This window comes from Marmota monax, unplaced genomic scaffold, assembly GCF_021218885.2.
Source record: "Marmota monax isolate L192 unplaced genomic scaffold, Marmota_monax_Labrador192_F-V1.1 WCK01_AAM20220418_F8-fsc00331, whole genome shotgun sequence".
Classification (NCBI taxonomy): Eukaryota; Metazoa; Chordata; class Mammalia; order Rodentia; family Sciuridae; genus Marmota; species Marmota monax.
The window spans coordinates 717,016-789,104 of NW_026694212.1; the positions used below are offsets into that span (position 1 = coordinate 717,016).

At 38.6% G+C, this 72,089-nt stretch overlaps 2 protein-coding genes across 5 annotated transcripts in view; both read left to right on the plus strand.

The window, feature by feature from the left end:
• The first annotated feature begins 1,401 nt into the window (after positions 1-1,401).
• On the plus strand, positions 1,402-38,399 carry Btnl3 (butyrophilin like 3). The gene is given in 7 exon segments (XM_046466407.1): positions 1,402-1,450; positions 8,248-8,412; positions 8,415-8,594; positions 20,961-21,236; positions 34,158-34,260; positions 35,445-35,467; positions 37,921-38,399. Coding segments are annotated over 7 exon segments (1,275 nt in total).
• A 29,898-nt stretch (positions 38,400-68,297) lies between these two features.
• Btnl9 (butyrophilin like 9) overlaps positions 68,298-72,089 on the plus strand; it is a 20,546-nt gene continuing 16,754 nt past the window's right edge. Inside the window, exons 1-2 of one of the 4 annotated variants that reach the window (XM_046466437.2) lie at positions 68,300-68,501; positions 69,865-69,957. The gene's annotated coding sequence lies outside the window, so the exon portion shown is untranslated. Of the gene's footprint in view, positions 68,502-69,864; positions 69,958-72,089 lie in introns of all 4 variants that reach the window. The other 3 variants (XM_046466439.2, XM_046466438.2, XM_046466436.2) reach the window with 3 other exon arrangements.

Here is a 72,089-nt window from a genome sequence, read left to right on the forward strand (position 1 = left end):
TTGGGGAACTACAGGTACCTTGATATTGCTTCTAGGCCCCAGCTGGTATCCCAAGCTGGGAGTTACCCCAACTATAGATGGCAATGGTGGTAGCAATGCTAACCCAAGATGGCATCAAAGGTGTCCCAAGATGGAGGTGGCTGCTTTCAGAGATGGGGCATTGGGGTAGGCTGGATGGTGGCATTGAGTGGCATGTTCAGAGATGCAGCTCTGTGTTGTGCAGCTGTCTCCAGACCCTGTCCAGTATCCCCAGGTGCAGGCTACCAAATGAAGGTAGCAGTTGCAGTGTCCCTAGATGGAGGCAACCGGGAGCCCCACATTGGTAGATGGGGGTACACATGGGAGTGGCAGCTGGGGATACTGCACAGAAGCCATGGCCAGGGGTCCTGCATGGGCAAACCACCAAGGGTCCTGCACAGATGCTGAGGCCAGGAGACCTGCATGGGCAGGGTAGCCAGGATTCCACACAGGAGAAGCTGTCAGGGGTCCTCTAATAACTATCAGAGAAACAGTATTCCCAGTGCTTGAATCTCAGGTCATGGAGTGACAAGGAATGCAGCCTCCCTCTAGCCCACCATCTTGGATTTCTTGTAAAATTGCTTTCTGGTCTAGGATGTGATTGACTACTTATTGTGAGTTCATATATACTTTTAAAAGATTACATATTTTGAAATTGTAGGGGCCCTAACTTAGTATATCAAATTAGTGACTGAATGAATGAGACTTTGCCTTTCTCCTGCCTGAATCACTGCCTGGTACCTTTTCCAATACCTTGAATTATTGGAGACCAAGTTTCTGTCTTTTTAAAGCAACTCCTTCCAATCTGGCCCTATGATCAGAGTCCTACTCCTGAGCTCAGCACAGGGGATGGGTGTATGGGATTCCTTCAGACTATGCCAGGAAATGGTGGTTTCACCTGTGTCTAGTTACTCCTCATGGAGCACCAACTGTTTGCCTGGACAACCCATTACCTTGTACTTAGAAGACCTCTCTTTCAGGACTAGATCTTGATTGTATAGTTTAACCTGCTGGACTAGGATGGAAAATATCCCTACATTTGACAGTTCCATGCTACTTTAGTCCATAGAAAGTCTAGACCCAGGACAAAGTCTTCCCCACTGTGTCCTACCCATCTTTTTTCTGTCTTTTCTTTTCTAGTTTGAGATTGATGCTTATGATCTGTCAATAAATGTACAGTTTCACAGTCTACAGTTCCCATTCCTGACACAGCCATGTCTGTATCAGGGAGACTCTAAGGAGAATAGTGCAGTTTTCTATCAACTTATGCTGAGCCTCACTATGACACCTGCACCTTGGATTGCTGTCCTGATCTTCTCTTCTTTCAAATCCATCCATCCATCCCTCCTGCTGTCTCATGAGCTTGATCTGGCAGAAATCTCCATGGCCTTCATGCTCATGTTGGCTCTCAGTCTCCTCCAGTTTGGGTGAGGTAAGCCATCCATATGGGACTGCTTTCTACCCACATACTGTTGAACAATTTGATTTTTCAACTACAATGATTATTGGCACAATGGGACAAAGGCATCTTTGTTATTTGTATTCTCTCTGCTTCTCCTTACCTCCTAGCTGCATCTACCAATTCCAGGCAGTGTGAAGGACTCAGGCACTCTGGAAATAATTATGGTAGCCCAGAAATAATGAGAGTGGACATCTGAAGAGACACTATGACAATGGGACTGGGACACACTAAAGATGTTAAGATGAATAAATTTAATGTTGTCTCAGCTGAACTGTGGGGGTTTAGTACAGGAGAGGTCTCTAGTAGAGCACCCACATGTCTGACTTGGTTGCCTGAGTGGAAGGAAACACTTTTTAGGATGTTTGAGAGAAAACAATGTGTCCAGCTGTGAACATGCTGAGTTGGGAATGCTTGTGATTATAGAAACAAAGGAGGGAATGGGTCCAGACCTTTAACTGAGGAATCAGTTGGAACCTGGCATATTCTGGGTGCTGTCCTCCACCTTGAATAAACATATTCCAAATGGCAAGAGAAGATCTCAACAGAGAGGCATAAGTCAAGTTCTGGAGTGGAGTTGTCAGTGGGCAGGGAAAGTTTCCAATCTGCTGCAGGGAAATTCAGAGTTGGACAGTGAGGAGCAGGACCTCAGGATCTGCTACTTCATGTCAGCAGATGGTAAGAGATCATCCTGAATAGTCTCATTTTATTTAATAAGACTCTTCTTGAAGATGCATGATAAAATACATTTTATAATTATTTATAAAATATTTAAAACAAGAAATAATTAAACTAAAAATTTAAAATTTCACTTATTTGAGTATTTACATAGGACTCACTTGTCCTTTGTTGCTTATGCACCAATAACAGGTAGATGTATGCATATCATAATAAACATATGTGGATTAATCAAGAGGCATTCACAAAGTAGTTACATATATAGAGGTTTAATAGAGTGGTCATCCACAGTTTAGGAACTCTTCTAAGAGTAAATCTATTCAATATATCATGGCAAGCATGTTCTGCAACAGGAACTTGCCTAGGAAATAAAACGGCACTCACCATTCATCCTTATTACCCTTGTTTTTGTTGGGCATGATGCTAGACCCAGGGGATGCTGTGCTGAGTAAAACACACAGGTCCTGTCCCATGGAGCTGAGAATTGTGGGGCAGAGACTCACAAAAACACAAATACTCGCTATCCTTCAGACAAGATGATCAAATTAAAGATGAAGATGAAGTTGTATGAGAAAAAAATCAACAAAATTAATGTATGTATATTAGCTCAGGCTACCATTGCAAATACCACAGACTGGGTGGCTTAAACAAGAGAAACTTACTTTCTTAATGCTTTGGAGGTGATGGAGGTGAGAATTCCAACATCAAGGTGTCAGAAAATTTGATTTTGGTTGGAGGACTGATAGTCCCTGTGTCCTCACATGGCTGTTCCTCCATACACTTGCAGAGAGAGAGGGGGTAGGGTGCTCCAATATCTTTCCCTCTATTATAAGGACAGCAATCTCATTGGAAAAGAGCCCTGCCCTCATGATCTAGTCTAACCCTAATCACCTACCAAAGATCCCATCTTTAAATACCATCACATTGGAGATTAGCCACAACAGATTATTTGGGTAGAGGAACATAATTCTATTAATTACAGAAATATATGTTGATAAAACATTAGAAGTGCTGTTTAAAGCCAAAATTATAAGGTGGAAAAATTATCAAGCAAGTGCTGAGGGCCATTGCTAAGTAAGAATGACGCATGGCATGACCCAGGTCATTTGCAGTGACATTGCATGTAAGCTGACCTTGCTCAAGGACCAGGGCGGATCCGGGTTTAGGGCGGATCGGGGTTTAGGGCGTTCCTGGTTTAGGGCAATCCTGGTTTAGGGCGGTTCCAGGTTTAAGGTGTACCCTGCTGGGAATAGGGCGTATCCTGCTGCCTCAGGCACGCCTGCTCCTTGAGTTCCCATTGAGTTCTCGCGGGATGTAGAGAGTATTTGGGATGCAGAACGTGGAATTTGGCAGAGAACGTGGATTTGCCCCAGAACGTGTTTGTAGAGTGCCGGAGTGAGTTCGGGAATAAAGAGTTGCTGTTTGAATCTACAAGGTGTGAGTGGCTCGTGATTTTGTGCCCAGCCAGACTGCGGCATTTGGTGGCCTGTATGTGGAACGTCTGAAACTTGGAGGTAAGTGAAATTACTCGCCCCTGAAGGAGGGCGAAAGAATGGGTGACCATTTCAAAAAACAATGTGTTCTTGTTTGGATTTATTTTGTTTTTATTTCAAGTTGCCTGTTCCTAGAACTTTCTCAGGCAAACTGGGGAAAATGGTTGACTCAAGGTTTAAAGTTGTTCGCCTCCGAGGAAGAGAAATTGTTAGAGGAAAGAGGCACCCCAGTAAGACCAAGAACAGTTAGGACATATGTTGATACAATACAAAAATGTAGCCCATGGCTTTTTAAAGACGAGTTATTAAGTATATCAATGGGACCATCCTGGTATCCTGTAGAAGGATTTTTCTTCAACAAGAAAGAGAGGGCTAGTTCTGTTTACTACATTTGTCTAAGATCTTGGTTTTTACAGACATCTGATTAATTTACAAAGCTAAAGTGTTAAAATATCAACCACTAAATATGAAATGAAGTACTCTTTACTTATTAAGTTCCATAAGGTAATATATTTAAACATTATGTGTGTTTTCATAAATTGGTAAATGGAAAAATGTTTAATATTGCTTTGTGTCTGTGTCTTTGCTAAAACAAGGTTACTAAGTGTTAAGATTCTATCATGTGTAATTTATATACAAAGAGTAGAAAAATTTTCAGTTGGGTTTCAATTATAGTATTATAGTATCATAAAAAACATAAAGTCTTTCATCTTATTAAAGTGGAGTAATTTGTCTAAATCAGAAATTTTATAAGAGTTGTTTCAAAATATGAATTTATAAAAAGGGTTAACGGTTAAAAAAGAGATAGAAAAAGATTCAAGATGTGGAAATATATTTTAATATAAAAGGTTAAAGGAAAAAGAAATGTTTCTAGATGAGATAATCTCTGTGTGGTAAAGTAAAAAGTTGTAAAATGTCATTTAAAAAGATTTTGAGGAAACTAGACTTAATTTAAAAGCTTGAGAAAGGAAGAAAGAAGAAAAAGATATTTGTACATGGCAGATTGAGACAAAGCTTCTTAATGGAGGAAAAAAAAGCCTTTGGTTGAAGGGCAGCCACGTAAACTAACATTAAAGCGATTTAAACAGAATCTAAGCCTCGTTTAAAAGAGTGAAGTTGTAGGTGGTGAAAAAGTACATTTAAAAGTACAGTATAGATGATAATTAAAAGGCTTTAAAAGGTTAAATTGAAGGTGGTCGAGATACCTTCATGGCGGAAAAAAGAAAAAAGAGATATAAAAAGATTCAGGATGTGGAAATATATTTTAATATGGAAGGTTAAAAGAAAAAGAAATGTTTCTAGATGAGATAATCTTTGTGTGGTAAAGTAAAAAGTTGTAAAATGTCTAAGTAAGTTGCAAAAGGCTTTAAAAGGTTAAATTTAAGGTGGTTAAAATGCCTTCATGACAGAGGAAAGATTGCGTCATTCAAAGCCTAGTTAATTGTAAAGGCATTACTTAAAAAAATGGGAAGATAATGGGATAAAAGATATTTAGATAAAGAAGATTAAAAATTTAAAGTGAAAAACTTTAAAGACAGAAGTATAGAAAGTTAAAAAGAAAAAAGATAAAGAAGATGTAGAAAGATAGAAAAGATGTAGGAAGACAAGAATTTTAAACCCACAAAATAGGAAACAAAAGAAAACTAGTAGGAAAAAAAGCAACTAAGGGTGAATGTACAAACCTTAGAAGATAAAAACAAGATAAAAAATGGTTAAAAATGTCAAATAAAGGTATTTCAGATAAAAAATGCAAAAAGCTAAGACAACTATTAGATACAGACATTCTAAATAGAAAAAGGTAGAAGAGAAAAGTTTAAAGTCAAATATTGGATAAAATAGAAGATTAAAATGTACTTATTAAAACAAAAAGAGGGAATTGGAAAAGGGTATATATCCCCCAAAGATAAACTTAAAATAACGCTTTTTACTCTAAACTTTTTAAATTTGGATTCATCAGGACTTAGTGCTGCGGAAAGGCATATGTATCCAAAAAATGTACATAAGCCTAAGGTACTTTGGAAAGATATTCTAACAGGACAATGGAAAGGTCCTGACCCAGTGATTGTCTGGAGTCGGGGTTCTGTTTGTGTTTCCACGGGGAGAACAGCAACCGATTTGGATTCCAGAGAGACTAACCAAAGCAATTTCTACAGAATAAAAAGAAGATGATTTTACTCTTAAATCCATAACAGTTGATATCCAGAGCTCCAGCTTGGCTATTCTTACATCTGTGACAGTGATTAACCAGGATGCTTTTTTCAATATCTATTTTATTATTGCATTTTCCCACATCATAAAGTTCTATTTTTTTTTTTTTTTTGAGCTCATACAAACCTAGGTTAATGTTTTTCTGATCAGTTTTATTTTTTGACTGTGGAGTTTTTAAACATTGCAATGGAGATTTCACCTAGGTAAAGCTACAAGGCCTTTATTATTGTCTTATGTGTTGTACGTTTGTGTGCACATTTGTGTTTTGTGTTGTATGTCTGTGTGTGCGTATGTCCATATATCATATATGAGGAGCGCTCATGAAAAAATGGATCCGGATTATTATTTTTTTTTTTATTCACGTGATTTAAATGGTTTAATTTAAATTAGGTAAACAGCTGTTAAGGATTGTTTTTAAAGGTGGTTAACAGATCTGTTTGTTTACTAATTTAAATTAGGTAAACAACTGTTAAGGATTGTTTTTAAAGGAGGTTAACAGATCTGTTTGTTTACTTTCACCTTTCCTTTTCATCATATTTAATAATTCTGTTCAGGATAATGTCTCTTTAGCATCATTGCCAGAATTCCTATCTCCATCCCAGTGCCAGTGAAGACAAAGATAAAACCAGACTACAGCTTCTATGATAGCTATCACAGTAAACTGTATAAACTGATGCATCAATGAATATAACTCAACAAGTAATGCTCAATCAAGGACTCGATTTACTTTGGGAGGAAATGGACATATTGATAGACTCCTCCACTTTGAACTGCTTTCAGAACTTGCCTGGACTATGTATCACTTGTATACATTGTGAACTATCATTTGGTGCAGCGAATTGTGGTAGTACTGGCATATCTTTGCTGATGGTGTCACCAGTGATGCAATTTTTCCAAAGGAGCCGTCAATTGGCTTGGTGTCGTGGCATTTCTGTATCCTCCTCCCTTCTGCTAGTGATGGTCTAAAATTTGGGGGCCAACAGAGGTGAGGCAAAGAACCTCACCCCCACTGGCACCAAGGCCAAAATTGGGGGCCAACAGAGGTGAGGCAAGAACCTCACCCCCCCACTGGTGCATAGGCCTATCCACAAGTATGGCTGTATGCTGGACCGGTAGTCAGTGACGGGTATGATCCAATTGCAGTGGTATCAACCTAAGACAGGAGGCTGACGCCTAGAGGTCAGTTTTTCCCATGACGGGTAAGAACCATATGTTGAATTGGACAACCTACCAGGCACAGTCCTTAAGCCACATTGCTTGTTGTTTAATTAATCAGAAGGGGGGAGATGCTGAGGGCCATTGCTAAGTAAGAATGGTGCATGGCATGACCCAGGTCATTTGCAGTGACATTGCATGTAAGGTGACCTTGCTCAAGGACCAGGGCGGATCCGGGTTTAGGGCGGATCGGGGTTTAGGCGTCCTGGTTTAGGACAATCCGGGTTTAGGGCGGTTCCAGGTTTAAGGTGTACCCTGCTGGGAATAGGGCGTATCCTGCTGCCTCAGGCGCGCCTGCTCCTTGAGTTCCCGTTGAGTTCTCACGGGATTGAGAGAGTATTTGGGATTTCACCCAGAACGTGAATTGGGCGGAGAACGTGGATTTCCCCCAGAACGTGTGTAGAGTGCCCGTGTGAGTTCGAGAATAAAGAGTTGCTGTTTGAATCTACAAGGTGTGTGGTGGCTCGTGATTTTGTGCCCAGCCAGACTGCGGCAAGCAAGTGTAAAAGATGCACTCCATGGAAGGAATACGTCACAACGTAAGTGTACCAGAGAACCAACCTCTAAGATAAAAATGGCAAATTCTCCCTGCCATAGTGTTGAACATGTTTTTCAGAATTTTGCAGAATAAGTACACAGATAGTAAGGAAACACAAATAAACTTTTATAGGTAAAGAATATATATTCCTCTAATTGTATTGATAAAACATTTACAAAATGAGGAAGCAAATTACTGTAAGATGGAGATTTAATCACCTCATACTACTCTTCTAAGTCATTGAAAAAAAGGGTGTTCTTTGCATTTTTGCCAAGGAAATAGAAAAAAAGAACTGTTTTGAGATTTTGCTGAGCAGATGAGTAGAGGAAAGAGAATGTGGGTATATACTCTCCTTTGATGAAAAGGTCCTCTTTTGGAGATTGTGCCCTCATGCCTCTAGATAACTTACTTAATGACATGAGTTTTTCACCTTGAAAATGGCAATGTCAATAAAATACACTTCTCAGGTCTTTTGGAACCAAATGAAGTAACTGATATGAATATGTTATGTCAATTGTAGGAATATGCAGATATGATATCTCTGGGCTTAGAAAAGGGATCATGATGAATGTTCCATTCATGAACATCACTGCCCTAAGTAGGTTTTGCTTACTTTTCTCTTGTGTTTACTCTCACAGGCCAGTGGCAAGTGATTGGGCCAGACAAGCCTGTCCATGTGCTGGAGGAGGAGGACACAATCTTCACCTGCTTCCTCTCTCCTGAGACAAATGCAGAAGCCATGGAAATGAAGTTCTTCAAGGATCAATTCTCTGGTTTGGTCCATCTCTACAGGGATGGAAAAGATCAAAATTTATGCAGATGGCAGCCTGTCAAGGGAGGACTGTGTTGGTGAAGGACTTCTTTGTACTTGGACAAGTCTCCCTAGAACTAGAAAAATTCAATTCCTCAGATGCTGGCCTGTATGGATGATGGTTCTGCTCCCAGACTTATGAGCAGAAAGCCACTAGGGAGCTACAGGTGTCAGGTCAGTTGCTTAATTCTGAAAATTCAAGACTTCATTCAAATAGAAATTTCCTGAACTTTACAATTTGTTAAATCAAAAGATTTTAAATACAGGATTATTTATTTACAAAACAACATGATACACTATTAGTTTATTCATTTTTGTGCATAGTTCTTGTTTTATCCTATATTCTAGCCTAGATTCTTGAAACTACCACATCAACTATCTCATTACCACAAAGTCCTCCCTCAGTTACCCTTTCAGTTACACTCACCCTCCTCCATCCCTAAAATCCACCAACACTTGGCAATCTATTTTCCATTTCCATAATTGTGTTATTTCAAGAGTGGTATATAAGTAGAATTATACAGTATATTACCTTTTAGGATCATCTTTTCCCACTCAACATCATGCTCGTGAAATTCAAGTTTTTGCTTTTGTCAACATTTTCTTCCTTTTATTGCTGAATAGTATTATCAGGTATGGATGCACAATAACTTGTTTAACCACTAATCCATTGAAGGAATGGGTTGTTTCTATTTTTGGTTTATGACAAATTAAGATGTTATAAATAGGGGGCTGGGATATAGCTGAATTGGTTGAGTGCTTGCTTCACATGCACAAGGCATACACACACACACACACACACAAAAAAAAAAGGATGTCATGAATATTTGTGCATAATGCTTTATACAGACGTTAAGTTTCATTTGGGGAAGAGAAATGCCTGGGAGTGTAATTGCTGGGTTATAAAAGTGCATGTTTTAAAAGAAATTTCAAAACTGCTTTCCAGAGTTGTTATGAGAAGCTGCTTCAGAAAACACTCCGAATTCAAGTCAAAGAGAGCTTTATTTACTTGACCAGGGACTGTCACCCAACCATAGAGACTGAAGCTCTGTGGGAGAATAGCCATTTCCTGGCCCGTGTCTTGGGAATTTAAGAATGAAAACCACAGCTTAGGGACTTTTCTTAACGTCAAGCAAGCAAGCCAATCATAGAAGCTAAAACAGCAGTCAGCACAGCAACTCAGACAATCGCATCTTGGGTTTAAGCAGGTGTTAGATAACTGAATCCTGGGTTCAAGCAGCTGGTTAGCCGGGATGAGAATCTACTTTAAAGTCTTGGGTCACCAAGACAACCATATCTTTGGGTTGAGTACATTCTGTGGGGTACAAAGTACAGTAGACAATATATTATATTATATTATATTTATTATATTATTTGTTTTAATTTAGCAGAAAACAGCTTTTATTTCAGTTTCTCAGAAACAGCTCTTGTAACAATTTTTTTTTAATAGAAGGCAGCATAATGGAGTTTCAGGCTTGCATATGTCAGTTCTTGCTTTATAATTGTCTTATCTCACTTATCAAAATCTTATATTTGTAATCTATATTTTTTACTAATCTATAGCCTATAACTTACATTCTTATTGATTGTATTTATCAGTTCACACCACAACAGAGTATTATATTTTACATTCCTGCCAACAATGTATGAGTATTCCAGTTTCTTCTCACCAGCATTTGGTATTCACAGTTCTTTTAAAAATTTTAACCATCTTAATTTTCTCAACTTTGTTAAGAAACAACTTTTGGTTTCATTGATTTTTTTTCTCTATTGTTTTATTTCTGTTTTATTCACCTCTGTTCTGATCCTTATTATTTTCTTTATTTTGCTAGCTTTGTGTTTAATTTGCTCTTATTTTTCACATTCCCTAAGTTGTAAATTTTAAGGAAATCTTATTTCATTTTAGTGTAAGCCCTTATAGCTACACATTTTATCCTCAGCATCACTTTCTTTGCATCTCATAAGTTTGAGTATGTTGTGGTTTTGTCTCTGTTTCCACTTTTTCATTTCCTTTGTGCTTTCTTCTGGGTCCATTGGTTAAGAATGTGTTAATTCCCATAATTTGCAAAATTTCCAGTTTTCCTTAAGGTTTTCATTTCAAACATTATGCAATTGTTTCAGAAAAGTTTTTTTTTTTTTGTGACACATAGCTTTTAAAATCTATTAAGATGTACTTCGTATTGTGCATCCTAGAGAATATCCCAAGTGCACTTGAGAAGAATGTGTAGTCTATTGTTGGGTGGAGTGTACTATTGTCTTAGATTTTATGTGCTTTGGTATGTTGTTCATCTTTTATTTTCATACTTATCTTCTACCTAGTTGTTCTGTCAACAGTTTAGCAGGGTAATGAAGTACTCTACTAAATTGTAGAACTATTTATCTCTTTGTATCTGCCATTTTTTGCTTTGTAAATTTCTCTGATATGTCATTTTAAGTGCACATATTTTTGCATTTGTCAACTCTTCTCTGGGTAGAAGAACCTTTCATTTACATATGATGTCCTTATATATATCATGTTTTAATTTACCATCTACTTTGTCTGATATTAGTAGAGCTATCTTGTCTCTTTTGCTTTCTGTTTTTCTAGAATCTTTTTATCTCTCTCTCACTTGTAAGCTGTATGTGTCCTTACATGTGAATCTCTTTAGATGGCATTTAGTTGGGTTTTACTTTTAAAAATTTATTCAACAATATCTGTCTTTTGATTGGAACATTTAACCATTTGCATTTAGAGCAATAATGAAGAGTGACTTCTATAATTTAGATATTTACTTTATATAATATATGAGTGTGTGTATGTATATAGATAGATATATAGATACAGATATATATAGCTGTTGATGGAGACAATACATATATATATATATATATATATATATATATATATATATATATATATAGAGAGAGAGAGAGAGAGAGAGAGAGAGAGAGACAATACCTTTATGGGTTTTTTGTTGTTGTTGTTGTTGTTGATTTTTATGTGGTGCTGAAGATTGAACCAGTGCCTCACCATGTGCTAGGCAAGTGCTCTAACACTGAGCCACAACCCCAGGCCTAGATATTTACTTTCTTATAGCTTTTATGTTTCTTGTTTTAAACATTGTTTCTAAACTCATGAACTGATGATTGTTTTCATTCCCTTAGTACTTTAAATCATGTAGAAAACAAGGAACATAACATCTTCCTCCCTCCCTTCCTTCCTTCCTTTTATTTATTTACCAGGGCTTGAACCCAGGAACACTTAACTACTGAGACACATCCCCAGACTTTTTTATTTTAATTATTTGAAAGAATTTAATCTTATTTATTTATTTAGCAATTTATTGTTATGTGGTGCTGAGAACCAAACCCAGTGCCTCACACATGCTCAGCAAGTGCTCTACCACTGAGTTACAACCCCAGCCCCTTATTTGTTATTTTGAGACATGTCTTGCTAAATTGCTTAGGGCCTCACTAAGTTGCTGAGGCTGATGTCAAACTTTTTATCCTCTTGTCTCAGCCTCCTGAGTCATGGGGATAATAGGGGTGTACCACCATGTGTGGCTTCTTCTTTTATTTTTAATTGACAAGTAAAAATTGTGCTCATTTTTAGTATAATTTTCTTTGTGCTTGGTTGAATTTTTATTTGGTTTGGTTTTGGTGCCAGGGAGTGATCCCAGGGACACTTAAGCATTGATCAACATCACCAGCCCTTTTTATGTTTTTTATTTTGAGACAGGGTCTCTCCAAGTTGCTCAAGGCCTCACTGAGTTGCTGAGGCTGACTTGGAACTTGTAATCCTCCTACCTAAGCCTCCTGAATTGCTGGGATGAAAGTCATGCACCACTGTGCCCTGCTGATTTTTTTTATAGTGAAACATTTAAATGCTATTCTTATTTGTCTGTCTGCCTGTGTGTGTATTCTATAGCTATGTGGTTTTTTTTTTTTTTTTTTTTTTTTTTTTGGTGTGTGTGTGCTGTTACCATAAGTTAATGTTTAACATCCTAAAAGAGAATTATACTAACTAATGTCAGTAACATCAAAGAATCTACTCCTATATAGTTCTGTCCTCCCTGCTTTTAGTTATTGAAGTAACAAAATTAAATTTTTATACATTGTTTCCCAACTCATGAACTGATGATTGCTTTCATTGCAGTAGTACTTTAAATCATGTAGAAAACAAAGAATGAAGTTAACAAAAGTTACAACAAAACTACCTTTTAAAATTGTCCATGATTTTACTATTACTAGAGAGCTTTATATTTTAATGGCATTGAATATTCTTTAATTTCAAACTGAAAAACCTCTTTTAGCATTTCTTGAAAAGTAGGTCTAATGATAACAAATGCCCTCAGGTTTTGTTGGTTTGAGAATGTCATCATTTGACATTCGTTATTGGAAGATACAACATGAGATATCCTCTGAGTTTTTCTCGCCATATATTTATTGGTATGTTATAGGTATCCATGATGGTAGGATGATGGGATTTGTTACGTATTCATACATACACACAATATAATTTGTCCATATTATTCCCCAGTATTTCTCCTATACCGTCTAGCTTTGTTGGTTATAGGATTTTGTTTGACAATGCTTTTTTTCTTCAGAATTCTGAATATAGCAACCCATTATCTTCCAGCCTTCAAGACCAAGTTGGCACCAAGATGCTTAAATATTCTCTAATTCTTAAAAAATATTTCCAACAGGAAATCAGATGATTACTTCATTAGGGTTTCCTTAATTGTTTGTGGTGAATAGCTTCTCTTCTGCTTTTAAGATTTTTTCTTGGTCTTGGTCATTTGACAGTTAAATTATAATGTTCTTTGGTGTGTGTCTCTTTTGAGTTTATCCTACTAGGAGTTAATTGACCTACTTACATCATTCAAACACAAAGAGCTCTCTACTAGCCATTTTGAAATACTTAATTTTCAACTGAAGTTGCCCTACAGTGCTATCAAACATTAGAAATTATTCTCATATCCAACTGCAATTAAAAGCAGAACACATATTCTTTCAAGTGATAGTGGAACATTGTTGAAATTTCCATCTAAAATTCTGTTTCATGTCAGTGACTGTTGTTTGATGCATCTATATTTAGGACTCTAATGATTTCCTGGTAGATATATCCATTTATCATTATGTAATATCTCTCCTCTCTCAAAATTCACTTGGCTCTGATGTCCACTTTATGTGATCTTAATATAGCTACTCCTATTTTTAAAATTAATGTGTGTATGGTATATGCAAATTTCATAATTTTTAATGTTTGATTACTGACAGATTTCAATCCACTTTCATTTCTCATTTTTCATTTCCCAATCTAGGAAAGCTGAAAAGAAAGCCTAGACATTTCTTTGGTGTGAGAAAGACAAACCATAGAAGCCTTACTTTGCCATGGAGGAACCCTAAAACCCTATCCATAATAAAAGCAAAGCCATTTTCCTTTCCTCACTTTCTCTTGCCATTTGTAGAGCTGCTTGGGTGTCTCCATTATTCTCCCCAGACAGTCTTATTATGTGAGTAACAGGCTTCATCATTTTATCTTGATACAAGTATAATATCATCAGCCTCATTATACAAATGAAAATTTTGTGGGACAGGAGAGGGGTATGCATCCTGCCTCTGGATGATGACAATTATCCTTTTACTTTTAACCTTGTGTTAGTGTATTGGGAATGAGTTTCTAATTGTCAGCGTACAGTTGGGTTGAGCTTTTTAATTTAATCTGCCAATATTTGTCTTTAATTGGTACATTTAGATCATTTCCATTTAAGGTAGTTATATGATAGAGCATAACCCTGACACTTTATTATTTATATTTGGTTGTCTCCTTTTTTTCTCTTTTATTGACCTCTTATGGTTTATTGGAACATTTGTTTTTATTTTATTTTTATTAACATGTATTAAACACACACATGGGATTCAGTGTGATATTTTAACACGTGCATACTGATCAAATGTGTACTGATCAAATCCAATCTCCCTTCATTTACTCTTTCTTCTCCCATACTTTCCTATGTCTAGTAATCACTATTCTGTATTTGGGTTGTCTTTTTTTGTTGTTTAGTTCCTACATATGAGAGAGAACATAAAGTATTTGTTTTCTATATCTGACATATTTCAATCAATACAATGTATTACAATTCCATTAATTTTGCCTCAAATGACAGAATTTCCTTTTATGGCTGAACAATAATCTATTATGTATGTATAACACATTTTGTTTATCCATTCACCTTACTGGGCACCTAGGCTGATTCCATAAAATCCTTTTGATTTTAATGAGATCTGCCTCCATCTTTCTTTTCCTTTTCCTCTCTAGCTTCTGCCTATAAGAGAAAACATAGGATCTTTAACCCTTTAAGTTTGACCTATTTCACTTAGCATAATGGTCTCCCGTTCCATCCATTTTCTTGAAAGTGGCATAATTTCATATAGTGCCACAATGAACAGGTGCCATGCAAGTATCTCTTTGATATGATTTTATTTTCTTTGGATAAATACCCAGAATGGGACATATTATACATTTTTTTTATTTTTTGAGGAATCATCATGTTGTTCTCCATAATAGCTATCTAATTTACATTCCCATCAATAATATATGAGAAAGAGTTCTTTTTTTCTCTGCATCCTCAACAGCATATTTTATTTTTTTTGATAATAGCCATTCTAGTTGGAGTGAGATGGTATCTTACTGTGGTTTTTGATTTGCATTTCCCTGATGTCTAATGACATTGAGAATATTTTTTCATATATTTCATTGATCATTTGTGTTTCTTCTATTGAGAGGTGTCTATTCAGATCACTTGCTTATTTTAAAATTGAATTACTTGGGGGCTTTTGTTAAGTTTTTTGCATTCCTTATATATTCTAGATATGATCCTTTGTCAGATGCATAGTTGCCAAATATTTTCTCCCATTCTATAAGGCTGTTTTTTCACTCTGTTTATTGTTCTTCTTTGCCATATAGAAATCTTTTAGTTTGATGAAATTCCATTTGTCTATTTTTTACTTTGTCAGAACATTTTTAAGAATTATATCTTCATTTATTTTCAGAATTTTTGAATACATCATTATTTTGTTATGTTTTCTTAGCTGTTATTCTAAGTGTTACAATAATCATACATAACTTATCCTAGTTTATTATTTCAACATTTTATCATTTTGAGTAAAATATGGGAACTTACGTTCATTGAAGTCCTTTTAAGCTGTATAATTCTTAAGTAATATTACCTTGAGTATTTCTTCTATATTCATTGGGCCCCATTTCAGATAACATTATAATTTTTATTTCAAACATCAGTATGGTTTTAAAAATGCTTGAGTCTTTTTTTGTGTTTATACTTATTTTTATATGAGTACTTAATTTTTATTTATACTTATTTTTACCCTTTCCATTAAAAAAATCTTTTCTGGTATTCTGAGTTCCTTCCTTGATCAAATAATTTCCTTTAAAAATAATTTTATTATAATTATTAGTTCATGTTAATTGTATAAAATAATGGGTTTCACCGTATGATTTCCATGCATGCATGCATTCATGCAATGCACTTTGGTCATATCCAACCTGCCTATTATTTTCTCTAATCCCCTTTCCCCTCCCTTATTCCCTTCCTTGATACCCCCTACTATATTCATATCATATTTTTTACATTAAAATGATTCATATATGAAAAAAATGACTTATCCTACTTATCCTTCTGAGTGACTTAGTTTGTTTAACATAATGATCTCTAGTTCCTTTCATCTTCTTGCAAATGACATAATTTCATTCTTTATGAATGAATGAATTCATTTAATCCACTGATCGTCATCTATACTGATTCCACAACTTGATATCATACTCTTCCTGGACCTTCAAATTTCTCATGAGAAATTTGCTGCTATTTTTCTAATAACTCATTATCTCTCTCTGGCTTTTTTCAAAATTAGTTTTTCTCTAGTATTCATAAGTTTATTGGGTCTAGACATGAATTTCTTTGGGTTCTCCCATTTATCATCAGCTTTTTAAGTATGCAGTTTTATGCCCTTCCCAAACTTGAGAAAACATGCAATACTTGTCCTTCTAAGTGGTTTATTTCTCTTTATATTATGAATTCCATTTGCATCCAAATATGGGAAGTTATCTGTCATCATTTCTTTGAAAACTCACTCATCCTCTCTCTATTCTATCTTTCTTGAACTCTGATGATACCAGTGTTGGGTATTTGATGTTGTCCAACAGGTCCTTGAAGTCAGTCTTCTTCTATTTCTCTTAATTTTCTCCTAGTCTTTTCCCCTCCTTCTCCTTGCATAGATAATTTTATTTCTGTTATTAATAATACAAAATTTCCATTTTTCTATTCTCAATTTCATTGAATTGATCCTTTTTCATCTTCTAGTATTCAGGCCATTCTGTGAGTTTTTTATTTTATCATTGTATATAATTTTCATTTAGTTTTATTTTTAAGATGACCTGTGTGTTTTCTATGAGTTTTTTCTTTTTCATCCCACTGCCCTCCAGTTTTAATTGGTACATTATAGTTGTACATACTGATGGGATTTGTTGTTACATACATACCACACTATACAATATAACAACATAATTTGGCCACTACCACTTCCCAGCACTTTCCCCTCTCTCTTCAATTTCCAACCCATGGTCTCTTTCCTTTACTAATCTCCTTTTGATTTTAATGAGATCTGCCTCCATCTTTCTTTTCCTTTTCCTCTCTAGCTTCTGCCTATAAGAGAAAACATAGGATCTTTAACCCTTTAAGTTTGACCTATTTCACTTAGCATAATGGTTTCCCGTTCCATCCATTTTCTTGAAAGTGGCATAATTTCATATTTTTATGGCTGCATAAAACTCCACTGATATATACCACATTTTTTATCTATTCATCCATTGATGGATACCTCTGCTGGTTCTATAGTTTGTCTATTGTGAATTGTGCTGCTATAAACATTCATGTGCACGTATCACTGTAGTACGATGACTTTAATTCTGCAGGATAAATACTGAGGAGTGGTATAGTGGGATTATGTGATAGTTCCATGCCTAACCTTTTATAAACTTATTTCCATAGTGGTTGCACTAATTTATAATCCCACCAACCGTGTAAAAGTATTCCTTTTTCTCCACATCCTCTCCAGCATTTATTATTTCTGTTCTTGATGACTGCCATTCTGACTGGTGTGAGATGAACTCTCAATGTAATTTTGATTTGTATTTCCCTAATTACTAACAAGGTTGAACATTTTTTTCATCTATTTCTTGGTCATTTGTATTTCTTTTTTTGAGGAGTGTCTATCTCATTCGTGTGCCCATTTGTTAATTAGATTACTTAAATTTTCTTGTGTAAAGTTTTTTGAGCTCTTTATACATTCTAGATATGAATTCTTTGTCAGAAGAGTAGTTTACAGAGATTTTTCTCCTTCTGTGGGTCCTCACAACACATTCTTAATTGTTTCCTTTGATATGCAGAAGCTTTTAAATCTGATGCCATTCTATTTTTAACTATTGTCATGTTTCCTGAGCTTTAAGCATCCTATTGAAAAAGTGATTGCCCGTGCCTACATATTAGAGTGTTGACACTACTTTTTCTTCTTGGAGTTGCATAGTTTCTGGTATACTTATCAGATCTTTGATCATTTTTTGAGCTGAGTTTTGTGTGAGATAAAGGGTGAGAGATAAAGAGTCTAGTTTCATTCTTCTACATATGGATAACCAATTTTCCCAACACCATTTGTTTAAAATGCTGTTTTTTTTCCTCCAATATATGTTTTTGGCACCTTTGTCAAGAATCAGATGATTGTAGATGTGTGGATTTGTCTGTGTCTTCTGTACTGTTGGTCTTTGTGTCTGTTTTTATGCCATTGCTGTGCAGTTTTTGTTATTATAGCTCTGTAGTATAATTTGAAGTCAGGTATTGTAATGTCTCCAGTATTGCTTTTTCCCCCCTCTTTGGTTTAGAATTGCTTTGGCTATTATAGGTATTTAATTATTCCAAATGAATTTTAGACTGTTTTTTTCTAGTTGTGCTGAGGGCCGTTGCTAAGTAAGAATGATGCATGGCATGACCCAGGTCATTTGCAGTGTCATTGCATGTAAGGCATAGTTGTATGAAGAATGTCATTGGTAATTTTGATGGGGATTTCATTGAATCTGTATATTGCTTTTGAGAGTATGGCCTTTTTATTAATATTAATTCTACCTATCCATGAACATGGGAGGTTATTTTTCATTTTTTAAAATAAAACTTCTAATTGCTTTTGAGACATGTCTATTATAGCTATTTGAATTTTCTGTTAATAATTCCAATATTTTCCTCTGTTGATATTGGTATCAATTAATGGTCTATTCTCACTAAGGATGACATTTTCTTTGTTCTTCATGTGAGTAATTTTCAACTGAAGCTGAGACATGCTGGCTATTTTATTGAGACTTTGGATATCATTTAAAGCTTTTAAACTTCTATTTTTGTTGTCACTCATCTTGTTTAGGTTTAGTGCTCAGGTCTTTTGTTACCTGAATTGTTGCCAGTTGTGGTTCCACAAAAAAATTTTATTTTTGGAGGTTTTGCTGTGCCATTTTGATCTACCTGATTTATTTAATGATATGGGGGCCTTCTGATGATCTTTTTTACTTTTTGTTTGAGCTGCTTTATTAGCTCAGCTGCCCTGGTGTCCCTAGGTGAGGGAAGAGTTTATGATCCAAATGGACAAAGAGCACTTCACCTGGCCTCTTGTCAGCTTGGCTTCTGTGCAATCCTTATCCTTTTTCAGGAGTTTCTGGGTTCACCTGGTATTGTCAGTGATCTGGTGAAGAAGTGAGCCTACTTTCTGTTCATGGGTTAGGTATAAGATGCTTTACTGCTGTGTTGTCACTTTAGTTCCTGAGTCTCTAATGTGTCTAGCTTCCTCTTTCCACCATTCAAAGTTCTTCCATGGTTGCCAGTTGTTGTGTTTCCAGGGGTTTAAATTATCTTTAGTAGGAAGAGACATATTTATGTTATTTTATCCAGACCTACTCTTTGAGCCTTCATACCATAAATCCTTATTTAAGCTGTTGACTCACCAAACATAAGGCTTCATGCACTTGTCTGAATCCTGGGAAATGGCAAAGAACAGCACACAGATGATTGAGTTCTATTTGTTGCAAGATATAGGCATGATCAAGTCATCAGATTATGATCACTCATGTGAAGGATGCTCCTTTTTGTTTCTCAAGTCCTAAGTCTGAAAGACAGGTCTAGCTAAACTTCCTTAGAATCTGCTTAAACCTAATAAACTCTTATTCATCTGAGCAAATGTCACCTCCAGTGGGGACTCACTTGACATTTAATCATTCTCTCTTTTGTGATAGTTTGACCATGCTCTTCAATAGCTGTACTTTTCCCAATGAAATGTATTTATTTTTTTCTTTCAATGAAATATATTACTTATTTTATTCTGTATTGTCAGTGAGTTATTGAAAGTCCACCTCTTGGTTAAATCCTACATGTGTTTTTTGATGTCTGACCATAGGCCATTACAAATGCCTTGTCTGACAAGCCTCATGAGAATCAGCTGTTCTCCCCATACTCAGACTTGGTGCACAGAAAATGCATGCATTCCCTGGAGATGTAATCAAGGATTCAGACCTTCCCATTGTCTCATACTCTTGCACATATTTTCATCCCTAGTCTGGCTGCCTTTGTTCTTAGGTCGTTTTATTTGAGGGCTTGGACAGAAGTTTTTTTTAGGTGCCTTTGTGGAGGACTTCTTATGAGGGCAGGGACTGCGTACTTGAAGACACTTTTCCCTCTCCAATTAGTATCCTGTGATTTCTCTATCCTTTGTTGCTTCCTACAGTGTTTAATTATGCCACTTTTTTATAGCAATAAAGTTATCTATTTATTTTACTAGTACTTTGAAACATTTGACATTAGCTTTGTTAATCTACACAGTCTTTCTATTTCCATAAGTCTTTTTCAGTGATTTCCATATTTCTGTTTTCTAGCCTTCCCCCATGTCCCGTTCACAAAATCAGAATTCATAAAACTGCTTGTCCCTTTGTTTGGGGCTCCTTTAGCAGTAACACAATTGTTGCCTGCATTGGTGCACTTGATCCTGGACCAGCCTGCCATTTCATGGAAGAAAAGGGAATGGGGAGTTGGCAAGTTCTTAGTTTTAGCTTTTTTGCTTATACTATGACAGTAAATGATTAAAGGCATCACTGCACTGTTATTTTTATTTTGACTCATTTTTGCTTTAATGAGCTACTGGAAGACATGACAGCTTAGCTTTCTCCACTTCAGTTGACCTTCTGAAAATTTCCTCATTAGAAGGATCTATCTCTATCTTATTCACATATTCATATTTAATGCTTAGAAATACCTAATCATGTAATAAATTCATATTCATATGTGGTATTAATAAATGCCACATAGGTGTTTGCAGGTGTGTTGTAAGTGTATGTATATGCAAGACAAAAATAGGGGGGTGAGTTATGACTATGGAATTGATGGACCTGGATTAGAACAGTTATGGCCTTGGGATATTGTCTTCATTTTAATCTTTTCCTTCTTTTCTCCCTAGCACTGGGCTCAGGTTCTCTCATTTCTATAATGAGATTTGTTAATGGAGGCATTCAGCTACTATCCTCAGGTTGGTTATCCCAGCCCACAGTGAAGTGGAAAGGCCTGCTGGGACATGATTTATCTTCAGATTCCAAGGTAACTGCAGACAGACATAGCCCATTTGATGTCAACTCCTCATTTGTAGTCCAAGAGAATGTTGGAAGCATATCATGCTCCATTCAGGACCCTGACCCTGACCTGAGCCAAGAGTTGGAATCCAGAGTATGGATAAGAGGTGAGTAGGGAGGAGAAAGAGGAGTAGGGGTGCATGCTTGGATAACCCAGAGGGAGACTAGGAGCCTTTCTGTTTCTAATTCTTGTTTAATATTGATCCGTTTTAATGATTCATTTTGAAAGTCAAGGTTAATGTGATATAAACAATAAAATAATTACTGGGCACAGTGGCACACACCTGTAATCCCAACTTCCTAGGAGGCTGAGCAAAGAGAATTTCAATTCTGAGGCCACCCTGGGCAACTTAGTGAGACTGTCTCAAAATAAGAAAAGGACCAGGGCCATAGCTTAGTGGTTTAGTGCCTTCTTAGCATGTATCTCTTGGATCAATCCCCAGAATTGAACAATAATTTCAACATAACAACAACAACAGGTAGAAACAGACTTGTTTACAATTCCAGAGAAGTTGGATTAAGTATTTTCTTTGCTACATGATCAGTATATGGGGCACCCCTCCAAATTCAACTCTTAAAAAAACTTAAGAATTTGCATTAACTCTAGGAAAAAGGGGAAAAGTTTACTTTTAATAAGTTTATTAATTTTAAAGAAAATATATTGTCATTGCCTTATGAAACTGAATAAAATTTAAAATGTAGAAATTTTCATGAAGATTTTAAAAGAATAGGTTAATTCATGTAGATCCAAATATGTCAGTAATTACTATGTAAAACATCCTAATTTGTCAGTTAAAAGAGAAAGATTGTAGATTGATTTTTTTTAAAAAAATTTGTTTTAAAAATTTTAAATCAATGTAGGAGAAAAATCTAATAATGTGCAATATTTTGTTTTAGATGCTGACGAACCTTCATTTTATTTATTTATTTGTATGCGGTGCTAAGAATTGAACCCAGTGCCTCACACATGTCAGGCAAGTGCTCTACTGAAGAGAACTGGGGGGAAGAATAGACAAATAGTAACCAAAGGCATACCATCATAGATACATTAGTATCTATGATACTATACAAAAGAAAAAGAGGAGAGCTTTAAGATGATGGAATAGAGGAGGTTGCTTTCTGGCTGCTCTGCTCTCTTTTGTTTTGAGACCAAAAAAACAGACAGGCAGCTTCTCAGCAAAGTGGTTGAGAAAGGTGAAAGGGCTTTCCTGGGAGTTAATACTGGACATTGAAGGCAGATTAAGGACTCAGGAGGTTGGATATAATAGAATAAGAAGAACTCTGCATTGCTACTGCTGTTGCTGTTGCCAGTCAAATCAGCCCTCCATGAATGAGCAAAGTGGAGGGATGAGGAATTTAAAGGAACCCATAGTTTTAGGAGGCCTGTTCAATGTTTGGGTATGGAGAGATCAGCCATCAAAGACACAGCTGGACTAACCAGAAAGGTGTGTTGCACAATATCCTTGTGTGGGAAAGAAGCCACACCTGTCCTGGCAGCCCAGAGAGGACAGAGACATTTTGCAGCTGCACCATGGGAGCCAGCAGCTGGGGGAGCCCAATCCTGGCAAACCCAAGTTGGGCCCCAAATTAGGCCTGGCAAAACCATACCACATGACCTAGAGAATGCCTAAGTGACCTGGAGAAAATCAAGCTTGGAGAAGGGTTTACACAGGGGAATACATGAATTTACAAGGGCAGGATTGAGTTTGGAGCCTGAATCCAAGAGACTAGGAAATGTGAGATCTGCAGATGATGGAAAGGACAAAGGATTGGCTCCTTCACTGCATGAGTGGAACCTAGGGGAGATTCCTGGGGTGCAGTCTCCCAGTGTGGAGAGCAACTGCTGGGCCCTGAATGTGTGCTGATTGAAAAGTTTCAGACCAATCACCATTCCAAGAACCTGGAACCTACCTAGGCCCAAACCACACCTCCAGGAACTCTGCCTATGGGATCTCCTCTCACACTCTACTGACCCCATCCTGAAGGTGGAGCAGACATCACACTCCAACCCACTCCACCTAACACTGTGGAGAAGGGAAGCCAAGAATTTTAAAAAGCACCATTAGAAACAATTCTTTGACTTTTCATTGAGATCTTTTTTCCCCTTTCTCTGTTTCATTGTGATCTGAATGATTCATGGACATGATACATATACATATGTGTCTTTTTCCCCCTCCTTTCTAGCGTTTTTTGAAGGAAGTTACTTTTCATGGCTTAGTATCTTGAGGGCTAGGATGTTTGATTAGTATATTTCTGTTTTATTTTGTATTCTTTTATTTTTATTTTTTTAAGAGAGAGAGAGAGAGAGAGAATTTTTTTAATTTTTTTTTTTTTTTTTTTTTTTTTTTTAGTTTTTTCAGCGGACACAACATCTTTGTTTGTATGTGGTACTGAGGATCTAACCCGGGCCGCATGCATGCCAGGCGAGCGTGCTACCGCTTGAGCCACATCTCCAGCCCCAATATTCTTTTATTTTTTATTTTAAAATTTTATTTTTTAAATTTTTACTTCTTAATATTTTAATTTTTATTTTGTATATATTTGTCTTCTCACTTATCTATTTCCCTTGATTCTTTTTTCCTTCTGCTAATAGCCAAACTCTTTGTTCTCTCTTTTACTCTTCCTTTTTTTTTATATTTAAAATTTCTAAAATATTTTCTGTCCTCCCTCATAATCTTCACATCCTATATCTCATCTCTTCTCTCCTGGTTCACCATTTAAAATTACAAACCCTTTTACAAACTTAATGTTTTTACTATGGGCAATAATTGATCACATCATTTCTGTTTATAGTGACAATTAACATTGTAAATGTCATAGTAGAAACTAGTTGGTTTAATGCTGTACATCATTTGCATTGGTTGTTATCATTTGTCTCCCCCTGAACTGTGAGGTACTGGAAACTTTCAGGGACACAGTAAGTTCATAGGGTAGAAAAATCTATAAATCTAGGTATGTGTAGGTTATCCATTGGGGGGCATAAATACTGATGACAGTTATTTCTTGTTGTATGGTTCCCTTAAGCAGTATTAAATGAACTTCTTGGTCTTCTGATTAACTTGGCTTTACGTCCACTTTATCTGCTATGAGGATAAAAACCCCTGCTTGTTTATGAAATCTATGTGAATGATATATTTTTTTCCCAGCCTTTTACCTTTAGTCTGTGGATGTCTTTGCCTATGAGGTGAGGCTGTTGGAGACAGCATATTGTTGGGTATTGTTTTTTAATACAACCTGCCAGTCTATGTCTTTTGATTGATGAGTTTAGTTCATATATATTCAGTGTTATTATTGAGAAATGATTTGTATTCCATCATTTAAATTTATTTCTGGTTTTTAATTTGAATTAGTTTCTCCTTTGATCATCTATTCTTTTAGCATAATTTCTTCCTTTATAGTTTTTCACTTTTATTTTTTATTTCTTCTTCATAAAATATTTTATTGAGTGTGTTTTGTCATGCATGCTTTCTAGTTGTGAATAACTTTTGTTTATCATGGAAGGTTTTTATTTCATTGTCAATTCTGATGCTTAACTTTGTTGAGTATAGTATTCTTGGTTGGCATCCATTTTCTTTCAGATCTTAGTATATATTATTCTAAGACCTCCTAGCTTTGAGAGTCTGGGTTGAGAAATCAGCTGAGATCTGGATTAATTTCCCTCTAAATGTGACCTCTTGTTTTTCTCTGGCAGCATTTAAAATTTTATCTTTACTTTGTATTTTAGGCATTTTTATAATAATGTGCCTTGGTTGATGTGGGTCTCTTGTAATTTTGTATATTGGGGATCTGTATACCTCCTCTATTTGATTTTCCTTTTTATTTATTAAGGCTTGGGAATTTTTCTGATATTATTTTATTCAAAACATTATGCATTCCTCTGGTTTGTATCTCCAAGCCTTCATTTGTCTTGATCAATCTTAAATTTGGTCTTTCCATGTTATCCCAAATTTCTTGAAAGTTCTGTTCATGATCTCTTAACATCTTTTCTCCATGGCCAACTTTATTTTCAAGATGATATATTTTGTCTTCATTGATTGCTATGTCTTTCAAGTAGTCTAGTCTGTTGGTAATGCTTTCCACTGAATTTTTATTTTGGTTTATTGATTCCTTCATTTCAAGTATTTCTACTTGATTTTTTCCCCAGAATCTCTATCTCTTTTTTGAAGTAATCTTTCATATCCTGTACCTTCTCTCTTATTTTACTCTTTACTCATACTTTACCTTGCAGATCAGTTTATGTATTCTAAACTCCTTCTCTGACATGTCTTCCATTGTGGTATTGATGGAATTCTGTTATTGAAGTATTTTGATTTGTTTGGGGCAGTTTTTTTTTCACTTGCTTTTTCATGTTGTTTGTGTGTCTACTCATCTAACAGTATGATCTGAGGCAGAAGACTTTCTACCCTATGAGCTTATAGTGATCTTGAAAGTTTCCAGTACTTCACAATTAGAAGGAAACAATAACAATAACCAATGCAAACAGTATACAGTATTAAACTAAATATTTACTTCCTACTATGACATCTACAATTTTAACTGGAACAATAATCAGGAATTGTATGGTAAGCAATTACCAACAGTAAAAACAATAAGTTTGCAAAATTGTTTGCAATTTCAAAAGGTAAACAAGGAGAATGCAGAAGAGATTTAGGATGTGACGACAGTGAGGGAGTAAGAGAAAAAATAGAAATAAAAAAATAAAGGAAGAGTGAAGAGAGAACAATAGAATTTGCTAGCAAAAGAAAAGAGAGAAAGAGAATCAAGAGGAAAAAGACAAGTGAAAAACAAAACAAAACAGAGCAAAAATATAGTAATCCAAAATCCTTAGTCCTCAAAAGACAAAGCCATGAAAAATAACTATGTTCAAAATATGCTGGAAATGAGAAAAGAGAGACAAATATGTATATGCATAAATGTCCATGAATCATTTTCAGCACATAGACAAAGAGAGAGCAAAAGGAAAAGAAAAAAGAGATTCTTGATGAAAAATTAAGGACTTGTTTTCATTGCAGTGGTCAAAAATTATCAAGAAGAATATGTTTGTTGTCTGTTCCCAAATGTCTTTATTTCTCTTTCTTCTTGTGGTATGTATCATTCAAAAGTAGTGGTCACAGGCAGTGATGAAATTCTTCCTCTTTCTATGTTGCTCATCAAGTTGCCAGTTGGAGTTCATGAGGTCTTAGCTTCTCTTCTTGGCAGTATGAGGCAGAGTGGGTTGGAGAGTGTCCTCAGGTCTACTATCTGGGTGAGGTCTCTGTAGAGTTCTGTGAAAGAAGCTCCTATAGGCAGAGCTCCTACAGGTATGGCTTAGGTCTAGTCAGGCCCAACATTCTTTGTTGGATGGCCATTGGCCTAAAGATTAAATCAGCACAACTCTAAGGCCCAGCAGCTGGCTATCCACACAGGGAGACTGCATGACAGGAGTCTCCCCTAGGTTACATTAATATGGTGGAGGAGCCAATCCTTTGCCCCCTCTGTTGCTCATGAACCTTGCTCTTCCTGGCCTCCTGGACTGCTCCTAAGCATAGTCACACCTGCCCCCCTGTTAAAATTTCTGTCCCACCTCAGCTGTTCCGTGAGCTGCCAGACTTAAAGGGGGAAGGGAACTAGTCTCTCTAGGGTCTCTATCACCCATATTCTCCCATGTGAAACATCTTCCATGCCTGACTTTCTCCTCCTCTCCTAAGCACACTAGGGGTCATGAAGCAGTCATCTTGCGGTCTGTTTTTCAGACCCAGCTTAGATTTCCCAGGTCTCATCTCCTGGACTTGCTCCCACACACAGCTGGCCACACTAACATGATGTCAAATTATCCCTATTTGGCTCTCCATGGACAATGGAAGAACACAAGATGTCTTTTCCATATGAGGACATGGTGGAGCACACCTTCTGGATCAACCCAGCAGTGTCCTTTTTATTTATTTTTTGTTATTCATTTTTATTTTTAAAGGCAATGTTGTTGCCACCATTATTTTATTTATTGTCTTATTTGTTAATTCTTGGTATTCATGATAGAAGAGTGTATTTTGACATATTATATGGAGTATAATTTATTCTAATTAGGATTTCATTCTTGAAGTTGTACACGATGTGGAGTTTCACTGGTTGCATATTGATACATCAACATAGAAAAGTGTATCTAATTCATTCTACTGACTTTTCTATTTCCATCCCCCTCCACTTCATATATTCCTTTTTGTCTAATTCATTGGACTTCTATTCTATACCCACTCATTGCGTTTTAGTATCCACATATCAGAGAATATTTGGCCTTTGGTTTTGGGGGGGGATTGACTTATTTCACTTAGCATGATATTCCCCAGTTCTGTCTATTTACCAGCAAATGCAATGATTTTATTCTTATTTATGGCTGCATAATATTCCATTGTGTGTCTATACCACATTTTCTTTATCCACTCACATATTGAAGGGTGTCTAGATTAGTTCCATAGCTTAGCTATTGTGAATTGAGCTTATATAAATATTAATGTAGCTGTATCACTGTAGAATGCTGATTTGAAGTTCTTTGGGTATACACCAAGGAGTGAAATAATTGGGTCAAATGGTGGTTCCATTATAAGTTTTCTGAGGAATCTCGATACTGCTTTCCAGAGTGATTGTACCAGTTTTCAGTCCCTCCAGCAATGTATAAGTGAACATTTCCCTCACATCCTCAATAGCATTTATTGTTACTTGTGTTCTTGATAATTGCCACTCTGACCGGAGTGAGATAGAATCAGTGTAGTTTTAATTTGCATTTCTCAAATTGCTAGAGATGTTCATTTTTTCATATATTTTTTGACCATTAGTATTTTTTCTTCCATGAAGTGTTTTTTCAGTTTCTTTGCCAATTTATTTATTGGGTTATTTGGGTTTTTTTCGTTTTAAGTTTTTGGAGTTCTTTGTATATCCTGGAGATTAATGCTCTATCTGAGTTGCAGATGGCAAAGATTTTCTCCCATCTGTAGGCCATTTTACATTCTTGATGGTTTTCTTTGCTGTGAACAAACTTTTTAGTTTGATTCTGTCCCATTTATTTATTCTTGATTTTACTTCTTGTACTTTAGGACTCTTGTTAAGGAAGTCAGTTGCTAGCCAACATGATGTAGATTTGGGCCTACATTTTCTTCTATTCAGTGCAGGGTCTCTAGTCTAATGCCTAAGTCCTTGATGCACTTTGAGTTAAGTTTTGTGTTTAATTTCATTTTTGATACAAATGGATTTCCAGTTTCCCCAGCATTATTTGTTGTAGAGGCTATTTTTTCTCCAATGTATGTTTATAGTGCCTTTATCTAGTATGAGATAACTGTATTTATGTGGGCTTGTCTCTGTGTCTTCTGTTCTGTTCTGTTGGGCTTCATGTTTGTTATGGTGCTAATACCATGCTATTTTTGTTACTATAACTCTGTAGTGTAATTTAAGGTTTGGTATTGTGATGTTTTTTACTTCACTTTTCTAAATAAGAATTGCTTTGTCTATTCTAAGCCTCTTATTTTTCCAAATAAATTTCATGACTGCCTTTTTTTATTTCTAAAAATGCCATTGGAATTTTAGTAGGAATTGCATCAATCTGTATAGTGCTTTTGGTAGTATGGTCACTTTGACAATATTAGTTCTGCCTTACCAAGAACATGAGACATCTTTCCATCTTCTAAGGTCCTCTTCAATTTCTTTCTTTAGTGTTCTGTAGTTTTAACTGTAAAGTTCATTCATCTCTTTTGTTAGATTGATTCCTAAATATTTTATTTTTTGAGGCTATTGTGAATGGGATAGTTTTACTTATTTCTCTTTCAGTGGATTCATCACTGATGTATAGGAACACATTTGACTTATGGGAATTAATTTGCTACTTTGCTGAATTCATTTATGGGTTCTAGAAGTTTTCTGATGCAGTCTTTGGGTCTCCTAAATGTAAAATCATGTCATTGGCAAATAAGGTTAGTTTGAGCTCTTCTTTTTCTATTCATATCCTTTTAATTTCTTTCTTTTGTCTAATTGCTCTGGGTAGGATTTCAAGGACTATGTTGAATAGGAGTGGTGAAAGAGGACATTCCTGTCTTGTTCTACTTTTTAGAAGGAATGCTTTTGATTTTTTTCCATTTAGAATGATGTTGGCCTTTGTTTTAAGATGTATAGCTTTTAAAATGTTGAGGTATGTTCCTACTAGGCCTACCATGTTTTGAGCATGAATGAATGCTGAATTTTGTCAAATGCTTTTTCTGCTTCTATTGAGAGAATCATGTGATTCTTGTCTTTGGTGATGAATTACATTTATTGATTTCCATATGTTGAACCAAGCTTACATCCCTGGGATGAACACCATTTGATCATGGTGCATTATCTTTTTAATATATTTTGTATATATTTTATTAAGATTTTTTTGCATCTATGTTCATCACAGATATTGGTCTGAAATTTTCTTTTTTAAAAATTTTATTATTTTATTTTATTTTTAAAAATTTTTTAGTTGTAGATGGACACAATATCTTTATTTTACTTGTTTATTTTTTTATGTGGTGCTGAAGATTGAACCCAGTGCCTCACACATGTGAGGCCAGTGCTCCATCACTGAGCTACAATGCCAGCCCTATTTTTATTTTTTATTTGTTCTTTTCAGATATATATGACAGTAGAGTGTATTTTGACATATTATACATATATGGAGTATAACTTATTCTAAGTAGGATCCTATTCTTGTGTTTGTACATGAACCCTGCCTTCTTGCCTGGATCTGAGTTCTCACTTCCCACCACCATGTTTTATGGGCATCGGCTCTGTCTCTGCCTGGCTCCTTCAGAGGCTGTGTGGAGAGCTGGGCTAAACTAGCATTTGCTGAGGTGGCTCTGCTCCATCCCTCACCCCTTGTTTCAGTGTGTGTGTGGGGGGGGGGCGGGGTTCCAGCAACTTTTGGATAGTAGCTATCCATCTACAAGTTTTTTTTTTTTTCTTAAGAGATCTCACTGCAGGGGTATTCCTTCTTCATTCAGTTTCTTGCTGTCTAGAGGTGGGAAGATGCTCTGTTGATTTAAAGGGAAACTGGACTGCTCCACAAAATGGCTGCAGAATGTGGTAGTTCTTTCTTTCTACTATTTGGTTTTGAACTACTTTATCCCCTTCAATGACGCTGCTGTTTCTGTTATATATTAATTTTGTCTGCTTTTCTTTTCAGCTCTTGCTAAGGGAGTGAGCTTATGTGATTTTTCCTTTCCTCCTTTCTCTCTCTGTTGCCACTCTCCCTTCTCCCATCCTTGTCTGGGTTCAGGGATTGAGAACTCTGCCTTTATTTTCTATTTCATTAACTGAACGTCAAATCTTTACAGGTCTCAGATGGTGTGATATTGGATCTTAAAGCATTTACTCTGCCTTCCACATCTCGGGTCAGTTGTTTCTTCACTGCCTCCTTCCTGTGTTGGAGAGAGATTATAGATCACTGTCTAGCTTCACTCTGCTAACTTCTCCAGAATTCTGAATATATGGTTTCACTCCCTTACGTCCTGCAAGGTTTCCACTGAGTAATCCAGTAATAGTCTTATGGTAGTTCTCTTGTACATAACAAGTAAGCTTTAACCTGCTGCTTCCCTTAGTATGGTCTTTTTCAAAGTAGCGTAGAGGCTTGTGGTTGTCTGCAAGCACAGGACCTGTGGTTGTAGACTTTCTATGGGTGGTTTGTGGTATAGAAGCATCCCCCTGCCTGATACAGCTCACCAAAACACTGTCCCTACTACCAGGTAAAGAGAAAGCCAGTTCACCTGGATTCTAGCTTCCAGTGCCCAGGTTTATGAACCATGGGTGCCACTTCCCCCACAGCCCCTCACTTCCACTGCAGCCAAGAGTCCAGATGCTGTTTCTCTCTGCTACCTAGAATTAAGACTGGATAGCAAGTCTAATTGGATCTGAGCCCTTACTTCCTGCCACCATGAATAGTGGTCATTTGTTCCTCTCTCTGAAGGCTCCTGCATAGGCTATTGTGGAATGCTGGGTTAAACTAGCCTTCCAAGTGCAGGTATACTTCACTCCACTTCCCTTTTCATCATGAGGAGGAGAGGGCTTCAGTAAGTTTGGCTAGTAGCTAGACCTCTACAGGTTTCTTCTAGACATATTACTGAAACATTGTATTTCAGTAATATTCCCTCTGGTTGAATTTGTTGATATCTGGAAGTGGGGAGGTATTTATTTAATTTCCTCTTGAGTATCTGACCAGCTGTAAGCTTCACAAAATAACTGTCATGCTTTCTGTCCATGACTTCGGTTAAACTGCTTGATGTCCTTCAACGATCCATTGATCCATTGCTCCAGCTGCATTTTAATTTGTTTTGCTTTTTTTTCTCTGTATATTGTTAAGGGAGTGAGTTTATATTTATCTCTCCCTCTTTTTCTCTCTATTGCTTTTCTCCTTCCTCCTTCTGGTCCAAATTTGGAATTAAGAAACTCTGTCTTTATTTTCTGCTCCAGTAACTGAATGCCAAGTTTCTCCAGGTCTCAGACTGTCTAATATTGGATCTTAGGTCATGAACTGTGTCACCTGCTTCACTGGTCAGCTGTTCCTTCACTGCCTTCTTTCTGTGCTATGTAGAGATTAGGGATGACCAATCTCACTTGAATTTGCCAACTTTAGGTGTCTCCCTTTCTCCTGTTCATTTTGAGACAAGGTCTCACTAAATTGCTGAGGTTCTTACTAAATTGCTGAAGCTGGCCTCATACTTGCAATTTTCCTGCCTCAGCCTCCCATAGTGTTCCATCATATGTAATTGTGTATAATATAATAGATTACAAGCATGAGTCACCACACCTAGCTTATTGACTCTTCTTTTGAAAGATTTCTGTTTGGTTCTTTTAAAATATGCTATTTCTTTGCTGAATTTCTCATTTATATCCTGCATTGCATTCCTTATTTTATTTAACTGCTTATATATATCCTCTTGGGTCTCATTGAGCTGTTTTAGAAACCATTCTTTTTGTTCTTTATTATGTATTTCATTCATACCAATTTCTTTATAATCTGCTGCTGGAGAGTTATTTTGTTCTTTTAGAAGCACCTTTGTTTTTCATATTTCTTGTGTGCTCTTTCAATGATATCAGGACACTTTTCCTCTGACGTCAAGGTTATGACTAGCCACCTGTGAACTCATGTGAGTGCCAGTACTGATGGCATATTTCCAGGAGGTTTTTCTACCCTTTCCCCTGTACTGGGATCATACTTATTACTGGGAGGGTGGGAAGTAAACCATGGTTCCCAATTCTGCCCTATCCATAGGCACATACTGAGGAGGTCTTAAGCAACTCTGGGTGTCAACCCATCCCCAATATGCATGCTCCAGCTGAAGGAGTTGTGATAGAGAAGCCTCTTCTCCAGCCATTGACCCACTCCTAAGTTACTCAGCCAAAGAAGGTCCAGGGGAACTATGTCTGGTGTCAGCTTCTTTCCTGTTCCTGGGGATGCCTTGACACTAGCAGGGAGAAACACCATGGTTCTTGCTGCCATCCCACCTACACAGTTTGCACCACCACCATGCCCATCTACCTTGCCCGGCCACATGCTGCTGTCAGGCCTGAGTGCAAGTGCCACAGTGGGTGCTGCAGTTTCTGCCACTATGTCTTCCCATGTAACATAGGGCTCGCACCACTGACTGGTCGGAGGACAAGTGCCTCAGTCCCCTTACCATCACTGTGGCTGCCAATGCAAGAGGTCCTTGCTAATGGCAGAGATAGCACCTAATGGAGGTCCCCATTCTCAGAAGTAGTTGCATAGCTCCCCAAAACCATCACTGTCTACACCATACCTGCCTGAAGTGCTCCCACTTTCATGTAACATACAGAAACAATAGGTCTTTGTGACTCTGATACAGTTTGCACTGCATCTGAAGTCATTATTTACAACCAAAGAAACTATAGGGAGACAACACTATGGGGCCCAGCTGGAATCCAAGTCAGTATTACATATACAACTAACAACACCCCAAGACACATCTTCTGGAGAAAGCCACTTCATAAAATTGTTAGAGATACCTGGTCCATTAAATTGCATAAATCTCAATGCAGAAGAACAACTGTTTGGCATTCTACACACAAGTGGGAGCTTGAAATATTTTCCTTTTTATACCTGGCTTATTTCACTCAGTATAATGTTTTCCACTCCCTTTGATGTGCTTGCAAATACCAATATTTCATTTTTAATGGTTGAATAGTGTTCCATCATGTGTATTTGTGTATAATATAATATATATATACCACATTTTCTTTGTCCGCATATATGTATATATCACATTTTCTTTATCCATTTATCATTTACATTAACTTAATTTCTTGGCTATTGTGAATAGTGCTACAACATAAGTGGTGGAACACATGGTTAAGAATTGCCAAACATGCCGGGCATGGTGGAACACACCTGTAATCCCAGTGTCTCCAGAGGCTGAGGCAGGAGGATCATGAGTTCAAAGCCAGCCTTGGGAAAAAGTGAGGTACTAAGTAACTGAGTGAGATCCTGCCTCTAAATAAAATACAACATAGGGCTGGGGAAGGGGCTCATGGTTGAGTTCATGCCCCAGTACTAAAAAAAAAATTGCCAGACACAGTGAGGAATGATCAAATTAAGAAACTTGGGCTAGTTTATACCAAGATGTATCCCAGGGCTGTTGATGATTAAGGCAATCTCAATAATTGCCATGGATAGAGAAGTGGGTCAATGGCATATAACATAGAACTTCAAAATGAATCCAAGCCTAAGCAGGAGCTTGATGTATATATAATTGAAATTATGTGAAATAATTATGTAAAGAAATATGTTTTCAATAAATGATGCTGTTATAGTTTTATTCATTTAGAAGAAAATTAAACCTCAATTATAGTGTATATAATAAGACTTCAGATAGATCAAGACTTATATAGAAATGCAATATTTTGGAACTATGGAAGTAATTATAGGAAAATGTTCTTTTAATCTTAGGGTATGATACTATTCCTTAAAGTGAATCAAACTGCGTTCATTGTTCGGAAGTTATTAAAGAGTCTATGCAACTGTTTTTCAGAGACATTTTTCCAACCTTCACCTTGGCGCCTGGTTTTCATTTTATTGGGATTACTCTATTTTAAGTGTTGGGATTATTGCAATGAGGATATCTTTTCCCAAAAGTAAGTGAAGGATAAAATCATGGGCCTTTAGCTTTTATTTATGGTTCCAGGGATGCTCCTGTGTGCCACCAAGTCTGCTCTTCCATCTACAGGCTTCAGAAACCCATCACTTGGGCCACCGGGACCACATTCCTCATTTTCCCCCAGGCTGGCTGACAATGGCTCCCTGGGAAAATGCCAGCCACTAACAGACCCTTCCTTTAGTAGGCACAAAAATAAAAGGATGAATGATTTTCATTATTCTAAAGCTTATACAAATTTTTAAGAATATCAGAAAGACTCTAATAAAAATTTCAATGTCAAAAATACTTCTTTATCCATATATATGGATAAAGAGATTGATGAAATAAAAGAATATTCAGCCTCAATAAAATTTAAGCCATAAGAATCAATTCTTCCTCTTTAGGGGTGATACTGCTCTCTGCCATAATCCCACTTCCCTCTTCCAGCTGTCTTCTTGATATATTCCAGGTAGAGAAATTCAGGGAAGGGATGGTGGGTAGTGGCACAATGGGAAAGTTCTAGGAGAATCTTATACTTCAGCTCACAGATCTTCCCAATTAAGCAAGGAGCCAAAGTTCTGTTTATACATTACACACTTTTGAATTTTGTTTTGGGGAAAATATTGGCAGAATTGGGTAAGTGTCTTGTCATGCTCTGAGCCTTCTGTATACTGTTCTCCTAAGTCCCTCTATGTTCCATAGTTTGAGCTGTCTGCGTTGTCTTTGCTCTGGTCTGGAAAGGAAGCATGTGAAAGACAAGGCTGTGCAGCAACTTCCCTCTCCATCCATTAACAAATTTGTCTGTTAGGTATATGGGGATATATATCTAAGAGTCTATGCAACTGTTTTTCGGAGACATTCATCATACATACAGCTGTACATCAGAGTCGGAAAATGCCCAATTTTTTAAAATGTTGGTACATTTTTTACAGAGAGAAACTGTAGATTTCATGAGCTGTCTAGGATATGCAAACTCAGAATGGCAAAGAAACCCCAATTTCCTCTGGCCTGCTGCTTTTGAGTCTTTATACAGGCTTTCATTGACCATGGAATACACTGATTTTTATGTTACAAAAACTTCAGGAAAATAGCTAAGAATGTCACCAGATACTGAGACTTCCATCCACACTATCCCTTCATTCCTGTTTTATAATTTCATCCTCTCCTCTTTTTTGTTTCCAGAACAAAGAAGGAAGTAATCACAGGTAGATGAGAGAAGCTGTTACTGTCCTCCCTCATTTCCCTAATCATCTTTTCCTTCCAAGTCCCTAGCTTATAAATTCACATAACCCGAGGCTCATCAGAACCCACAGAGCCAAATTTGTGAAGGGGAACTTGAAATTGTGTACTAATATAAAAGGAGTACCTTTAGTAGTAAAGCCCTTAGCCTTCATTGGATCTCAGGTGATCCCATGATGCCCATAAATGTTGATCACCCTTGGTTGCTCCTCCTTCTCTTGTTTCATGCTCTCCATGTAATCACTGACTTATATATTCTGATTTCAGCATTGAGAAAATACCAGAAACATACAGGTAACAATGCCATAGGGGGCTGGTCACAGTTCAGTCTCAAGTGGGTATAGCAGGTGTCAGATATCCAGCCCACCCAATCTGCTGATGATTAATCTGTGATGCTGCAATGCATGTTAAAGTGCAGCTTTCCCCAGGTGAGCTTCAAACAGAGGTGGAGGAGGGGAGAGGGCAGGAATTGGGACATAATTTGAAGTTTTCAGGCAAAGAAAAGAATTGAGAATTGATGTAATTGATGAATAGACAAGATTCCAGGCAGCAGGAGAAAGAATTGAGTTAGGGCCAGGAAATGGTGAGGGGAGAACTGAATAGTGGATTTATTTGAGATTTCACAAAGATAAATAAGACGCTTATAGGGAAGGGCAAAAATAGAATTAGGAGGTAATATTGGGGGCTGCACTGGAGAGGAAGAAATTGCTGGATGGGCAATGGCCAATAGGGATTCTGGTTCTGGGTCCTCACCTGAACCTACTCTGAACCAATCTACAGTGAGAGGAGTCTTCTTCCCACTAACTTATATTTCTTTGCTCAGCCATATCACAGTGGAGGTGACTCTGGACCCAGATACAGCTCAACCACAGCTCTATATGTCTGATCAGAAAAACATAACATATAAGAAAGCTTTCCAAAATGTGCCCTACACAGAGAAGAGATCTAAGAGAAAGTTTCTAAGGGTTTCCATTCAGGGAAACATTATTTGTAAGTAGATGTGGAATACAGTGACAATTGCTTCTTGGGAGTGTGTCAGGATAACGCACCTAGGTGGCAAAAATACTTCTTATAACTCCCAGAAGGGGATACTGGGTCCTTAAAAAGGAGGAAGATAATACATTTTTCATATTAAATCCCCATAAAAGAATGATCTTCCCCTGTACACCCCTTACAAGAGTTGGTATCTTCCTAGACTATGAGGGTGGGGAAAGATAGCTGACTAGTGACATATATGGAGCTACTTAGACTGCAGACAATAAATTTGGATACACAACAGGGTGCAGCTTCCCATAGACATACTTCTCAGCTCAGGTTTATGAAGAAATAATGCAGGGGCTGATGCAGCCAGGGTGACAGTCAAAGGCAGAGTTACAGATAATTTAGGGCACTAGTGACTGACCTGGGGTCTGGGTGGTGGGGAAAGAAATAAAAGTTACACAGAAACTAATATATGGAAGGAAGCTGAATAGTGGGGTTACAAAAAGTCTCGCTAAGTTAAATAATGGGCATGTATGGAGAGACAGTGGTAGAAATGGGGTGAAATTCAGGAGTCACCAACTCACTGCTAGGGCTTGCCAAGCATTGAAAATGCACAGAGGCTTCACTGTGAAGGAGGAAAGGGCAGGAGGTGTGTGTTCACACACACAAACAGTTAAGTTTTGCTGTGCTTAGCAAAACAAGGAGTTCTGTGAGAAAGTATAAACTCTTTGAACTGTGTCCTTGTTGCTTTCTTAAGAAGATAAGAGAAAAGAATGTTCTGCCAAGTGTAAAATTTATATATGTGTGTGTGTGTGTTTGCCTGGGAATAAGTTAATTGATAAGAAATATGGAGCACTGTGACCATAAACAAAGTTTTCCTGAGAATGTTTACCGATGCTTGTAAGGATTAAGCTGCTGAAAGGATGTTTTTTCTTTTCCCTGGTTTTATTATTTTTTTTAAAGAGAGAGAGAGAGAGAGAGAGAGAGAGAGAATTTTAGTATTTATTTTTTAGTTTTCAGCGGACACAACATCTTTGTTTTTGTGTGTGGTGCTGAGGATTGAACCCGGGCCACACGCATGCCAGGCGAGCACACTACCGCTTGAGCCACATCCCCAGCCCTTCCCTTGTTTTAATTAACAATGCTGTATAAAAGAAGGAGAGAAAAAAGTAAAGACGGTGCTCATTTCTACTGGATGTGTGTGTGTGTGTGTGTGTGTGTGCGTGTGTCTTTCTTTAAGCATCTCTGCTGTAACAGGAATTACAGATTGTCAGCGGGTTCAGACAAGGAGGGGCAATGTCCAATAGGGAGTCTGGCTCTGACACCTCCCCTGAACCCACCCTGACCTAATCTGCAGTGAAAGCAAGTGAGTTCTGGGACTAGCTCAGGTCACCTCCCCACTAACAGGTGTTCTTTCTATCTCTCCCCTGTATCACAGTGGAGGTGACTCTGGACCCAGACACAGCTCACCCACAGCTCTACATTTCTGATCTGAAAGCTGTAACATATAAGAAAATGTCCCAGGAGGTGCCTTTCACAGAGAAGAGATTTAGGAGGAAATGTGTGGTAGCTTCTCAGTGTTTTCAGACAGGGAAGTGCTACTGGGAAGTTGATGTAGGACACAATGAAAATTGGTTCATGGGGATATGTCAGGATAATGAATCCAGGAAGGCAAAGGACTTAAATTTGTCTGCCCCAAATGGAATCTGGATCCTTGGACAGTGTAAATATGAGCATTTTACATTAAATACCCACAGAATCAGTATCTTTTGTATGCCCTTTACAATAGTGGGTATCTTCCTAGACTATGAGGGTGGGACCATCTCTTTTTTCAATGTAAATAATCAGTCCTTCATTTATACCATGGCAACTCAGTTTAAAGGTTTATTGAGGCCATTTATCATGTGTAAGCCATAAGAATGAAAATGTGACTCCCATAATCATCTCAGAGGTCAGAAGAGAAGCCTTTTTTCAAAGGATCCCCACATCCCCAAACACAGACCAAGAACCTCCCCACAGATGACCACACTCTTCTTCCCCATGAATAATCCTCAGAATGACACCTCACACTCTCCTTTAGGCTATTAAGATTCCTCTTTGGATTCCAAAACCTCCCAGAAGATAGCAATGATGGCTTCTTGATGACGAGAGATTGATCTGTCTACATGGGAATCATGGGTCATAGCTACTTTGAGGTGGGGAGGGAATAAGGCTAACATTGAATTTAGTTTGTCATAACTCCATCAAATAAAGTTTGATGAGTCACATCCTCTCTAGCTCCTTATCAGATTGTCAGGAACAGTGACCCACCTCTGTTGTCATAAGGAAGATTAAAGAGACAGTAAATGTGAATCACACTTTCATCTTTTTGATGGTACAGTATTTGCTGATGATCTTTTTTATACCAGCATACCTCATAGGTATTGTGGTTTGCTTCTAGATTACTGCAACAAAACAAATAATTTAATAAATCAAGTCACATGAAGTCTTTTTTGCAGTAAATATAAAGGTTATGCTTATACTAAACTGTAGTCTATTTACTGTGCAATAGCATTATATCTAATGTAATACTTGAAAACATCTGGGCAATACTTGAGTAAAAAAGTATTTGATTGCTAAGAAATTGCTAAAAATCACTTGAACCTTTAAGAAATCATAATTTTTTTTTTTTTTTTTGCTGGTGAAGCATCATGCCTTGATGTTGATGGCTGCTGACTTATCAGGGTGGTGGCAGTAGATGGCTGTAGCATCTGTAGCAATTTCTTAAAATAAGTCCACAGTGAAGTTTACCACATCAATTGATTCTTTGCTGAAGATTTCTCTATAGTATGCAACCTGTTTGATAGCATTTTACCCACAGTAGAAATTCAAAACTGAAGTCAACTCTCTCAAAACCTACCAGCTCAGTTAATGTGTTATCTTTCAAGTCCTTTCACGACTTTTTTTTTTTTTTTTTTGATGCAGAGGATTGAAGGCAGGGATATTTAACCACTGAGCCACATCCACAGCCTGTTTTATATTTTTTTATTTAGAGAAAGGGTCTCACTAAGTTGCTTAGGACCTTGCCACTTTACTAAGGCTGGCTGTGAACTCCCAGTCCTCCTGCCTCACCCTCTGAGACGCTGGGATTACAAGTGACTGCCATCATGCCTGGCTCTTTCAAAGCTTCTTCACCAGAAGCCAATTCCATCTCAAGAAGCCACTTTCTTCACGTATCATTAAGAAGCAACTCCTAACCTAATGAAATTTTTGTAGTAAGATTGCAGCAATTCAGCCATATCTTCACACTCCTTTCTAATTAAAGTCCTTCCATTGCATCAGCTACTTTCTCTACTGAAGTCTTGAACTCCTCAAAGTCATTAATGAGGGTGGGAGTCAACTTCTTCCAAACTCGTGTTAATGTTTATATTTTGACCTTTTCTCAGGAATCATAAATGTTCTTAATGGCATGTAGGCTGGTGAATCCTTTCCAGAAAGATTTAAATGTACTTTGCCCAGATGCATCAGATGAATCACTATATATGGCAGCTATGTTTCATGATCCTTAAACAATACATGTACATTGAATTTATTTCTTGATCCAAGGGTTGTAGAATGAATATTGTGTTCACAAGCATAAAAACAAGATCTGCTTCCTCTTTCGCTTCGATCCGGGCGGAGAAGCTGAATGTGTAATCAGCAGTGGATTGTAAGTACCCGAGGCAAAGAAAGCTCAGTGCGCCCCGCCTTTTTTTTTTTTTTTCTCTTTTTTTTTTGAATATTTTTTATACAGGGAGAGTTTGTGGATTGGGATTGCTGGCGGGGCTGTGGTTTCTGTGCCGAAAATCCACTCCGCGGGAGCCGCCATTTGCTTTCTGCTTGCTGTCTTGATGGCTCTGTATACACTGTCCGGCAGCCGGACCTAGAGGTTGGAGCTGGGCTGCGTGCCGAGCCCTGTCCTCCGAAGGCTGGACTGCAGCCTCGAGCGTCTCTGTGGCCTGTTCGCTGCTGCACCTTCGGGCAGAGCCTGCTCTGGGGTCGTTCTGCACCCCCCTGCCAGGGGACCCGTGCTCCGGAGGAGGGGGACGGAGAGCCGCGGCGGCAGCCGCTTGGGCCCCTGGGGCCTGGCACCGGGCTGAAGAGCTGCGGAGGCCAGGGCGGCTCTGCTACGGTCGCAGACAAGCGCGGACGCTCGTCAGTGCGGCCCAGAGTTTCATTTCTAGAAATCTGGTCTGGAAACAGAAGCAGCAGTTTGTATAATCCCAAGAACTTGCTTATACCAGGAAGCTGTAAGGGCAACATGAATATTACTGAGGAGATGTAACATGGTGGCAGGCACAGAGAGATCAAGTCTCTGACATCTTCAACTGCGCGGGCATAGGGAGCCGTAAACTGTCTAAATGCTGTTTGCTCAGGATCACTAGGCAATGCTGAGCTGACGTGGATCTGGGGTGTACAGGCTGGGCCCCTCAGAACACACACACAGAGCCCGAATCGGAGGCAATTAAGCTCCGGTTCGCCTGCTTCGTGTGACTCAGCACTAACGATCCCGCTGAAATAATTGGCCGGCCCTTAGGAACTTACAGAGGTAAAAGCCAACCGAGCCTTCATAGGCAGTGGCCACAGGACTGAAACGGGGATTGGGAGAGACAGTCAGGACCCACCCGTTGCATTGGTCATCCGGCAAAGGGAACGAACGGTCACCATTTGCATGGGATATCACCATGGCAGAGAAATGGCGTCACGGGCGGAGGAGATAACTGCATTGAAACCAGCGCGACAGGTGTGTAATCCCCTAGCCATCTCTCTCCACACAGCGGGGAAACCTTAAGGGCCACTCCCAGCTCTCCTGTGAACGCAATAACCAGACCGAGGGAATCAGGAGTGGCGCGGGACTCGCGGCGCGGAACTCCCGGCTACCGCTCCCACCAGTGCTGACAACTGAGGTCTCTTGCACCAGCTACCGGGGGCGTGGCTACAGGAGGGCAAGCAAATTCGCTGGGGGATCTCAGCCCCAAGCTCTACAAACTTAGGGTCTGAGGGAGGCAAACAGGGAGAGTGAGCCCAGGTGTTCATGAAAACAGGGCTCCCAGGAGCAGCAGACCTGGCGTGTAGCCAGTATTGTGGTGAGCGCCACAGGTGAGCACGGCCTGGCTTGAGGAAACACAAGACAAGGCCCTAGAGACTCAGGATTGGAGACCCGCCCAGTCTAGGAGAAAGAGCTGCTGCACAGTGAATGGTTCCCACCTATTGAGAGGAGAAGCTTGGCCCAGTGGGCACAGCTCCACCTACTGGAAGAGAAGTTAATAGAACGCTAGGACTGCATTTATTATTATTATTATTATCATTTTTTTCTTTTCTTTTCTTTTTTTTTTTTTTTTTTTCTTCTTTTTCTTTCATTTTCAATTTTTATTTGTTGTTGTTCTTTAATTTTTTTTTCAATGTTTCTATTTTTTTAATTTTTTTATTTTATTATTATTATTTTAATTTTAATTTTCATTTTTTATTATCACTATTATTTTTGTTAAAATTTTTTGTTCGTCTTTTCTTTCTTTCTTTATTATCTAATCTTTGTTATTCTTGTTTCTTTTGTCTTTTCATTTCTTTTCAATCTTCTTATTCCCCCTTCCTTGAATTCTACCTGCCTACTCTCATTCTCTTTAGTGACTTCTTCCCTTCCCTTCTAATATCTTTCCTCTCAAGCATCAAATAAATCTATAAGAGTAAACAGTAACTCGGCAGTCAAACAGAACAAGAAGTAACATGAGCAGCATAAAAAAGCAAGGAAGAAAAGGAGTACAAACAATGAAGGACAACCTAAATATTCAGGAGGACCTAGAGTCAGCAGAAAAATGGTCATATAAAGAACTCAAGGAATACCTTAGACAGATGGAATGGAACCTTAAAGAAGATACGAGACAGCAAATCCAAACAGTGAAAGAACACTTTGAAAATGAATTACATAGACAGATAAAAGAAGAAGTTAAGCATCTTTATCAGGAGATTGAGATTATAAAAAAAAACCAAACAATAATTCTAGAAATGAAGGAAACGATAAACCAAATTAAAAACTCAATTGAGAGTATCACTAACAGAGTGGAGCAAGTAGAAGCCAGAACATCAGATAATGAAGACAAAATATATCATCTTGAAAAGAGCCTAGCCAACTCAGAAAGGCTGGTAAAAAATCACGAGAAAAACATCCAAGAGATATGGGATAACATAAAGAAACCAAACCTACGAGTCATCGGGATAGAAGAAGGTACAGAGATTCAAACCAAGGGAATGAGTAACCTGCTGAAAGAAATAATTACAGAAAACTTTCCAGAAATAAAAAAGGAAACGGATATACAAATTGTAGATGCATACAGGACACCGAGCACACAAAATCACAGTAGACCAACGCCAAGACACATTGTTATGAAGATATCCATATACAGAACAAAGAGAAAATACTAAAAGCTACAAGAGAAAGGAGGCAGATTACATTCAGGGGTAAACCAATAAGGTTAACAACGGATTTTTCATCACAGACGCTGAAAGCGAGAAGATCCTGGAACAATGTATTTCAAACACTGAAAGACAATGGATGCCAACCAAGAATTCTGTATCCAGCAAAATTAAGCTTCAGGTACGATAACGAAATAAAAATCTTTCATGATAAACAAAAGCTAAAAGAATTTGCAGCCAGAAAACCAGCATTGCAAAGCATCTTGAGCAAAACACTACACGAGGAAGAAATGAAAAACAATAACCAAAACCATCAGTGGGAAGTGCCTCTATAAAGACAGAGGGCGGGGGGAGAGCTAACCATGGAGAAACAAACTAAATTAAAAAAAAAAAAAGAAGATAAATAATCAAACATGGCTGGAAGTACAAACCATATATCAATAGTAACTCTAAACATTAATGGCTTAAACTCTCCAATAAAGTGACATAGGCTGGTAACATGGATTAAAAAAACAAATCCAACAATATGCTGCCTCCAGGAGACACATCTGATTGGAAAAGACATACACAGGCTGAAGGTGAAAGGTTGGGAAAAAATATACCATGCACACGGTCCTCGTAAGCAAGCAGGGGTGGCCATCCTCATATCGAATAAAATTGACTTCAAGACTAAATTAATCAAAAGGGATAAGGAAGGACATTATATACTGTTAAAAGGAACCATTCACCAACAAGACATAACAATTATCAATATTTATGCACCAAATAATGGTGCTGCGACGTTCATAAAACAAATTCTCCTCAAGTTCAAGAATCAAATAGACCACAACACAATAATTATGGGTGACTTCAACACACCTCTCTCACAATTGGACAGATCCTCCAAACAAAAGCTGAATAAAGAAACTATAGAACTCAATATCACAATCAACAACCTAGACTTAACTGACATATATAGAATATATCAACCATCATCAAGTGGATATACTTTTTTCTCAGCAGCACATGGATCCTCCTCAAAAATAGACCATATATTATGCCATAGGGCAACCCTCAGTAAATATACAGGGGTGGAGATAATACCATGCATTTTATCTGATCATAATGGAATGAAACTGGAAATCAATGATAAAAGACGGAAGGAAAAATCCTACATCACATGGAAAATGAACAATATGTTACTGAATGATCAATGGGTTACAGAAGACATAAAGGAAGAAATCAAAAAATTCTTAGAGATAAATGAAAATACAGACACAACATATCGGAATCTATGGGACACAATGAAAGCAGTTTTAAGAGGGAAATTCATCGCTTGGAGGTCATTCCTCAAAAAAAGGAAAAACCAACAAATAAATGAGCTCACACTTCATCTCAAAGCCCTAGAAAAGGAAGAGCAAAACAACAGCAAATGTAGCAGAAGGCAAGAAATAATTAAAATCAGAGCGGAAATCAATGAAATTGAAACAAAAGAAACTATTGAAAAAATTAACAAAACTAAAAGTTGGTTCTTTGAAAAAATAAATAAGATCGACAGACCCTTAGCCATGCTAACGAAGAGAAGAAGAGAGAGAACTCAAATCACTAACATACGGGATGAAAAAGGCAATATCACAACAGACACTACAGAAATACAGAAGACAATTAGAAATTATTTTGAAAACCTATATTCCAATAAAATAGAAGATAGTGAAGACATTGATAAATTCCTTAAGTCATATGATTTGCCCAGACTGAGTCAGGAGGATACTCACAACTTAAACAGACCAATAACAATAGATGAAATAGAAGAAGCAATCAAAAGACTTCCAACCAAGAAAAGCCCAGGACCTGATGGGTATACAGCGGAGTTTTACAAAACCTTTAAGGAAGAATTAATACCAATACTTTTCAAGTTATTTCAGGAAATAGAAAAAGAAGGAGCTCTGCCAAATTCATTCTATGAGGCCAACATCACCCTGATTCCGAAACCAGACAAAGACACCTCAAAGAAAGAAAACTACAGACCAATATCTCTGATGAACATAGATGCAAAAATCCTCAATAAAATTCTGGCGAATCGGATACAAAGGCACATCAAAAAAATTGTGCACCATGATCAAGTAGGATTCATCCCTGGGATGCAAGGATGGTTCAATATACGGAAATCAATAAATGTTATTCACCACATCAATAGACTTAAAAATAAGAACCATATGATCATCTCAATAGACGCAGAAAAAGCATTCGACAAAGTACAGCATCCCTTTATGTTCAAAACATTAGAAAAACTAGGGATAACAGGAACTTACCTCGACATTGTAAAAGCTATCTATGCTAAGCCTCAGGCTAGCATCATTCTCAATGGAGAAAAATTGAAGGCATTCCCCCTAAAATCTGGAACAAGACAGGGATGCCCTCTATCACCACTTCTATTCAATATAGTTCTCGAAACACTGGCCAGAGCAATTAGACAGACGAAAGAAATTAAAGGCATAAAAATAGGAAAGGAAGAACTTAAATTATCACTATTTGCAGATGACATGATTCTATACCTAGAAGACCCAAAAGGGTCTACAAAAAAACTACTAGAACTAATAAATGAATTCAGCAAAGTGGCAGGATATAAAATCAACACGCATAAATCAAAGGCATTTCTGTATATCAGTGACAAAACTTCTGAAACAGAAATGAGGAAAAACACTCCATTCACAATATCCTCAAAAAAAATAAAATACTTGGGAATCAACCTAACAAAAGAGGTGAAAGATTTATATAATGAAAACTACAAAACCCTAAAAAGAGAAGTAGAAGAAGATCTTAGAAGATGGAAAAATATACCCTGTTCATGGATAGGCAGAACTAACATCATCAAAATGGCGATATTACCAAAAGTTCTCTATAGGTTTAATGCAATGCCAATCAAAATCCCAACGGCATTTCTTGTAGAAATGGATAAAGCAATCATGAAATTCATATGGAAAAATAAAAGACCCAGAATAGCAAAAGCAATTCTAAGCAGGAAGTGCGAATCAGGCGGTATAGCGATACCAGACTTCAAACTATACTACAGAGCAATAGTAACAAAAACAGCATGGTACTGGTACCAAAACAGGAGGGTGGACCAATGGTACAGAATAGAGGACACAGAGACTAATCCACAAAGCTACAACTATCTTATATTTGATAAAGGAGCTAAAAGCATGCAATGGAGGGAGGATAGCATCTTCAACAAATGGTGCTGGGAAAACTGGAAATCCGTATGCAACAAAATGAAACTGAATCCCCTCCTCTCGCCATGCACAAAAGTTAACTCAAAGTGGATCAAGGAGCTAGATATCAAATCAGAGACTCTGCGTCTGATAGAAGAAAAAGTTGGCTCCGATCTACATATTGTAGGGTCGGGCTCCAAATTCCTTAATAGGACACCCATAGCACAAAAGTTGATAACAAAAATCAACAAATGGGACTTACTTAAACTGAAAAGTTTTCTCTCAGCAAGAGAAACAATAAAAGAGGTAAATAGGGAGCCTACATCATGGGAACAAATTTTTACTCCTCACACTTCAGATAGAGCCCTAATATCCAGAGTATACAAAGAACTCAAAAAATTAAACAATAAGAAAACAAATAACCCAATCAACAAATGGGCCAAAGACCTGAACAGACACTTCTCAGAGGAGGACATACAATCAATCAACAAGTACATGAAAAAATGCTCACCATCTCTAGCAGTCAGAGAAATGCAAATCAAAACCACCCTAAGATACCATCTCACTCCAGTAAGATTGGCAGCCATTATGAAGTCAAACAACAACAAGTGCTGGAGAGGATGTGGGGAAAAGGGTACTCTTGTACATTGCTGGTGGGACTGCAAACTGGTGCGGCCAATCTGGAAAACAGTATGGAGACTCCTGGGAAAGCTGGGAATGGAACCACCATTTGACCCAGCTATTGCCCTTCTTGGACTTTTCCCAGAAGACCTTAAAAGAGCGTACTACAGGGATACTGCTACATCGATGTTCATAGCAGCACAATTCACAATTGCTAGACTGTGGAACCAACCCAGATGCCCTTCAATAGATGAATGGATAAAAAAAATGTGGCATTTATACACCATGGAGTATTACGCAGCACTGAAAAATGACAAAATCATAGAATTCGCAGGGAAATGGATGGCACTAGAGCAGATTATGCTTAGTGAAGCTAGCCAATCCCTAAAAAACAAATACCAAATGTCTTCTTTGATATAATGAGAGCAACTAAGAACAGAGCAGGGAGGAAGAGCAGGAAGAAAAGATTAACATTAAACAGATACATGAGGTGGGATGGAAAGGGAGAGAAAAGGGAAATTGCATGGTAATGGAGGGAGACCCTCATTGTTATACAAAATTACATATAAGAGGTTGTGAGGGGAATGGGAAAATAAACAAGGAAATATATGAATTACAGTGGATGGGGTAGAGAGAGAAGATGGGAGGGGAGGGAGGGGGGATGGTAGAGGATAGGAAAGGTAGCAGAATACAACAGTTACTAATAGGGCATTATGTAAAAATGTGGATGTGTGACCGATGTGATTCTGCAATCTGTATTTGGGGTAAAATTGGGAGTTCATAACCAACTGGAATCTAATGTATGAAATATGATATGTCAAGAGCTTTATAATGTTTTGAACAACCAATAAAAAAAATTAAAAAAAAAAAAGCATAAAAACAATAATTATCTCATTATACATCTAAGTTGAAGGTCTTGGGTGACCAGATGCATTCAATAAACAGTGATATTTTTTGAATGTAACATGGTAACATTTTTTTATTGGTGCATTCAATTATATATAATAGTGGGATTTTTATATGTTCTTGTATAATAGTATCATTTAGTCAATTTCATTCCACAGTACTTTCCCTTTTCCTTCCCTCTTCCCTATACTGGTTTCCTTCCTTTACTGTACTGGTCTCCCTTTCATTTTCATGAGAATCTATACCTTTCTTTATTTCTTTGTTCTCTCTAGCATCTACATAAAAAAATGATACTTGAGTTTCTGAGCCTGGCTTGTTTCACTTAATTTAATGCTCTCAAGCTCCATACATTTTCCTGCAAATGATCCATACATTTTCTTCTTCATGGCTGAATAAAATTCCATTGTGTTACTATACCACATTTTCTTTATCTACCCATTCATTTATGGAAACCTAGACTGTTTCAATAATTTGGCTATTGCTAATTGTGCTACTATAAAAATTCAGAATGTGTCACTATAGTATGCTAATTCTGAAAGGTAAATACTGAGGAGTGATATAGATGATATGGAGAGTGATATGGTCATACCACACCAAGTCCTTGGAGGAACTTCTATAGTGATTTCCACAGTGTTTGCACCAATTTACAACACCACCAATAGTGTAAGAGTGATCCTTTCCCCCAAAATCCTCTCTAACATTTATTATTACTTTTATTCTTTTTTTTTACGTCTTTTTTTTCTTTTGATTTTTTTTTAATTTTTTATTGTTGGCTGTTCAAAACATTACATAGTTCTTGATATATCATATTTCACACTTTGATTCAAGTGGGTTATGAGCTCCCATTTTTACCCCATATACAGATTGCAGAATTACATCAGTTACACATCCATTGATTTACATATTGCCATACTAGTGTCTGTTGTGTTCTGCTGCCTTTCCTATCCTCTACTATCCCCCCTCCCCTCCCCTCCCCTCTCTCTGCCCCCTCTACTGACATTCATTTGTCCCCCTTGTATTATTTTTCCCTTTCCCCTCACTTCCTCTTGTATGTACTTTTGTATAACTCTGAGGGTCTCCTTCCATTTCCATGCAATTTCCCTTCTCTCTCCCTTTCCCTCCCACCTCTCATCCCTGTTTAATGTTAATCTTCTTCTCATGCTCTTCGACCCTACTCTGTTCTTAGTTACTCTCCTTATATCAAAGAAGACATTTGGCATTTGTTTTTTAGGGATTGGCTAGCTTCACTTAGCATAATCTGCTCTAATGCCATCCATTTCCCTGTAAATTCTATGATTTTGTCATTTTTTAATGCAGAGTAATACTCCATTGTGTATAAATGCCACATTTTTTTTATCCATTCATCTATTGAAGGGCATCTAGGTTGGTTCCACAGTCTTGCTATTGTGAATTGTGCTGCTATGAACATCGATGTAGCAGTGTCCCTGTAGCATGCTCTTTTTAGGTCTTTAGGGAATAGACCGAGAAGGGGAATAGCTGGGTCAAATGGTGGCTCCATTCCCAGCTTTCCAAGAAATCTCCATACTGCTTTCCAAATTGGCTGCCCCAATTTGCAGTCCCACCAGCAATGTACAAGTGTACCCTTTTCCCCACATCCTCGCCACCACTTCTTGTTGTTTGACTTCATGATGGCTGCCAATCTAACTGGAGTGAGATGGTATCTTAGGGTGGTTTTGATTTGCATTTCTCTGACTGCTAGAGATGGTGAGCATTTTTTCATGTATTTGTTGATTGATTGTATGTCCTCCTCTGAGAAGTGTCTGTTCAGGTCCTTGGCCCATTTGTTGATTGGGTTGTTTGTTCTCTTATTGTCTAATTTTTTGAGTTCTTTGTATACTCTGGATATTAGGGCTCTATCTGAGGTGTGAGGAGTAAAGATTTGTTCCCAGGATGTAGGCTCTCTATTTACCTCTCTTATTGTTTCTTTTGCTGAGAAAAAACTTTTTAGTTTGAGTAAGTCCCATTTGTTGATTCTAGTTATTAACTTTTGTGCTATGGGTGTCCTATTGAGGAATTTGGAGCCCAACCCCACAGTATGTAGATCGTAGCCAACTTTTTCTTCTATCAGAAGGCGTGTCTCTGATTTGATATCAAGCTCCTTGATCCATTTTGAATTAACTTTTGTGCATGGCGAGAGAAAGGGATTCAGTTTCATTTTGTTGCATATGGATTTCCAGTTTTCCCAGCACCATTTGTTGAAGATGCTATCCTTCCTCCATTGCATGCTTTTAGCCCCTTTATCAAATATAAGATAGTTGTAGTTTTGTGGATTGGTTTCTGTGTCCTCTATTCTGTACCATTGGTCCACCCGCCTGTTTTGATACCAGTACCATGCTGTTTTTGTTACTATTGCTCTGTAGTATAGTTTGAAGTCTGGTATCGCTATACCGCCTGATTCACACTTCCTGCTTAGCATTGTTTTTGCTATTCTGGGTCTTTTATTTTTCCATATGAATTTCATGATTGCTTTCTCTATTTCTACAAGAAATGCCGCTGGGATTTTGATTGGCATTGCATTAAACCTATGGAGAACTTTTGGTAATATCGCCATTTTGATGATGTTAGTTCTGCCTATCCATGAACAGGGTATATTTTTCCATCTTCTAAGATCTTCTTCTATTTCTCTCTTTAGGGTTCTGTAGTTTTCATTGTATAAGTCTTTCACCTCTTTTGTTAGGTTGATTCCCAAGTATTTTATTTTTTTTGAAGATATTGTGAATGGAATAGTTGTCCTCATTTCCATTTCAGAGGATTTGTCACTGATATACAGGAATGCCTTTCATTTATGCATGTTGATTTTATATCCTGCCACTTTGCTGAATTCATTTATTAGCTCTAATAATTTCTTTGTAGACCCTTTTGGGTCTGCTAGGTATAGAATCATGTCATCTGCAAATAGTGATAATTTAAGTTCTTCTTTTCCTATTTTGATGCCTTTAATTTCTTTCGTCTGTCTAATTGCTCTGGCCAGTGTTTCGAGAACTATGTTGAACAGAAGTGGTGAGAGAGGGCATCCCTGTCTTGTTCCAGATTTTAGAGGGAATGCCTTCAGTTTTTCTCCATTCAGAATGATGCTAGCCTGAGGCTTAGCATAGATTGCTTTTACAATATTGAGGTATGTTCCTGTTATCCCTAGGTTTTCTAGAGTTTTGAACATAAAGGGATGCTGTACTTTGTCAAATGCTTTTTCCGCATCTATCGAGATGATCATATGGTTCTTATTTTTAAGTCTATTGATGTGGTGAATAACATTTATTGATTTCCGTATATTGAACCAGCCTTGCATCCCAGGGATGAATCCTACTTGATCATGGTGCACAATTTTTTTGATATGTTTTTGTATCCGATTCGCCAGAATTTTATTGAGGATTTTTGCATCTAGGTTCATTAGAGATATTGGTCTGTAGTTTTCTTTCTTTGAAGTGTCTTTGTCTGGTTTAGGTATCAGGGTGATGTTGGCCTCGTAGAATGAATTTGGAAGTTCTCCCTCTTTTTCTATTTCCTGAAGTAGCTTGAAAAGTATTGGTATTAGTTCCTCTTTAAAGGTTTTGTAAAACTCTGCTGTGTACCCATCCGGTCCTGGGCTTTTCTTAGTTGGTAGTCTTTTGATGGTTTCTTCTATTTCCTCAATTGATATTGGTCTGTTTAGGTTTTCTATATCCTCCTGACTCAATCTGGGCAGATCATATGACTTAAGAAATTTATCTATGCCTTCACTATCTTCTAATTTATTGGAGTATAGGGATTCAAAATAGTTTTTGATTATCTTCTGTATTTCTGAAGTGTCTGTTGTGATATTGCCTTTTTCATCCCGTATGCTAGTAATTTGAGTTCTCTCTCTTCTTCTCTTCGCTAGCATGGCTAAGGGTCTGTCGATTTTGTTTATTTTTTCAAAGAACCAACTTTTAGTTTTGTCAATTTTTTCAATTGTTTCTTTTGTTTCGATTTCATTAATTTCAGCTCTGATTTTCATTATTTCTTGCCTTCTACTTCTTTTGCTGTTGTTTTGCTCTTCTTTTTCTAGGATTTTGAGATGAAGTATGAGATCATTTATTTGTTGGTTTTTTCTTTTTTTAAGGAATGAACTCCAAGCAATGAATTTTCCTCTTAGAACTGCTTTCAATGTGTCCCATAGATTCCGATATGTTGTGTCAGTGTTTTCATTAATCTCTAAGAATTTTTAAATTTCCTCCTTGATGTCTTCTATAACCCACTGATCATTCAGTAACCTATTGTTCATTCTCCAAGGGATGTATTCTTTTTCCTTCCTTCTTTTATCGTTGATTTTCAGTTCCATTCCATTATGATCAGATAGGATGCATGGTATTATCTCTACTCCTTTGTATTGTCTAAGAGTTGCCCTGTGACATAATATATGATCTATTTTTGAGAAGGATCCATGTGCTGCTGAGAAAAAAGTGTAACTGCTTGATGTTGGGTGGTATACTCTATATATGTCAATTAAGTCTAGGTTATTAATTGTGTTATTGAGTTCTATAGTTTCCTTATTCAACTTTTGTTTGGAAGATCTGTCCAGTGGCGAGAGAGGTGTGTTGAAGTCTCCCATGATTATTGTATGGTGGTCTATTAGACTCTTGAACTTGAGAAGAGTTTGTTTGATGAACATAGCTGCACCATTGTTTGGGGCATATATATTTATGATTGTTATGTCTTGTTGGTGTATGGTTCCCTTAAGCAGTATGTAGTGTCCCTCTTTATCTCTTTTGATTAACTTTGGCTTGAAATCTATTTTATTTGATATGAGTATGGACACTCCTGCTTGTTTCCGAAGTCCATATGAGTGATATGATTTTCCCAACCTTTCACCTTCAGCCTATGTATGTCTTTTCCTATCAAATGCGTCTCCTGTAGGCAGCATATTGTTGGGTCTTGTTTTGTGATCCATTCTACTAGCCTGTGTCTCTTGATTGGTGAGTTTAAGCCATTAACATTTAGGGTTATTATTGAGATATGGGTTGTTCTTCCAGCCATATTTGTTGATTTCTGTTACTAAACATGGTTTGTTTTCGTCTTTGATTATTTCCCCCCCCTTTACTGTCCTACCTCCCACTGTTGGTTTTCATTGTTATTTTCCATTTCCTCTTCCTGTAATGTCTTGCCAAGGATGTTTAGAAGAGATGGTTTTCTAGCTGCAAATTCTTTTAACTTTTGTTTATCGTGGAAGGTTTTAATTTCATCTTCCATCCTGAAGCTTAATTTCGCTGGAAACACAATTCTTGGTTGGAACCCATTTTCTTTCAGTGTTTGAAATATGTTATTCCAGGATCTTCTAGCTTTCAGAGTCTGTGTTGAAAGATCAGCTGTTATCCTGATTGGCTTACCCCTAAATGTGATCTGCTTCCTTTCTCTTGTAGCTTTTAAAATTCTCTCCTTATTCTGTATGTTGGGCATCTTCATTATAATGTGTCTAGGTGTGGGTCTCTTATGATTTTGCACATTCGGCGTCCTGTAGGCTTCTAGAATTTGGGATTCTGTCTCATTCTTCAAGTCTGGGAAGTTTTCTCATATTATTTCATTGAATAGATTGCTCATTCCTTTGGTTTGGACCTCTATACCTTCCTGTATCCCAATGACTCTTAAATTTGGTCTCTTTATGTTATCCCATATTTCTTGGATGTTCTGCTCATGGTTTCTTAATAGTCTTGCTGAGCTGTCTATGTTCTTTTCAAGTTGACATACTTTGTCTTCATTGTCTGATGTTCTATCTTCTAAGTGTTCTACTCTGCTGGTAGTATTCTCAATTGAGTTTTTAAGTTGGTGTATTGCTTCCTGCATTTGTAGGATTTCTGTTTGTTTGTTTTTTATAACCTCTATCTCCCTGTATAGTTGATCTTTTGCTTCCTGGATTTGTTTACGTAATTCATTGTCGAAGTGATCTTTCATTGTCTGATTTTGCTGTCTGATGTCTTCCTTGAGACTCCAGATCATCTGAAGCATGTATATCCTGAATTCTTTATCTGACATTCCATCTGCTGCAGCTATTACCTCTTCTAACGTTGAGTTGACCTGCATTGCTTGTGGTCTTTTCTTTCCTTGTCTCTTCATACTATTCGCGTTCCTTTCTACTTGGTGAAACTGTTGTGCTATTGAGTTTTCCCCCTATATATTCATATTGGTCTTGTATAGTTGCAAAGTCTCCCTCGCAGGCGCGGGAGGCGGCTCTGCCCCTCCTCCAATTGGGGCAATGTGCCTACCACGCCGGCAGGCCACTGGGCCTGCTCTGCCGGTCAGTAGCAGGTCCGCCTACCTTGCAGGCGCGGGTGGCGGCTCTGTCCCTCTGCGGGCCGCTAGGCTTGTTCTGTCGGTGGTCGCAGTTCTGCCTACTTTGCAGGCGCAGGCAGCGGCACTGCCCCTCTGCAGGCCTCTGGGGCTGTTCTGCCAGTGGGTCGCAGGTCCGCCTACCTTGCAGGCGCGCGGGGCGGGGCGGATCTACACCTCCTCAGGCCGCTGGGCCTGTTCTGTCTGTCGGTTGCAGGTCTGGCCTGTTCTGATGGTGGTCACAGTTCCGTCTACCTTGCAGGCACGGGGGGAGGGGGCGGCTCTGCCTCTCAGCAGGCCGCTGCTCCTCTTCTGCCAGTGGGTCGCAGGCCCGCCTACCTTGCAGGAGTGATTGGAAGCTCTGTCCCTCTGCGGGCCACTGGGCCTTTTCTGTCGGTGGTCACAGTTCCGCCTACCTGGCAGGCGCGGGGGGTGGGGGGCGGCTCTGCCTCTCAGCAGGCCGTTGCTCCTCTTCTTCCGGTGGGTTGCAGGCCCGCCTACCTTGCAGGAGTGATTGGAAGCTCTGTCCCTCTGCGGGCCACTGGGCCTTTTCTGTCAGTGGTCACAGTTCCGCCTACCTGGCAGGCGCGGGGGGTGGGGGGTGGCTCTGCCCCTCAGCAGGCCGCTGGGCCTGCTCTGTGGGTGGTCACAGTTCCCTCTACCTTGCCGGCGCAGGGGGAGGGGGCGGCTCTGCCTCTCAGCAGGCCGCTGCTCCTCTTCTGCCCGTGGGTCGCAGGCCCGCCTACCTTGCAGGAGTGATTGGAAGCTCTGTCCCGCCGCGGGCCACTGGGCCTTTTCTGTCTGTGGTCAGGGTTCCGCCTGCGTGGCAGGTGCGGGTGGGGGGGTGGGGTGCGGCTCTGCCCCTCAGCAGGCCGCTGGGCCTGCTCTGTGGGTGGTCACAGTTCCCTCTACCTTGCCGGCGCAGGGGGAGGGGGCGGCTCTATTACTTTTATTCTTGATGATTGACATTCTGACTGGAGTGAGATAAGACCACAGTTTAGTTTTTATTTGCATTTCCCTAACTGGTAAAGATGTTGAATATATTTTTACATGCCTCAACCATCTGTATTTACTGAGAAGTGTCTGTTTATTTCATGTTTTAGTCAGCTTTTTTTCTCTGTTGTGAGTAATAAAAGACTTGACCAGAACAATTTTAGGGGAGGAAAAGCTTATTTGAGAGTTCATCATTTCAGAGCTCAGTCTATAGACAGGTGGCTCCACTCCCCAGGGCTGAGGAGAGGCTGAACATCATGGCAGAAGAGTGTGGCAGAGGAAAGCAGCTCACATGATGATTAGGTAGCAGAGAGAAAGTCTCCACTGACCAGATACAAAATATGTACCCCAAAGCCAAGTCCCTCATGTCCCACCTCCTCCAGCCACACCCTACCTGACTTCAGTTACCACTCAATTAATCCCATCAGGCGATTAATTCTCTGCTTGGGTTAAGACTCTCACAACCCAATAGTTTCTCCTTTGAACCCTCTTGTATTATCTTACATGTGAGCTTTTGGGGGACACCTCACATCCAATCCATAGCAGTTAGTTTTCCCATTTATTGATTGGGTTATTCGTTTTTGTTCTCTTTATTTATTTTTTGGCCATAAGTGTTTTGAGTTATTTACATATTCTGGATATTTATCCTCTGTTGAAAGAATAGCTAACAAAGAGCCCCCTCGCCCCGTTCTTTAGTTTCTTTTGTCACAAACAAGCAATTTTTAATATTTTGAAAGAACAGTAAACTCTGTTGTAAACAGACATATTATAGTCCAGGCTTTGTTGTGCCTTCATAGAGCACAGAAAAAGTAGATTCAATATAATTGTTAACTGCTCTAGGATTTTCAGAATAGTAAATGAATATTGGCTTCAAGTTAAAATTATCAGCTACTTTAGCCCATAACAATAGAGCCAGCCTGTCTTTTGAAGCTCTGAAGTCAGGAATTGACTTCTCTATAGCTATGAAATTCCTAAATGGTATCTTTTTTCAATAGACGGATATTTTGTCTATATTGAAAATCTGTTGCTTAGTGTGTACACCTACAATTATCTTATCTGAATTTTCTGGATAACTTGCTACAATGTTTTTATCAGCACTTACTGTTCATCTTGTCCTTTCATGTGTGGAAATGGCCTGTTTCCTTAAACTTCATGATCTTCTGAAGCTTCCTCCACTCTCCCAGTTTTAATACAATTGAAGTGAGTTAGACCTCTGTATGCTTTAGTCTTTTGACTTAAGACCATGTAAGGACTGGCTTGATCTATCCAGACCACTAAAATGTTATCCATATTATCGATGAGGTGTTTTCCTTTATTACCTGAAATCAGGGCAGAGAAGGGGCTAAAACTCAAAAGTGCCAGTTTCTGCCTGGAAGGGATTTGCCAGCATACTCTGCCAATTGCTGTTGCTGAGAGCTAAGCTTCTACCTAGCCTGCATTAGGGTAATAACCAGACAAGCAGACTTCTACAATTCTGAGTGAGAAATTGGTACTTCTTGAGCTTTTTATCATAGCTTATTACAGCAATAACTCCAGATCCACCATTTCTTCCTGAAATGAGTTTTTCAATACATGGAACACCCTAATTTTTATAACCCCTACCCACAGAACTACATCCTAAATTTTCTGACTCTGGGGAACAGAGGAAACCAGGACATGTGGGTCTCTCTAGAGCACAAAACAAAGAGGTGGTTTTAAATGGACATATAACATTTCTAGGAGCTATACCCATTGCATGATGTGAAAAAAGAGGGGTTTAAAAGGACAGCCTTATGTTTCTCACTGGAAGGAGTTTCCCTGATCATAATTCCAGTGGCTACCTGATGGCCTAATTTCTAATTAACTTGCATCAGGGAGTCAATAGAACAGAGAAATAGTAGACTTCATGCAACCTGAGCAGGACCTCACTATTTACCAAACCTCCCTCCTCCCAGCTCACTCCAATGATAAATCCATGTCTACATAATTTTCCAGATGGAGTTTGTCCACACACCCAAGTTCCAAAACTTATATACCTCCCACCCATAGGATTGCATGGTTAATCATTTAGATATTGAAGTTTCTGGGGCTCTTTAGTCCTGAGTCTCTCTGGACCACAGAAAACAAAGAAGTATATATGTAATGAGCCCATTTCCAATGGTTATAACATTATCAGAGGTTATGACCTGAATATGAATGTATGAACTTGCCACATATTATCTCAATGGATTGATATAGAAAGAGTTGGAGATAAATGCCAACCCTGAACTTCACTATATGAATAGAAGAAACAATAACAGAATATGATACATTCTAATCTGCTAGGGGCCATCAGAAAACAAAGACAGCAGTATGGACAAACAGAAATACTTGAGAGGTACTTTAGTATCTCTGATCAAATAGACTAGTGATATTCTTCTCTTACACAAGGTTAGTGTGACAAAACAAAGTAAGATAATTCTCTTATCTAACATGTAGAAAATAACACAGAGAGCAAAAAGAAAAGTACAAGACAGTAAATATACTTCAAATAACAGAACAAGAAAATCCTCTATAAAGCAACCCTAGTCAAATGGAGATATGATTTATCTAGAGAATTTTTTTAAATAATCATAATAATGCTCACCTCAGAATCAGGAGAGCAAAACAAAACGAAGCAAATAAACAAAAACCTAAGAATTCAAAAAATAAGTAGAAATATTAAAAAATACTAAATAGAAACCATAAAGTTGAAAACTACTATAGCTTAACTTAAAAAGAAAATGCAGCACAGGATTTCAGCTGCAGGCCAGCATAAAAAAGGATCAGTGAACATGAATATGGGTCACTAAAATCATTCACTAGAGGAGAAACAGGACAAAAAAAACCAAATAGTTAAGAGAGTTTAAGGGACTTATGGGACACTATCAAGCCAAGTAATATACACATTATGGTCATGCTAAAAGGGGTGGAGGAGGAAGGAAGATGGAAGAGATCATAAAGAAAAACAAGTATTCAAGGAAATAATGGCATAAAGTTTCCAAGCCTGGAAAGGTATTAGAAATCCAGGAAGCCCCAAAGACACCAAATAAGAAGAATCCAAAGGGATATGGTAGAAGCCACAACATAGCCAAACTGTCAAAAGCTAAAGTCAAAGATATGATTTTGAGATCAGCAAGTTAAAATTGACTTGTTATGTACAAGGGAACTCCCATGAGACTATTATAGGATTGCTCATTGGAAACATTGCAAGCCATAAGGGAATAAAATAATATATTCAAAATTCTGGAGAAGTTATCAGAGTGAAGCTAAGAAGTGATCTATAATCTCTCTACAACACAGAAAACAGGCAATGAAGGAAAGACTGACCTGAGGTGTGGGTGGCAGAATAAATGCTTTAAGATGCACAATTAAACCATCTGAGACTTGTAGAGGCTTGAAGTTCAGTTACTGGAATAGAAAATAAAGGAGAGTTCCCTATACCTGAACCCACACCAGATTGGGAGAAGGGGGAAGGGCAACAGAGAGAAAAAGAGGGAGAGGAAAACCACATAAACTCACTCCTTTAACAATAGCTGGAAAGAGAGGCAGACAAAACTAATACACCACAGAAACAGCAGGATCATTGAAGGAGATAAAACAATTCAAACCAAATCATGGATAGAAAGCACTATCATGTTCTAGAGTCATTTTCTGGAGCTCACAGTACTCCAGTTTCCCTTTAATCAGCAAAGTATCTTCCCACCTCTAGACAGCAAGAAATTGAATGAAGAGGGAATACCCCTGTGGTGAGATCTCTTAATAATCTGTCTAGGAAAAACTTGTGGAGTGATAACTGCTATACAAAAGTTGCTGAAATGCCCTCACCCCACTGAAAACAAGGGGTGTGTGGTGGAACAGAGCCACCCCAGCAATTGCCAGTACGCCACACAGCCTCTGCAGGAGCCTAAGCAGAGATAGAGAGGATGCCCATGATGCATGGTGGTGGGAAGTGAGAACTCAGATCCAAGCAGAAAGGAAGTTTTTGTACTGGGCAAAGGAAAGAGAAGGAACCTGGATCCCTGCTGCAGGAAGTCCTTCAAGGTAGAAAGCTGCCTGCCTGTATTCCTGGCAGCATAGAGGTACATTCCTGGATTCTGGATACCACTGGAGGGGGGCTGACACATCAGGAAGGTGATTGTGTCACTGGTAGCAAAACAAGGACAATCCCCAATCATGGCAGCAGCCAGCAGGAGGCTGATCACTCTGGAAAGTTTCCTGAGACCCAGGAAGCCTAAACAAATGGTGCCCAGATTGCAACCATGGCCAGAGGTAGTGGGTCAAGGTGGGAACCTAATGGACACAAAACAAATCTTATCAAATGCAAAAAAAAAAAAAATCCTGATAATTCCTTGTATTCATTATTGGGATGGAAGGTCGATTCAACATATGGAAATCAATAGATGTAATTAACCACATCAATACACTTAATGACAATAATCACAATTATCTCAATAGATACAGGAAAGCATTTGACAAAACACAGCACCATTCACTTTCAAAACGCTAGAAAAGTAGGGACACGTATATCAATATTGTAAAAGCTATGCATGTTAAACCCAAGGTCAACATCATGCTAAATGGAAAAAAATTGAAAGTATTTCCTTTAAAAACAGAAACAAGAAAAGGATGCCCTCTTTTACCACTTCTATTCAACATAGTCCTTGAAACTCTGGCCAGAACAGTTAGAAGAAAGAAATTAAAGGGATACAGATAAGAAGAGCTCAAATGATCCCTATTTGCCAGTAACATTATTCTATATTTAGAAGACCCAAAAACTCCACCGAAAACCTTCTTGAACTCATAAATGAATTCAGCAAAGTAGTAGGATATAAAATTAATATCTATAAATCAATTGTGTTCTTATACATCAGGGATAAATCAACTGAAAGAGAAATTAGGAAAACTGTCCCATTCACAATAGCCTTGAAAAAATAAAATACTTGAGAATCAAACTAACAAAAGAGGTGAAAGACCTCTACAATGAAATCTACAAATAAATAAATAAATTGAAGAATACTTTAGAAGATGGACATCTCTCATGTTCTTTTTTTTTTTTTAACCAGGGATTGACCTCAGGGCATGTGACCAGCTGAGCCACATCCCCAGCCCTATTTTGTATTTTATTTGGAGACAGGGTCTCATCGTTGCTTAGTGCCTCACTTTTGTTGAGTCTCGCTTTGAACCTGTTTTTCCTACCTTAGCCTCCCAAGCCATGGAAATTACAGGTGTGTGCCACCACACCCGGTTCCCATGTTCTTGGATAAGCAGAATTAATATTGTCAAAATGGCCATACTACAAAAGCATTATTCAGATTTAATGCAATTCCTATTAAAATCCCAATGACGTTCTTCAAAGAAATAGAAAATAAAATTTATTTGAAAAAATAAGAGGCCCAGAATAGTCAAAGAAATCCTTAGCAAGAAAAACAAAGCAGAAGGCATCACAATACCAGACCTTAAATTATACTACAGAGCTATAGTAACAAAAGCAGAATAGGTTCCTTGGAAAATTGGAATGGAACCACCATTTGACCCAGCTATTCCACTTCTCAGTTTATACCCAAAGGACTTAACAACAGCATACTATAGAAATGCAGCCACATCAATGTTTATAGAAGCACAATTCACAATAGCTAAATTGTGAAACCAACCTAGATGCCCTTCAATAGATAAATGGATAAAGAAACTGTGATATATATATACACAATGGAATTTTGTTCAGCATTAAAAGAGAATAAAATCATGGCATTTGCAGGTAAATGGATGGAGTTGGAGAATATTATGCTAAGTGAAGTAAACCAATCCAAAAAAACCAAATGCCAAATGTTTTCTCTGATATGAGGATGCTGATTCATAACGAGGATTGGTGGGGGGAGCATGGGAAGAATGGAGGAACTTTAGATAGGGCAAAGGGAAGGGAGGGGAAGGGAGTGGGCAGGGGGTAGGAAAGACTGTGGAATTAGATGGACATCATTACATGTATGAAAACACAAATGGTGTGACTCTACTTTGTGTACAACCAGAGACATGAAAAATTATGTTCTATATGTGTACTATGAATTGAAATGCATTCTGCCGTCACATATAACAAATTAGAATCAATCAATAAATTTTTTTAAACAGCATGGTATTGGCACCAAAATAGACATGAAGACCAATGGTATAGGATAGAAGACACAGAGACAAATTCACACAAATACAGTTATCTCATACTAGACAAAGGCACCATAAACATACATTGGAGAAAAAAATAGCCTCTTCAACAAATGATGCTGGGAAAACTGGAAATCCAAATGTAGCAAACTTAAACCCCTATTTCTCACCCTGCACAAAACACAGCTCAAAGTAGATCAAGGACCTAGATATTAGACCAGAGACTCTGCAGCTAACTGAAGAAAATGTAGGCCCAACTCTCCATCATATCAGCTTAGAAACTGACTTTCTCAATAAGACTCTTAAAACACAAGAAGTAAAATCAAGGATCAATAAATGGGATGATATCAAACTTAAAAACTTCTTCACAACAAAGGAAACAATCAAGAATGTGAAGAGAGAACCTCAGAATGGAAGAAAATTTTTGACACTTGTGCCTCCAATAGAGCATTAATCTCCCAGATATACAAATAAAAATACTTAACACCAAATAAATAAATAAATAAATAACCCAATCAATAAATGGGCAAAGCAACTGAACAGAAGAAGAAATACAAATGGCCAACAAATATATAAAAATATGCTCATTATCTCTAGCAATTTGAGAAATGCAAATTAAAACTACACTGAGATTCCATTTCACTCCAGCCAAAAATATATATCTAGAAAAATAGAATGTTAAAGAACCACCAATGTTTCAACAAAGTTATAAAAACCTTCAATAATTCCATTTCTGTTCATTCAGTCTCATTTAATGAATGGCTTTTTGTTGGTCTAGCGGTTCTATGAATGTATCAGCTTCTCCACCAGAATTTTAGAAATCCTCCTCAGTCACATGATATGATCTCAAAGTTATTTAAAGAATGCTATCAAAAACTTATACCCTTGTATCTAGCATAGTTCTTTTTCATGGATCTCTAAGATAGTCCTTTTTTTTAATCACCAAAACCAAGAAGTCTGGATTTTGGATGAATGATAATGCTTTTAGGGAGGTAATAAAACAAAAATTGTTAGAGAATAACAAAAGACTTAAAATGACTGTGGTTAAAGGTCTGATGGAAGTTACATAAGTGCAATTGACAATGAAATTTGGTTGTTTGTGTGACGACAATACTTTAAATAGTAACAGGATTTATGACTGATAACATTGTTTACTAATATTAGGCAAAAGAACACCAGGGCATTTCATGGACAGCATGTGCACTGACAAATTTCTAGAAATCTTATACGACTTTTGAAATATTTGTATTAATATAATGTAGGAAAGACTATAATGTAGGCAAGGTTTAAAAGTCTTTTTATTTGACAATAAAATTTGTTATATAATGTAAGTAATTTAGCATATCAACTGATCTCAAGTTGCTTTGGTTTTTTTTTTTTTTTTCATAATTTTTGGTTTTTTGGTTATGCTTGAGTTGAACCCAGGGGCATTTTACTGAGTTACTTCCTCAGCCCTTTTCACTTTTTGTTTTGTTGACCAAGCTGGGCTTGAACTTGCTATCCTCCTGCCTCACACTTCTGAACTTAAATATGCAAGTTCACTAGGTCTGGGACTTTTAAGCGATAGTAAACAGAAGTCAAAACATACTCCAGTAAAAAAAAAAAAATCAATCCTTGATTAGGTCAGTGCTCCCATACGACTTGAAAGGATACATTGCCCACTTTGTTACCTTTTTAGAAATTTTGAATAATTTTTCTTAAAATGATTTTCCCTTATCAGAGCAAACAAGTGATATTTGTTCACCAAATGAACTAGGACAAAGTGTGAATGATATAATGATACATCCTGGGGAAGGAAGCACAGGTATGAATGTCCATGGGTGCGGAGCACCATCTTTAAGAAACAGCCAAGCCAGGAACTGTGGGCATACCTGTAGTCTCGGCTACTTAGAAGCCATCAGAGTTCAAGGTCATTCTGGACAACAAAGTAAAACCCTGTGAAAGAAAAGAAAAGAGAAAGAAAAGAAAAGAAAATTCTCACTTTATTTTTCCTCATTGTAACTTCTCAACCTATATGTAACTCTAAATTTGGACAGGCCTCTGAAAAAACATAATCAAGCTATCAAGGTGCACTGGCCCACTTTCTTCCTCCCGGTAGGATTCATGTGAGCACTGTTCTCACAGGGCATGTGTTCAGCTGGTGGCTGCTTTACAATTCTCATTCTATGTGGAGCTGAAGTTCCCTACTCCATCTACCTTTGCATGTCAAGAGAATATTAAAAGATAAAATTACAACAAATCTAGTTTTATGAATCTGGATTGGCTTTTATTTTCATTTCTAGAATTTGGCAGTCCTCCTAACCAGAATGGATTCAGAGGAACTCTGCAGCTGCAATGTGCAAAATGGAGAGTGAGGTACAGAAAATGAAATGAGGTAAAGAAACTGCTCCATGGATTACAAATTGAGTCTGCTTTGTTTGAACAGTTAGCTGCATGTGCTTGATCAAAGTTTGGCTGCTGTGACTGGCTGAGACTTAACTATTTGTTACAAAAGTTTACTCCTGCTTAAGTTTACTTATGCACTAAATTAAGTTGCAGTTGGGTAAGTGAGGGCTTGTATGGAAGCTTCCTCAGGCCAATTTTATTTTGATTTAACAAGGGAATGTTAACTTCGTCTGTACTTCAGAGGAATTCCTCTGAAGTCGGAAAGACTAATGCTGATATTTTGGGATAGAACTCTTTAAAGGGACTGTGGTTTGGATCTTAAATGTCCCCCCAAAGCCACATGTCAGAGACTTGTTCACCAGCCTGTGGCACTATTGGAGATGGTGGAATCTTTAGGAGGCGGGGCATAGGGAAAGGAAGTTAGGCCACTTGTGTATCCTGGAAGGGGATATTGGAACCCCAGTTCCTTACCCCTATCTTTTTTGTTTGCAACCATCAGGTAAGCAGCTTCGCTTCACTATGCACTCCCCACCATTATGTTCTGCCTTGCCATAGGCCAAGAAATAATTGAACCAACTAAATATTGAAACCATAAGCCAAAATAAACTTTTCCTCTTTTTAAGTTGGTTTTCTCAGGTATTTTGTTACAGAAATGGAAATCTGACTATAAAGGATGTGAACAACTTCTGTAGCCCCTTACATCCCCAGGACCCAGCTAAAGATGAGCCCTTTCCTGTAATGGTGAGAATAATCAGTGGGCTTCTCCCTTTTTCTCATTGGATGTGTGTACTTCACTATCTCTGTGACAAAAGCACAATGGTGGGCTCCAAGCCAACTAATAGGCACAGGAATTTCAGTCAAAGGTCTTTGGAGAATGAGAAATGAAGATGGCTAATGAGGATGGCTCAGGGGGTCATATTCGGCAGGGAGGTTGATTAATCCACTTTTCTGCCTCTGAACAGTGCAGAACAAAACTCATCTTCCCTTCGTGACTCTCTCTTCTTTTGTATATCAACCCACATGACAGGTTAGCATCCTTTGTGAGGAGAATTCAGTATAAGTACCCATGAAAATTTGCCAAGGACCAAGGTAACTCTGTCCCTGAACTCTGGAGACAGAATTGTAGTTGAAAAGAAAATACAGTTACATAAAAACACTTGGAGCTGGTGTGGTAGCACGCAACTGTAATCCCAACCACTGAAGGAGGGGGACTACAAGTTTGAGGTCAGCCTGGTGTAAGGATGGCCTTAGGCCTTAGCCTAAGCAACTCCATTTTAAAATAAACCTGCAGTCTCACTAGAAAAGCTATAGAGCTCTTCAATATGTCAATCAGGCATAGCCTGATAAAAGCAAGTCACTTTCCACAACCCTGGTAAGAGTCAGGGTGAAGTCACATGTCATTTGTCATAACCTGATACTCAGAAGAGTATCAGGGCAGAAACCACCAGACCATATACCTTCTTTAAGATGTAAGTTGTCACTAAGAAACCTGGTAGCAGCTAATAGGGACCCAAAGGGCACGCAGAAGCTTCCAAAATTTAATATAAATATTGGAGGAAATGAACAGACATTCAAGCCACCTGATACTGATGCACATAGGCCAGAGAACCTGATGAGGACCTGGACTGACATTCCAACTCTTATCATCTGCTTGATCCCCTGTATTATCCTCTGCACTCTCAAACTCTGCAGCAGCCTCTTGACCCTGGTGAGAAGGGCAACTTCTTACAACTGTGTCCTCAGGCAGCCACAGCTCCACCCTAGGAGAAGCCTCTATCTGTTCCTGACCTGGTCGCTGTGGTCTGAGTGAGTGTGCATCTGATGGACTTAAGATCTAAGACTTAAGACTTTAAATCTAGCACTTACAATTAGCATGCAGAGGGAATGTCTGTAATAGGTCTGTCATGATTAAGTGTGATTGCAGTGCTTAGAGTTGAGTTGATTATGTCTAATGCAATGCCCAGCAGTAAGGATTGTCATTCCTTGATTAAGAACCTATAGAGAGCTGGGGATGTGGCTCAAATGGTAGTGCGCTTGCCTGGCATGCGTGGGGCACTGGGTTCGATCCTCAGCACCACATAAAAAAATAAAATAAAGATGTTGTGTCCACCGAAAACTAAAAAATAAATATTAAAAAAATTCTCTCTCTCACTCTTTAAAAAAAAAACCTATACAGTGAAATTGTATTAAGTGATTTGAGTGAATAAAACATTGAAAAGGGCAGAAGCATGTGGACATTCTTTATCTCTCCCCTCGACTGCAGATGTCACACTTTTGCCCATCGCGACACCTGGGCAACTTAACAAGACCCTGTCTCAAAATTTAAAAATATAAAAAGGGTCGAGAATATAGCCCAGTAGTAAGGCACTTGCCTAACATGCATGAGGCCTTAGGTTCAACCCCAATATCACAAAACAAAAAATAAATAAATAAATAAACAAAAAGGCACTTGCAAATGTGTCTCAGTAGACATTAATCCATGTTTTAACCCTAAGGGAAAAAACTGAGGCGTGAGAAGGCACTCAGCATATAGAGAAGCTGAGTTTACCCCCAAAGACATGGGAAGAAGAAATCTTGAGCAGAATCTTGGGGGAAGAGTGGGGATTGGCAGAGAGAACAGATAGACAAGCTGACACATGCATAGGCAGGGGAATGGACCTGATAGCCTTGTGTCCTTGGCTGGTGAAGAGATTAAGAGCCAAGAATACAAAGAGAGAAGGTTGGAAAAGCAAGGATGCAGATTGAGAGGTGAAAATAGAGGTGAGACAGATGACTGGATGGAATCTGCAGATGAGGGAAAACATTTTTATAAACTCAAGAGAGGAGTCGATTCCTCACCCCAAGCCTGCCTTTGTGTTCAGTTTTGTTTTTTTCTTTTCTTTTCTTTCTCTCTTTCTTTCTTCCTGTGTGTTTTGCTGGAACCTAGAACCTCATGCATGCTAGGGAAGTGTTCTACCACTGAGCTACATCCTGCTTATAGTACTTTATCTTATATATTCCCTGGAAAAGGAGAAGGATTCATAGATCTTCTTATGATTTTGGTGTTTTTGTATTCCCTCTCCTCTGGTACCCCATGCTGTGTGTGAGAGTAGCTTTTGTGTAGGGGAAGGGGATTCTCCCACATCCCCCACCCCCAGAATTTCCTCAGACAACCCCATGGTAGAGACTGGTATATACCAGGGAGAATTGACCTAAATTACCTGATGCAGAGACTGTGTAATGGGGTGGGTTCTCCACTGTCCAAGGACAAGTATGGACTCTTCCCACCCCTTCCTACTTACAATTCACCAGGATTCCTGTGCTCAGCCTCCTTTTTGCATATAGGTCTTTCTGTGTTTCCTGAAGCGTTGGAATGAAGGTACTTATATGCAGCTTGTAGGATGGAAAACAGTGGGGAACATAGATCCTGCCGGACCATGCACCCTGATATGCAGGCAGTGGTAGCTGGTAGGTGGCATCTCCCTCCCATGTCTTAGCAGGACTGGCTCTGGGAGTCAAAGTAGAAAACTTTGCCTCTTTCTCTCTCTGCTATTTCTGCTGTGACAATCTTACCTCTCCCTAGGAAGCATGGAAAATCCAGAGGAATAGCAATGAAAATTTTTTAATTAAAGTTTCTCAATAGCCCCTTTCTATAAGGGTGATTCCACTTTAGGTCCTTTGAAGTTCCAAGCAATTTCTGGCTGCCCATCGAACAATGTTCTACTCTGCTGTGTGGCATCCAAGGACCTCTGAAATTTGGTCCCATCTACTTTTGTTCAACCTTGCTTTTCACTTTCAAATTTCATAAAATTTAACCAGCAAGGTTTTTCTCCCCACACACATGAACCAGCAAGGTTTTTCTCCACACACACACACACACTAGTCACCTCCTTTCACTCACAGTGTCTTTGCCTGCCCCCCCCTCCTCTTTTTCCTATTGCTTTTCAGATCTTCCTCTTTATTCAGTAGCCACTTAAAGTTTAATCTGTCCCTGAGCACTCTTTTGTCTCGCCAACTGGCCTCTTTTCTGCTCTGAGCACATCTTTGTGTAAGTATAAGTTCCAATTTCCAGCCTTACCAGCTTGTGGAAAACATATGATACCTTCAAGTCTGCACTGCATTGCTTACTGGTTTTTGCCTAAACCTAGTCACCCAGATCCCTGGCCTGTGCACAGGCCTGTCTTCAAACACTGAGTATTTCTGGAAGCTCCTTCCTTGTTGAGCTGCCCTGTGCCCAGCTCTGTCCTGTCCTTAGAGAGGATGGTGGCTACAGCTTGGTCCTCTGCTCTTCTTTCCCACTAATAACAAAGTTTCTTAGGGCAAGATGGAGTGAAGGGAGTAGTACTTACTTCTTTTTTGAGCTTTGCTCTCTAGATAAATCCTAATTCAACGCACCAGTCTATTCTAAATTGTATGTGAACAGCTCTTGCAAATTTTGCTGGTGGCAAAACTTCCAGGTTATTTCTTTACTGATTTTTTCCTGGAGAGGATGGTATGGTGGTGTCAGTACAAGTTGAACACTAGCACCGTCCCAACCTTTTGTGAATATTGCAATCTAGTCTCATTGCTTTCACTGTGACTGTAAGAAGAGAGAGGCTGGCCAGGGATGCACCCTTCCTGCCTGAAACCCAGCTCAAACTGCTAGAGATCCCATGCAACCAGTTGGAAAATTCTTTCCCTGCTCTGAGCCTCTGCAACTTGCAGTCTTTTCTACAAAGTTCTCAGATACCTTTACCCTGCTTCTAAGACCCTTGGGGGCGGGAGACATTTTCCATGGGAATTTTAATTTGCGATTTTCCTCACAGAGACAGGATATGACAGAGACTTCCTCGTTTTGTTCTATCTATCTTGATTTTTATAGCCAAGAGCAGAGCCAACAGCACATGTCCTAAGGTGGGAGGTGGGTGAATAATTCTGTCACAAATGAGCTGTCCCCCTGAACTCAGCTGCCAGCCTCTATCTAAAAAGGACTAAGACACTTCACAACAATTGTCTCACTTTGCAGAGGAACGTGAGATTGCTGGGACTTAGCCATTTTGGACGCTTTGCTGCTACCTGAAAGGTATGTGGTTGCACTTTCAACACCTGTCTAAACCTCCACCTTTCAGAAATGAAGAGCAGAAAACTATGGTGGAAGGTTCTGGTGCTGGGAAGAGCATACCATGGTGGGTATCCTCTTAGCTGTGCCTGTAGGCAGGATGGGAGTTTCAAGTGTGGCTAAGGGGTGCCCATTCAGGCAGGCCCCCCTGAGAAGGCAGGGTTTTGATACATCCCATTGCCCCCAGAAGAAAAGGATTTGAAACCTCATTGAGGCCCCCTTATTGAGGTGATCCATTTCCCTTAAAAAGGGTGGAAATCCTTTTGTGGGTCTATTGAAATCAAACCAGTCAGGCCAGTGAGCAATTACTGGTGGCTGCTGAGGGCAAAACATCCCACTGGGTGCTTGAGGGAGAAGGTGGGAGAATAGACACGGCTTAGGACATGGGGATAAGAGGAAGGCAGAATGCACACCTGTAAAACAATTTGCAAAAGCAGCAAAGCAAAACATAAGTAATATAAAGAAAGACTCAAGTGCTAAGGGACTGCAAGTCAAGAGATCACAGGATTTTGCTTAGGAATTGGAAATTCAGGAGGAAAGAATAGGCATAGGGCTGGGCTGGGGGAAAGGAAAGAGGGAGAAGGAAAAAGAGAGAAGAAAGAGAAAGGGGGAAGGAGAGAAATGGACTCCCCCTGGGTGGAGGGTGGCAGTATTTCAGTGTGCACGAGATCCTATTACTCTTTGTGTCTTCAGAAGGAAATGACCCACAGGTTCCCAAGAGAACAGGGGAAATGGACCCCACAAACATGGCAGATCCCAGTCTGAGGCCCCCTTTTTGGCCATCCTTCTTCTCACTGTGTTCTTCCAGCATGTTCAGCCTCTTATTCCTTCCCCTCATCAAAACCTCTTCACCAGAACCAGAATCTAAAATTCATTTGACTGTGCCTTATAGTATGTGTATTTCAATAAGGACCAGAGTCTTTAAACTGGAGAGTAAGGTTAGAAAGGGCAAACTTCAGGCAGCCAAGTGGGGAAGAGGTACTACTGTTTTGGACCCCTCTGAAGTCACTGACTCTTCGCTTCAGGAAATTGCCAAACATTTCCTCCAATTAAAATCTTTCAAGGTAATGTCCTTTAGTATTTAATAATAGGACTGGCACCTATGCCTCCTGCCTAAGCAGATGCTGTTGACACTGTTAAGGAGGCTCTGGCTTAAGCTGTTTTATTTGGCAGTGGGATTTTTAAATTTGTATTCATTGATTTTCACTTGCTTGGTTTTGTGGCTGACACCTTGTGACCCAGTCTCTTCTTTGGAACATTTGTGAGATAGCTGATCTGAATAAAAGTTTGGGTAGTTCCTTACAGCAATAATGGTCTTGGGTTGCAGGAGTGGCTGAGGGTGACCTGACACACAACACAACTGGCAAGGAATCTGTATGGACAGAAGCACAGAGTAAGGCTCTGGAACCAGACAGCTCAGGTGAAGGAAACCTTACTACACTACTCACTACCAGTGTGTGCACGGGCAAGTCCCTTAGCCACTCAGTTATTATCTGTAATTTAAACTTATTAATAATAGTAGTAATAATATTCATGGTACAGGTGAATGCTTGATAGATAATAAGTATCAGTTTTTATTACTGTGGGCTCATGCACGTGCTTGTGTGCTTATATGTGTTTACAACGGCCTCTCCTGTAGCCTCAGTGATGAGAAGCACATGGGTATATCACAACAGAGAACTGCAATCCTCTAACAATGCCACAGTTCTGGAGCACACTGCCCCAATCTCTTGCCCCGTTGGGAAATGGCAGCATCCCCCTGTCTAGGGTAATTAGAGCAGGTGCTCATTCTGAGAGGCCATCCTGCTCTCAGCTCTTATTACTATCACCTCCTCATGGGAGGATGGATGTTACCACCTAATACATGTCATGACTAATTTCTCAGAATCTGGCTCATACAAATGGGTCTCTAAACATAGTCTGAGCTCCTCTTCTTTTAGAGGGCATTAGCTTGCTCACTTATATGCTCCTCATGGCTCTGTCCCCATGCAGCTCTAATCTATATCTAGAGCCCCAAAGAAAAGATACAGGCACAAAAGGGAAGAAAGGAGAATAAAGAAGAGGATGAGCAAATGCAAAGCCAGTGTGGACTCTACTCCTTCACTCCTCATTTCCAGGCCTGTCACAGAGACTTTCCTGCCATCTGCTACAAAAGGCAAGAGATCAGACTGTCCTGCCGGAGCTTTGACCCCGCCTAAGGCCTCAGTTTGTGATAATTATTGTGTAAAAAATTATTCCAATAATCACTGGCTATTAAAACAGCCTGGCCCCTTCCAGAGGGGATGCTGATGTCTCCCTTCGAGGAATCTGAGGCATAAAAATGAAGCCATGCTGACTTGTCCCCCTGCTTTTTCCTACCACGTTTGAGCTCTGGGACCACCATTACCTGGCCCACTCACTTCTCAGGCCATTGCTTCTTCCTCCCATTGTATTCCTGTCAGCGTTGAGTCCTTCCCAGCTCAGTGTGTGCAGGGGCAAGTCCCTTAGCTACTCGGTTCTTATCTGTAATTTAGACTTATTAGTAATAGTAGTAATAATACTCTTTGACTGCTCTTCTGTTGCATGACCCAGTGGCCTTTAAATTCCTCCATCAACACCTTGCCTGTGGTATTGCTGACAGTGTGGCTGAGGCACTAAAGCCGCAGGATGCTGGAAGCACATACCATCCAAAAGTCTGCAGAAGGAAAACCAAATAGTGAGGAATATGAAGGCAGAAGGCAGAGGAGGGAACTGAGGAGAACTGGAGAGTAGAAACTCACTGTAGACTCTCCCCCTCTGAGGGTGAAAAGAGAGAGAGGCAGTCTCTGGAAGAGATGGAAGTGGTTTCTCCCATTGTTCAAGCAAAGATTGAGGTTCATCCAGTGACAAAAACTGCCTAAGATCCTACAACTAAATGAAGGAGAAATATGGAGAGGCTTATATGAATTCAAAGATGCTCATCGGCCATCAGACTCTGAGATGCTACTATAGGCCCAAGGGGACACTAGAGTTAAAGGGGTCAGCCCTTGTCTGAGCTGGGATTGGTTCTCCTGGACCAGAGGTGGAAGAAGGGATGTCTAGATGGAATGACTCCATCACTGAGGCCTCAAAGATTCTACAAACACAGGAACAGTTGACCCCCTGGAAGCACCACCTGAGATCTCAGGTCTGGACAGACATTTCCCAGAATGTTACTAGAGTTGGCAGGCAGCCATTGGGAGCATACTTCATTTTGAAAAAAAAAGAGTAGAACTATGTTTTTTCCTCTGTTTTGTGGACCTGATGTTCTAGGACAAATAGAAGTGAAAACAAGCTTGGGCTTGTGGTGGTGAGGAAAGGAGAATAAAAGAATCAGATTCTTCAGAGATTTCCCTTTGTTTGGGGAACTCCACTAACTCCAGAGGAGGGTGGTGCTGAGCCCCCACACAATGTATGGCTCTATTCCTGGCTCTGAACAATATTAGCTCAGGAGCTGCTTCCTCTGGGATGCTCAGGCCTGTCCTCTTGAAGCTGTGTAAGGTAGAGCAAGGCCAATGATGCTATTAACAATGTTGCTTGGTAAAAATAGAAGCA